The 72,089-nt window shown below is 40.4% G+C and overlaps 2 protein-coding genes across 3 annotated transcripts; one reads left to right on the forward strand and one right to left on the reverse strand.

Annotated features, from left to right (window-relative positions):
- The first annotated feature begins 13,094 nt into the window (after positions 1-13,094).
- LOC124118563 (neurotrypsin-like) lies at positions 13,095-29,307 on the forward strand. Its single transcript, XM_048393939.1, has 3 exons — positions 13,095-13,448; positions 27,811-27,970; positions 28,785-29,307. The coding sequence occupies exons 1-3, from the start codon at positions 13,175-13,177 to the stop codon at positions 28,954-28,956; spliced, it is 606 nt and encodes a 201-aa protein (XP_048249896.1). The 5' UTR covers positions 13,095-13,174; the 3' UTR covers positions 28,957-29,307.
- A 9,080-nt stretch (positions 29,308-38,387) lies between these two features.
- On the reverse strand, positions 38,388-54,789 carry LOC124118558 (serine-aspartate repeat-containing protein F-like). 2 transcript variants are annotated; one of them, XM_046480732.2, is made up of 5 exons: positions 54,691-54,789; positions 52,216-52,374; positions 41,564-43,639; positions 39,530-39,602; positions 38,388-38,825 (listed from the first exon to the last, which is right to left on the reverse strand). In XM_046480732.2, exons 1-5 carry the CDS (start codon positions 54,740-54,742, stop codon positions 38,768-38,770), a joined length of 2,418 nt encoding a protein of 805 aa, XP_046336688.2. In that variant the 5' UTR covers positions 54,743-54,789; the 3' UTR covers positions 38,388-38,767. The 2 variants fall into 2 exon arrangements, with proteins under 2 accessions (XP_046336688.2, XP_046336689.2); XM_046480733.2 differs by lacking the exon at positions 54,691-54,789 and adding an exon at positions 54,570-54,615.
- Positions 54,790-72,089: the final 17,300 nt, after the last annotated feature.

Genomic DNA, 72,089 nt, shown 5'->3' on the forward strand with positions numbered 1-72,089 from the left:
CTTGCAGTGGACTCTTATCTACATCAGACTCAGGGATATCACTGTAGTGGACAACTGTCTAAACACGTCAAGCAACGTCACTGTAGTGGACAAGTGTCTGAACATGTCAAGCAACATCACTGTAGTGGACAGATGTTTTGACATGTCAAGCAACGTCACTGTAGTGGACAAGTGTCTGAACACGTCAAGCAACGTCACTGTAGTGGACAGATGTTTTGACATGTCAAGCAACGTCACTGTAGTGGACAAATGTCTGGACATGTCAAGCAACGTCACTGTAGTGAACAGATGTTTTGACATGTCAAGCAACGTCACTGTAGTGGACAAATGTCTGGACATGTCAAGCAACGTCACTGTAGTGGACAGATGTTTTGACATGTCAAGCAACGTCACTGTAGTGGACAGATGTTTTGACATGTCAAGCAACGTCACTGTAGTGGACAGATGTCAGAACACGTCACGCAACATCACTGCAGTTGACAGATGTTTTGACATGTCAAGCAACGTCACTGTAGTGGACTGAACATGTCAGACAACATCACTGTAGGGGTCAATTGTCTGAGCATGTCAAACAAGGTCACCGTAGTGGACAATTGTCAGAACATTTCAAACAAGGTCACCGTATTGGACAACAGTCTGAACATGTCAAACAAGGTCACCGTAGTGGACAGTTGTCAGAACATGTCAAACTCAGTAGACCATGGACATTATTAACTTGTACTATAATTCTGAATGAGTTAAGAATGTCACACTTATGTTTCCAGACATAAAACCACGTTGTTTTATTATTGTAGTCACATGATGTTTGCATATGTTGGTTCATTGTCATAAGTGAAATTAAGTTTCCATGGAAATTACAATAAACTAGTCCTTGTTGAAAATGATAACAGAATGCATGACCATCATCTTGTTGATGTATCCGAACTGGAAAACTCTGAATTTGAACCCGAACCTGGTGCGGGACAAAGGGTACATGACAAGAGTCTTCTCCTCAGCTGTCCTGAAATAAAGAGTGCTGAGGCTGTATACAAATTACAGGTTGCAGAATTGTACCAAAACAACCTGCTGGAGGGGTGAGAATAATACATGTGCCAATGTCGGCCGATAACCCATTAGAATGGTCGAAGTTCGACATCAGAACAACAGCATATCTAACATGATGAAATACAGTTCTGAACACACACAAATAAGTAAACCACACACAAACCACAGCTATCGGTCCTATTTATACATTCGAATCCTCCCGCTGAAGCGCTGAGTTCCAATTTAAAATAGGAGGTGTCTAGTCTACAGTAAGACATCTTAAATTTCAAATTACGATTGCTTTATCTCCCAATTGTACCCTTAATCATGTCAGTAACTGCTTTGTCTGGTCCCAACTTTTTAATTCACAGTAAATGATAACATACGACCCGTGAAGATGCGGGTTAGAATTGGTTTTCAGCAAGGGGCAACTAACGGCATCGGGTGGTCAGGCTCGCTGACGTGGTTGATGCATGTCATTGCATCCCACCCGTATCGTGTTTCGTGGATCGATGCTCATGATCTCAGTCACTGGATTGTCTGGTCCAGACTCGATTATTTGCAGACCGCCGTCATATAGCTGGAATGTTGCTGAGTGCGGCGTTAAACGAACAACAACAAAAACAAACGGTATTTCACATACGATGTATGCTACACCTTTGGGAGGGGTGGGGGGTATTGGGTACGGGGTGAGGGGCGCATATAAGTTCGTTTCTTCCTTTTACCTTTTTATTTGTAGCTAACCTTGCTGATTATTTCCAGAGTGAGTGAGTGAGTTGGTTTAACGCCGCTTTTAACAGTATTCCAGTTATATCATATATCATTATATTGCCAGAAACTACATGTAGAAGGGTGGTGTAAATCCTTCTGGGGTACCGTGAGGGTAGCAGAAGGACCTTAAGTCCCCTTGGTCCCTAGTTTTGAAGCTCAACTTTGGAATTTGGTCATCTATTGCCTGTCATCTATGACTGAACTACTGCGGTTGTCAACTCTTTATTACTAGGAACACAACGTTTCGGAATACATGCTTACTTCATCGGTTGAATGAATGCTAGGATGCAATGTAAACTGTTAGTGTTTAATCAATAACTTAGATTGTTAGCAGCTTTATCCCAAAAGGGATTGAAAATGCGTTTGAAGCGACTCGTTAATGTCATCATGCTAGATATTAATACAAATCTGTCAGAGTGTAGTCATACAATCCATTGTCGACGGGTTTGATATATTCTAAAGTTTATCTTAATTCAAGTCACAGTATTACTGAAATTCTTCTGTTTGACTTTAACTTGTAACGCACTTTCGGGACCCCGACATATGAATGAGTTTTGTCAAATTTCACAAATTCATTCCCAAGGTAAGCTTTGATGAAGATCCAAGAATTTATACAGATCATTTTAACGGGGGACGCAAAAGTTCTCTAAATGTGTATTCCAAATGGCCTCTTCTCTGCTGCATAAATTATAAAGTTGAACTCACGTGGCTTGTGTCTAATAAAATGGAATGGTTCTGAGAACACCAGAATTTTACCGTGGGTTTGTTTGTTTGTTGGACGACGATTGAAGCTGCCTTTGTATAATAAGCTATACATACATATCATCACAATCCATTATTAATATTCTGTAATGGAACCTTTTAAGAAATTGTATAAGCTGAACTCCGAAGACTTGTGTCAAATGTACTGTAACAGATAGTTTGATTGATTCGTTAGACAGCAATTTACGTTACCTTTGTGCATAAAGGAAAAACACAGTAAATTATTCATGTTCCAAATTATGTTCAGAAAACCTTCTATTATATCTTGCTCCCTTGGGATCCCCTAAAGTATTCATCCCTGTAGGAAGATGGTACTCATTATTTGTTGATAGTTGGGCTTTGCTGTTTTGCATCCGACTACACTGTACAACTACTTTCTTGTTTGACGAAGAGCATTCTACGTATTGTGAGACGGGACGCAGGACTACGACCCTTCGAATTATTCCATTCGCAGGACGACGACCCGCCGGTACGCCTTTGATGTGTGGTGTTGTTTTAGGAGGGGATTAACTCCTTGGTAAGTGTCAAAAACTGAAATATGTACACGAAAACTGAAATGTGTTCCCATGGAAACTCAAACAGCTAAACCTAATCTAACCGATGACGACGATTTCTCCACTACTGAGGAAACAATAGACACTACTCCAACTAAAACAAACCAAACTTCCCAACCAGCCTACACCCAAAACCTAAATAACCTCACCTTACTCCTAGCATACATGCATAGTCAAAACTCACCAAAACCCAATAATGGAAGGACTAAATATTTTTCAGTGGAACGCCAACGGAATCACCTCCAACGGCCATGAACTAAAAACTAAATTTAAACTAAATAAAGGCCCTCACATTGCTTGTATCCAGGAAACCAAATGCTCGGCGACTACGTCACCACAACCTGGGTTGACACAGAGAAGGAGCCTTGGAACCATTTCAACAACGACGGCCCTCGCACCAATAACCACCTGGAGGGATGGCATGGACGCTTAAAGAAAGTCATCGGCAAAGCCCATCCCAACATATTTGAGCTGATAAGATTTCTAGGAGCTAAACAGCAGAAGACAGAGTGTAATCTGCTACAGTACCAGGCCGGTCAGCGTCTCCCACCAAAAAAGAAGAAGTTCTGTGATATACAACGCAGAATCGATCAACTGAAGACCAGACTGATCCAGAATGAAGTCAGCGTAATTTTCTTTGCTGACTCAGTGTCTCATCTTCTCAAACTGTCTTAATTGCCCATGACTTTTGTGAATATTATATGTACGTCATCTTGTACATATACATTCAAATTATTTGTAAATAAATCAATATTCCACCCTTATTGTCTTTCTTTCGTTCGTTTCAAATCCAGTTCCACTTTTCTACTTGCTCGATCGCGAGTTGTTAAAATAACTCTCGATACCCATTGTTTAACTAGATTGGCGGATTAAAATATTCGCAGGACGACGACCTCACTTTTTGCTAGTTTGTTTTCATACGACACAGGGGGTCGTCGTCCTGCGAATGAACCTGTGACACATGTTAGGTGTGAAAGATGGCTTTAGTTACATGGTCATTGTGACTCTGGAAAACTTTTATACTTTCAGTTAGATATGAAGGTCATTATCGCTTGCAATAAATTGATTACTTACTGCATTTTGTAAACAATAAAACATCATGTGCGCAATATAAGTACAGGTCAGATTCATTTGTGTGTTATGCCGCGGAGTGTATTAAACGGGTCAAGTGTCATTTCGCGCCTGAAGCTTAGCGCTTTTTGCGAACAAGAATTAGTCAAATATGTATCAGATGAGGTTATAGTGTATAGGAATCATGATAATCAACACATCGGTTGAACTCGTACGGCGACAGGTCGCTAGATTTTACCAGCTCCCGAAATCCGCCACAATCTTAAGAAAATACAATGGCAGTAACACAAAAAGGAACTGGGAAAAGTAAAACAGATACACCTGGAACAGCTGTAGTAGGCAAAATGGAGGAATACCTACAAAAAACGAATGAAAACACAACAGATGAAACAGAAAACGACACCACAGAAAACGAGGGAGGCGAAAAAATTGACATGAAAACTTTCATCAAAGAAGCGTTAAGAATGCAAACTTCAGAACTCACACTGAAAATAGAAGAAATAATTGAGGAAATAGTGAAAATTCGTGATGTGACTGATAACTTGGTACAAAATGTAGAGATGAACACTAAGCATATCGCACGTAACAGCGAAATTGAAAATATTAGACAGGAGTTTGCTGACTTTAGAAAAGAAATGGAAAACAAACTGCTTACACAAGAAATGTATTCCCGAAAACAAAAACTGCTTGTCCATGGCATCCCCGACAGTGAACAACCAGGTATAGCGTGTCAGAAACTTTTCTCGGACATGGGGTTTACTTCCGCCTTGGTATTGTAAACATTCCCCGGCTGCCACGTCACACCACAAATGAACTACAAAAAACTCTCCTAAGCCTGTAGTTGTAAAATTTGTACACAAGATGTTTGGCAAGCTAGCTTCTCAAACTCGGCAATGTTGAGAGATAGAAAAATATCCATCCGTATAGATCTACCTGTTGCTTTGAAAAAATACAGAGGCGACAAAGGCATACACTCTCCGCACAGAACATAAAGTGCAGACCAGAATCTTCGAGAAGGGCATCGATGTGGTCCTGGAGTAAAGGAAGAACACTAACTCTCCGTGGAAAGCCATTGGGCTTGGTGAAAATATCGATCTGTTACATGAGCGTGAAATGTACGATCAGTTGACACTGACACTCACAACCTAAGTAAGTCATGACAAGATAGACTGGGTCCTGCACCCTTGTGTGTACATTTATATATATATCTGTTTTCATCTTGGATGAGTTTCGTTTAATTACTTGTTTTGTAAACATATGGATCAAACATTGAATCTTCACCAGATCTCGGTATGAGTTGATAAAAAAGGAGACCATCAGATAGCTTGCCGATAAGAACGTGGATTTGTTGATCAACATTGACCACGTGACATCGTGAACTCTCAACCGGATGTTTTCATCTCAAAATCTATGCTGTACACATTTAATAGAAAAAAGTCAAACCAATCTTTTAACTTATTCAAAAAGAAATACTTCGATATTATGAAATTACAAACTGTATTGCATATTCAAATTTTGATTATGCAAGTTTCCATGCCTTCTGGTCTTCTCTGTTATTTAGAAACTCTGTATAACTATGATATATGATCTGTCCATGCTACAAACATGCCAATAATGTCACAATAAATCCTTGCACACTCTATGTATGATATTCTCCTATACTGTAGAAATATTTCTTCTCTAGCTGCCCCGATGCATTCAGTTTTTAATCATGTTGTTTCGATGTCTTGGTCTTTTGAGTCCACCACGATCACGTGTATTAGTCCCGGATCTCTTATACTCCGGAAATTGTTCTTCTCTTGCTGCCTCAGTGCATTCAGTGTTTCGTCATGTTGTTTCATTGTCATGTAATCACAAATTCCTGCCACTTATAGGAAAACGTATTGGTCCTATCAACTTTTCTTCCTTCTTCTAGAATTACCTTCTGGAGATCATCGATAACATATTGAGCCTTAAGTCTAACAACATCATTAATTAGCCACGACATGAAAGCACATATCTATCAAACATCATCGTGGGCAATATACTCCCCTATCTTGTAAATGATTGCAGCTCTACTTTGTCCAATTAATCAAAATTTAGTTGTCATTTAACAAAGTACTTACACTACAAATCTAGGAAATAACAGGTTTACTAAATGTCTATGGCAACAGCTACAAGAAAGTGACCACAGACCGATTACACCATGTGCAAAGGGACTTGCATGGTGTCCATTCGATCCAGTGTGAGTACAACAGACTGTGGAAAGTCTGAAGGTGTCTGGTTTATAGGTGTACTTCGTGTTGACTGTTGCAGCTTGTCGACGGTATCACCCAGCTGTATCAAGTCAATGATGAGAAGCTGGACAGAACATACATTAGTATTATTTTATCTACTACAGCTACAGTATTGTAAGACTTATTCATAAGAAATTGGATTCATTAATATAGTTTGAGATTATATGCACAGTAGGAGTGGTAGTTGCTGTATCATCAAAAGGGGGATAGTATTCTGTCATGTTTCATTTTCCTGCCCTCATCCTGGTTTTAAATACAAATCTGTGATGGTGTAGTTATACTGTCCGTCCACGGGTTGGGTATATTCCTAAGTAATTCTAACTTAATTCTAGTCACTGTAATAATACATGAGAGACTATCAACGCACCCAAGAGACCACGACCTAGAAATCATGAATACAAGTGAGTGAGTGTTGGTTTTCTGGCCTATTTCAGCAATATTGAAGCAATACTCAAGAATACAAACCAAGAAGCATGGGTTTCTGAAAACATATTCTACCCCGGATCTTCACGGGCCACGTTTCATACCAAGAAGCAAAAACGTTAGTTCCATCTGTAGCTCAAACTTCATCCACAAAAACATATCCCACTCCGCCCTGCTCTTGTTACCAAACCACTGTTTCTATCTCCTGCCATACTCGATTGTAAGCAGACCGCCGTCATATAGCTGGAATATTGGTGGGTGTGGCATACACAACAAACAAACAAACAAAATGGTATGAGACATTGTTGGTATGTATAATTCTCCTTTTCTCCTACAGAAAATGTGGACATGTTTGATGATGCCACGTGCTTACCTCTGCAGATGGCACACTTGGTGTTGTTTGTGCACCCTCATGAGCACCACCACAGCGAAAGCATGCCCGTCCTCCACCGGCAAATGGGTTGCCCGCATATTGCAAGTAGCAATGGGGTGGTGTGGACACATTCTACCACGGGTCCCCATGGGGAGATATTCTGGGCTTTGGGATAAAAACGATGGATGGCGACCGACAACATAAGCTAACATAGATGTTAAGGTGAACTTATAACCCCATCCAACGCCCCTCCATCATCCAAGACGGCACATTGCCGAAAGAAAATTGGCCCACACTGGAAAACGTCATCTTTATACTGATGTCAATGACCCTCTACAATTCTTTACAATGGACTTATTTAGGAAAATCATAACCATAGACCGTTTTCGTAATCCCTGCAAATTAACACATCCATAAGTCATGGTTTAGCAATGATCGCTAAAAGAAAGGAAGGCCAGGAAAAAAACCCGAACTATATTTCTGTCTGTGGTGCATAGCTTTAAAAAATCACAACTTTAAAGCAAACGTAGTAGTATAGACAATGATGGTTCTACCGCAACCCCACTGGAACCAGATTTATACACCTATACTGCTACTACATTTTTTATGTGAAGATGATGATACGATTCAATCATCGTCATGAATCGTATTAAAAGAATCATCAATAATGATTAATAATGGATAAACTACTTTAAAAGTACTATAAATTACTATAGCCCACTAGGATATTGGAAAGGAAGTGTGGTGCGACACTGACTCGCCATGTTCGTTGTGCTCTAGTCCATCACCATGTATGAATGTTTCATGATACTGTGAAGAAGTGTGGTGTGAAACTGACTGGCCATGTTGGAAGTGTCCTTTTGTCCATCACCCTGTGTGTATGTTTCATGATACTGTGAAGAAGTGTGATGCGACACTGATTGGCCATGTTGGAAGTGTCCTCTTGTCCATCACCCTGTGTGCATGTTTCATCGTACTGTAAAGAAGTGTTGTGCGACACTGACTGGCCATGCTGGAAGTGTCCTCTTGTCCATCACCCTGTGTGTATGTTTCATCATACTGTGAAGAAGTGTGATGCGACACTGACTCGCCATGTTGGAAGTGTCCTTTTGTCCATCACCCTGTGTGTATGTTTCATCATACTGTGAAGAAGTGTGATGCGACACTGACTCGCCATGTTGGAAGTGTCCCCTTGTCCATCACCTTGTGTGTATGTTTCATGATACTGTGAAGAAGTGTGATGCGACACTGATTCGCCATGTTGGAAGTGTCCTCTTGTCCATCACCCTGTGTTTATGTTTCATCATACTGTGAAGAAGTGTGATGCGACACTGACTCGCCATGTTGGAAGTGTCCTCTTGTCCATCACCCTGTGTGTATGTTTCATCATACTGTGAAGAAGTGTGATGCGACACTGATTCGCCATGTTGGAAGTGTCCTCTTGTCCATCACCATGTGTGCATGTTTCATCATACTGTGAAGAAGTGTGATGCGACACTGACTCGCCATGTTGGAAGTGTCCTCTTGTCCATCACCCTGTGTGTATGTTTCATCATACTGTAAAGAAGTGTGGTGCGACACTGACTCGCCATGTTGGAAGTGTCCCCTTGTCCATCACCCTGTGTGTATGTTTCATCATACTGTGAAGAGGTGTGGGGCGACATTGACTCGCCATGTTGGAAGTGTCCTCTTGTCCATCACCATGTGTGCATGTTTCATGATACTGTGAAGAAGTGTGGGGCGACACTGACTCGCCATGTTGGAAGTGTCCCCTTGTCCATCACCTTGTGTGTATGTTTCATGATACTGTGAAGAAGTGTGGGGCGACACTGACTCGCCATGTTGGAAGTGTCCTCTTGTCCATCACCATGTGTGCATGTTTCATGATACTGTGAAGAAGTGTGGGGCGACACTGAATCGCCATGTTGGTAGTGTCCTCTTGTCCATCACCATGTGTGTATGTTTCATCATACTGTGAAGAAGTGTGATGCGAAACTGACTGGCCATGTTGGAAGTGTCCTCTTGTCCATCACCTTGTGTGCATGTTTCATCATACTGTGAAGAAGTGTGATGCGAAACTGACTGGCCATGTTGGTAGTGTCCTCTTGTCCATCACCATGTGTGCATGTTTCATGATACTGTGAAGAAGTGTGGGGCGACACTGACTCGCCATGTTGGAAGTGTCCCCTTGTCCATCACCCTGTGTGTATGTTTCATCATACTGTGAAGAAGTGTGATGCGACACTGACTGGCCATGTTGGTAGTGTCCTCTTGTCCATCACCTTGTGTGCATGTTTCATCATACTGTGAAGAAGTGTGATGCGACACTGACTGGCCATGTTGGAAGTGTCCTCTTGTCCATCACCTTGTGTGCATGTTTCATCATACTGTGAAGAAGTGTGATGCGAAACTGACTGGCCATGTTGGTAGTGTCCTCTTGTCCATCACCATGTGTGCATGTTTCATGATACTGTGAAGAAGTGTGGGGCGACACTGACTCGCCATGTTGGAAGTGTCCCCTTGTCCATCACCCTGTGTGTATGTTTCATCATACTGTGAAGAAGTGTGATGCGACACTGACTCGCCATGTTGGAAGTGTCCCCTTGTCCATCACCCTGTGTGTATGTTTCATCATACTGTGAAGAAGTGTGATGCGACACTGACTCGCCATGTTGGAAGTGTCCCCTTGTCCATCACCCTGTGTGTATGTTTCATCATACTGTGAAGAAGTGTGATGCGACACTGACTCGCCATGTTGGAAGTGGCCCCTTGTCCATCACCATGTGTGCATGTTTCATCATACTGTAAAGAAGTGTGATGCGACACTGACTCGCCATGTTGGAAGTGTCCTGTTGTCTATCACCATCATGTATGTTTCATCATACTGTGGGGGCACGTGTGGCCAAGTCGTCTAAGGTGCCACGATTCGCTTTGCAGAGTTGCGTCCTTTGGGCAGAAAAGAAACCTTCGATTTGTGGGTTCGAATCCAGGCCCGCCCCGATTATGTTTCTAGGTTTGTGAGCACCAAACGTGGGTTTCATCAAAGTGGTACACTTCTGAGACCGGCATCACGTTGGGCTTTCCTCCCACATGAAGCTGACGATATAACTGGAATTCTGTGAAGAAGTGGCATTAAAAACCCAACGCACTCACTCACTGATCATACTGTGAAGAAGTGCGTAGCGACACTGACTCGCCATGTTGGAAGTGTCATATCAACTGGCTTGATGTCTCTTCTCATAATATTAGGCTCGGGTTAATCCAATTTATTCAGAACTAGCCTAGCCTTCCACGTGATGTTAATAGTCAACATGTCTGACGTAATTTATCACCTGTGACAGTGAAACTGAAGAGTACGATATCATATTTATCATCTCTCAGATCTTTTCAGTCATGATCGGATCAAGTCAACCTTATCAATAATGATCAATAAATGATCAATAAATGTGACAAACATGAGGAACGAACTTTGACAAGAGTAACGTAAAATAAGTACCGTAAATCCCCATTGTCCCTAATATGGTGGCCTAACCTTGGCTGCTGGTGTTCTCTTGCCCATTTTTTTATGTTTTTTGTCCATTCGTTTACTGTCCATTGTCGACAGGTCTTTTATGAACTCTAAATGTATTGACTATTACGGCATAAATTTTTCTCGTCACGATTTTCTGAAATATTGAGGACTGACGTTAAATTGTAACAAGACAGGAGTGGGTTAGAAAAGTTCATTGGAACCACGTGGCTGGTCGTGATAGGCGATACCATGCAGGTTTTTCTGGCGATGTTCTGTGTGCTAAACAGAAGTGAAACAGACGTTACAGACTGTGGTAAGTCGAAACATTATCCTGCCGGCAACGAAACAGCTCTGCTGCATGACCCACTTCACTCTCACAAGTGAGATCTATACTTGAGTGAGTGAGTGAGTGAGTGAGTGAGTGAGTGAGTGAGTGAGTGAGTGAGTGAGTGAGTGAGTGAGTGAGTGAGTGAGTGAGTGAGTGAGTGAGTGAGTGAGTGAGTGAGTGAGTGAGTGAGTGAGTGAGTGAGTGAGTGAGTGAGTGAGTGAGTGAGTGAGTGAGTGAGTGAGTGAGTGAGTGAGTGAGTGAGTGAGTGAGTGAGTGAGTGAGTGAGTGAGTGAGTGAGTGAGTGAGTGAGTGAGTGAGTGAGTGAGTGAGTGAGTGAGTGAGTGAGTGAGTGAGTGAGTGAGTGAGTGAGTGAGTGAGTGAGTGAGTGAGTGAGTGAGTGAGTGAGTGAGTGAGTGAGTGAGTGAGTGAGTGAGTGAGTGAGTGAGTGAGTGAGTGAGTGAGTGAGTGAGTGAGTGAGTGAGTGAGTGAGTGAGTGAGTGAGTGAGTGAGTGAGTGAGTGAGTGAGTGAGTGAGTGAGTGGCTGTCATGACTGAGGCCGATTTAAAGTTCTAGCACTCTGAGATACCATGCCGCAGTTATACCTGAATACCCCACTCAGTATATTGACTCCGAGCCGACCAGTCCTTGTTTTAGCCCCGTTATGCCAAGCGCCAGGCAGGGTAACAACAAGTACCATATTTTCACGTCTTTTGGTATGACGAAGATGTGTTGGTAGTTTATTTTGCTTTTGTTCGTTGCAGTCAGCAATATTCCAACTATGTTACAGCATACATAAAACAAATAACCCAGTCTCAATCCTCAATCTCGAATCTTGCCACAGTCGTATTTGCCATTCTAGGTATCCGCAATATTTATTAAAGCCGATTGTCTTGGATGTGTATCCGGTGTGGTGAGAGAATCACAGTGACGGTTGTCCTCATTAGCTGTGTTGACTTTTCCACCACACGGGATAAATAATTCAAAGCTTCGTATGTGCTCCTTTACTGAGGTAGTCTTGAAGAAATTTTATTACTTGATGGATTTGAGATAATGGGCAAAGTAAACTTGTAGTGTTTAATCAGTGCATGAAGTTGTTAGTTGCTGCATCCTCAAAGGGGGCTGATGTTGCATCTTTCCTGCCCTCATGCCAGGTTTAAGTACAAATCTGTGATAGTGTCGTTATATTGTCTGTTGGCGATGGTATGTTATATTCAAAGGAAAAACATAATTCTAGTCACGGTATCGCTGAAATACTTCCGATGTCCCACCTGACCCCTACCCTGAAATCCTGAATACGAATGAGTGAGTGAGTATGGTTATGCCGCTTTTAGCAGTATTCTCACGGCGGGAGAACAGACCCTGGTGTCATCAAATTGTAATGATACTCAAGTTAACGCGAACACAAGGTTGTTGACACCTGCTTTTGAAATTCTTGTATCATGAGAGTACAGCGGAAACCACACAGAACTACTTCATAACTTGACGATGTCATGATGAACGTCTTCACGATTCCCTGTCACCCAGATTCAAGATTTATGCAAGAACTACTTCCTTTGAGAAATGCTATTCATTGAGTGCAAATAATTCGAACACCACAAACTTTATGTTAAATGTTCCACAAATTATTGCTGTTATGCTACAAGCGAAGAAACATCGATCTTGGTCTTTTCACAATAACATTTTGTGACTTGTGTCTTCAATGAAGACGACGTGGCAGTAAGGTTTTGAAAACAAAAGACGTGTGCATTTGTTGAAAGTGCTGGTAATGTTTCATTGATTGTCCATGATGGTGAGTGACAGTGCATTTATTGTTCCCTTTCAAATGTTCCACGGGAGAGTGTTTACATGTCATGTCAACCGATAAACAGTAACCAGTGAGGTTGTGTGCTATCGTGAAGTCACATTGACAGCTCAGCTCACTCCAATAGCATCGTCTTCTGGGTATGCCACTGTGATCAATATTGAAAGTCACTAGTTGTAAAGTTTTGTATGGTCAGGCACTCAGTGTGTTATAGCTACAGTTGATCAGGGTCTTGCTTTCCCACAACTAGATCTCGGGAAGTACTGTTGCAGACTCTGGTCATGTTCTTGCGGATCTTCATTGTATTGCATCTTGGTCAATTAGTACTGACTAATATATTGTGTATAAACGTACGTTTTACGAGAATACAACAAGTTTTCATGTCGCATCTTCGAAACACCACAGCCAACACTAGAGCTGATTGTAGCGTCCAGTGCTTGTCTGAACCTAACTGTGGCGCATTTACATTCACTGAAGTTGGTGGAACGTGTTCAATGCTCCTTGATGAGACTGGGTCATCCGCAAGCTGTGTTAAAGGACATGTGTACAAGTCAAGTATGTATAACATTCTACTTATTATTAATATCCCCCGCAACGCACGGATCCGTCCGTATGTTCATCTGTGTAAGATGTCGTTTCTGGGTCAGATCTTGAAAACCGTACATTTTTCCTTCACCACACTTAGCACATAGTTTGTCTGGTGATGAACTGGTGCCTTGTTATGGCTTCGGAGTTTTGTAAAATGTATTTTACAACTTTCGATGGAAACAAATTTGACTTAGACTGAAAATGGGGCTTGTGGTCGTTTCCAGAGCAGTTCTTGAAAATCGTAAACTATTTCTTCAGCAAACGTATTAAAAGAAGCATTTACCATTGCGGGTGATGTCCATAACTTTGTCCTCTTCGTGTTATTATTTCTGTAAAATGTTTACGGTAGTCAGAATACGGACATGCCGGAAGCATACACTAACTGTTTATTTTTGCTTGTAGCTTAAAACCGAATAACATCAATATTGGACACTTCTGTCATTAAGTTATAATACTCCTTGTTATGCACAGTCCGCTGTGGTGTAGTTCCCAATGAGTTACTTATATACATTTACACATGATGATCTTAAAGGGGCAATTTCTAAAGCTCTAAAGAATATGCCTGATTCTGTTCTTGAAGTTCATTCGCGATCTTTTGAATATGTGCTGGCTTTCTGTATTCGTTCCAAAGGCGTGGAGACCCTATTATTATACCTGTACCAACAACCGGTAAAGACACCTCACTACCTTACAAAAGATCCCACTAAAAAATTAGTAGCAATATTTAATGATGAATACTCGTAGTAAAATTTCTTCAAAGATTGAGTTATCTCTTGGGGACTTAATTTAGGTGTTATATCAGAGTTTTAAGCAGAGACTCACGTGGTCAAGTCATATATTCAATCTTTGCAGCCGTTGTAACTGTGTTATTAATCTTTTGCAATGTGTGTACAAAACGCAATGAGGAGCTGATAGACCTACCATACTATTGCTACATAATGCACTTATCCTATCAAGACTTACGAGGGGTGTTCATTAAAGATTTCCCATGACCCACTTCCGATGGACCTAGTGGAATGAAACTTGGCATAGGTATTAGTCTTTCTCCACATAGGATCCACCAAGAGTTACACACTTCTCCCATCGTTTTATGCAACTATGGAGACCTCGCTTGTAAAAGCCATCATTTTGCGTCTCAAACCAGGACTTGGCTTCAGAAATCAGTGTTTCATCATCTGTGAAACGTTTTCCCTTAAAAAATGACTTCATGGTTGGAAAGAGGTGGAAGTCAGATGGTGCAAGGTCAGAAGAGTAAGGAGGATGTGGAAGGACTTCATAGCCACAGGACCGCGCTTCTGTCTGGGCAACATGAGAGTTGTGTACTGGAGCATTGTCTTGCAGGAGACGGACACCCTTGGTCAGCATGCCACGCCTCTTAAGCTTGATAGCGTCCCGCAATTTCCGCAGCAGTGAAGCATAATAAGCTCCTGTAATTGTGGTACCCTTTGCCAAGAAATCCATCATCACTACTCCGTGCTGGTCCCAAAACACCGTGAGCATGACCTTGCCTGCAGAGGGTTGGACACGTGCCGTCTTTGGGGGTGGTGACTCCACATGCTTCCATTTTGCATCGACTGAACTTTAGTCTCAGGATCATAGTGATGGACCCATGTTTCATCCTGTGTGATAAGTCTGTCAAAAAGGTTTGCCTGGTTTTTTTTGGCACATGTCCAAAAGATCCTTTGAGCAATTGACTCGTTCCTGCTTTTGGAAAGGTGTGAGCAACCTGGGAATCCATCGTGCAGACACCTTATGCATGTTCAAATTGTCATGGATGATTTTTTCCACAGACCCTACACTTATCTTGACATCTCGTGCTAACTGGCGAACAGTTATACGTCGGTCTGCCAAAATGGCGGTCTCCACTTGATGGATAGTGTCCTCATCAATGGCTGAATGGGGGCGACCAGGAATGGCAGCTGTTTCCACAGATGTCCGACCACACTTGAACTGGCGATGCCAAGGTTTAACAACGTCATATGATTGGGCATCTTCCCCATAAGTTGCTTTCATTTCATCGAAAGTTTCTTTTGGTGTGCGACCTTTCAAATATGAAAACCTAATCACTGCTCGGTATTCTACTGGCTCCATTGTCACACCCTACTCGATCATAGCACCTGTAAAAGTGGTAAGATTAATAGTTCGGTGCTGCAAATTCAGACATAACCCATAGAGACATGTATCTTTGTGAACATGTGAAATTTCAACCAAATATCATAACCCTAAGTGGTTTAGGGGAAATCTTTAATGAACACCCCTCGTAACTATTGCTGCCAAGTCTTCATGTCAGCTTCTGAAAGCCATCACCTTAAACTTGATCGCATTCTTCTGGAGCTAAAAGGATTTGCACAAGAGCATTTGTAACAACTACAGTCTCAGTGCTTCAAGTTGAATGTTCTGACACGCCCTTGTTCCTGTCACGTTAACATATATCACATGAGTACTTTCTGAAGATAAGGGCTATGACAGTTATAATTCAGTTACTGATACAGTTAATGGGTCGAGTTTGTCAAGTGTGGCCAGATTTCGTTTGGCTTGATAATTCAGAAATCGACAGCACAAAAGGAGCTGGTCACATGAATCCAGTGGATCATTCCATGCCTTCTAAAACTGCTCCTTGGCTGCTCCTTAAGCCAGGATCGTGTCATGAACTCAATTCCATTCTTAAGAATAATATGAGTCTAAACAAAGTGAGAGCATTTTCTGAGGATTTTGTACAAGAACACTATGCAGATTTTACACACATTTATACTGACGCCTCCAAGGAGTCTTCCATAGTTGTACTGCTGGGGCTTTCTGGGTCCCTGTTTATGCTATCTCGGACGTGTATTTCCATATTTGCAACGGAAAACATCTTTGATGTATGTATGAATGTGTCTGTCATGCATGTATGTATGTGTCTTTCATGTATGTATGTATAAGTCTTTCCTGCATGAAGGTATGTGTCTTTCATTCCTCTACATGTACAGTAAACTACGGTTATAGCGAACTTAAAGGCCAGGAACTACTATTTTTAGTTTGTTATAACCGTAGTTCGTTATAAGGATATGTATATCATATATACAACAAATAACTAAAAGTAAGTTTGTTGTTTTGGTCATATCGTTATAAGAGTCTTGTGCCTTTCATGCAGGTATGACATGGGTCTTTCATGCATGTATGTCCTTTCTTTCATGCATGTATGTCGTTTGTCTTTGATGGATGTTGGTATGTGTCTTTGATACAGGCATGTAATGCCTCTTTTGTGCATGTAGGTATGTGTCTTTCATTCATATATGTCATGTCTTTCTCACAAGTATGTCACGTGTCTTTAAGGCATGAATATTGTGTTTTTCATGCATGCAGGTACATGTATGTGTCTTTCATGCATGTACGTCATGTGTCTTTCATGCATTGGCACTCGTGAAGAGCAACCTCCTCATGGTGAGTGCTGGGTAGCGTTAATATCTCTTCTCCCGTGTGGACCCTGGGTAGAATGTGTCTTCAGCATCCCATGGCTGGTCGTAAAAGACGACCGAATTGGGCAGCCTGTTTGCCTAGGGTTGCGCCCCTGTGTCGGTAGAGGACGGGATTCTGGTGGTTGAGGGCACTGGAGCCAGGAACAGGTATTCCTTTTGCCCAACATACCACTTTGACCCTTACTTCATCTAGACGGGTGGTAGAATGGGCCCGATTCTGTCAATCGGCTGGTCACGCCAAGCCCTGTGCATAAAATTGTGTATGCACAAACGTATTTTTTATAAATGTATTATTTAGACTTGGCCATGTATAACATGTTTGAATTCACAAATTATTTATGTAACAATTTGCCTTGAGTCTTATGCCAGAAGGTGGTGGCTCATGGGCCAATATGGTGATGTTGACCTCCGAATAATGTATATATGTCTCCATTTTTTGTCATGGGCCAAACCATAGCTATTCGCGTCATATTTGCTGGAGTATAGAACTCTTGTGTCCCTGGTGTTTGCAACTTGGATATCCGTTGCAATGTGACACCGTACTTGTTGACGCTCCATGGTGGGTGGGGAGTTGGAGTTCTGACCTACTTTCTGTCATCATGTCTCTCCCATAACTTGGTTCAAATACAAAAAAAAGGGGAGGAGACTAGAAATTGACAATTCAACGGACAGTGTATCTCAAAACATAGATTCGTGGGCTAGCAATTCCAAAAGCTGTTTCTGGGATTTGTGGCGAGGTTAAAAATGTCACTCGTCGCCTTGTTGGTTCCCTCCTGGTGGAATGTTTGCGGAGACAGCAATCTCTTAATCTTTTATCGATTCATACATCTGCAAAGGTCGAAGTTGCTGTGTCCGCACTCTTGCAGAGGCATTATTCGAGACATGGCTCGTAGCCTTTCTGACATGTCAGTCAGGGGCGGTCGGGTAGCCTAGTGGTTAAAGCGTTCGCTCGTCACGCCGAAGACCCCGGTTCGAATCCCGACATGGGTACAATGTGTGAAGCCCATTTCTGGTGTCCCCCGCCGTGATATTGCTGGAATATTGCTAAAAGCGGCGTAAAACCAAACTCACTCACTCACTCTGACATGTCAGAAGATGAAATCACTGCAGAGTTGGAAGATAAGGCTGTGACGTCGAAGGCGCCGCTCCATCTCATCCCGCATGTGCTCGATTGGTGAGAGATCAGGGGAGCGAGCCGGCCAGGAGATGACATTCACGTTGTTTTGTTGAAGAGAATCCCGAATAAATCGAGCAATATGAGACCGGGCGGTATCATGATGAAAGGTAATGCCTGGGCCATGACGACGCAAAAACGGTAGAACATCAGGGCCGATGATCTCGTCGCGGTAGCTCTGTCCATTGAGATTTCCCTCTACCACTATCAAACGCATCCTCTGTCTTGCTGTAATCCCACCCCATACCATAACGCTGCCGCCCCCGAACCGATCTTCTTCCATGGCACAATGATTGACGTAACGTTCACCTCGACGTCGGTACACTCGAATCCGTGCATCGTTGTGGCTGAGGGGAACACGAGACTCGTCAGTGAATAAAACTTGCACCACTGTAGACGTGCTTGACGGTGGTTTCCTGTCAAAATGGGACGTCTGGCGGATGTTCTTGCGACAATCCCTGCACATCTGAGGCGGCGACGTACGGTTTGTGAAGATCATCGTCGAAGGCCAGGGATGCTTCTTGCAGTCACTGTTGCTGGGTGGAATCGATTTCGTAGGTGTGTTGTTCGAATCCAGTTGTTTTGTCGATTATTGGTTACGCGTGGCCTACCACTCCGAGGATGGTCTCTGACTGCATTCGTCTGTTGCCAACGTTGCCATAAACACCAAATGGTGTTTCTGTGGATGTTAAATTGTCTTGCAACATCACGTTGACTCGATCCTGCTTCAAGCATACCAATGGCTGGCAGACGCTCATTTGCGGACAGGCGTGGCATTTCGTAATATTGATTAATTGCGTAATTTTGTTGTTTTTCCGAGTGGTTGTTGTCAGCACGATGCTAAACAATGCATATGGAATCCCGTTAACGCACATGTTTTTTATACCCATTCTTGGGTAGTGAAATGCATGGTGCTTGCATAAAAGTCAACTTTTGCATGGAATGCATGCTTTTCTGTAGCAGTTGCGTTTTCGTGACTTGATTCCATACATGGACTACAATATTGAAAATCAAACTTTATTTGTTTGAAAAAAAAAATTAAAACATTGGTGTCACAGGAACTTTTGCTGTGGAGTATATAAAGGCACTGACAAATTTGATATTATACCTCCTACAATGTCTTTTCACCTCCAGGTGCTAAAGCCTCTGGAGCTTCCTCAATTTTAATGAAACACAGGGTCATCCATAGCCCTGTTCATCTTACTACTTCCATTCAAGCTGTTGCAGGCCGTGTAACTTTGCACATTGCCTTTACGTTGTGCTCGCTTTACATTCCACCATCTTCTTCTCTCCGACAGTCTGAACTTCAAGCTCTCTATGATCAACTCCTCAAGCCCTGTATTATCATGGGCGATTTAAATGGACACATTCCACTTTGGGGTAGTGTTTAGACTAATAACAAGGGGAAACTTTAGGAATATTTAATTTCTAACAATGACTTGTGTATCAATAATGATGGTTCAACAACACGGTACAGGTACCTTCTCTGCTCTTGATCTATCAGTAACAGATTCTAATTTATTAAACAAGTTTGAATGGTCCATCAACGAAGACCTATTGTGGCGGTGATCATTTCCCAGTTTTAAAACCCGTCTTACCTTCAGATGTTCCTCCTTCAACAAGATGGAACTTCACAATGACTAACTGGCCATAGTTTGAAATACTTGCAGCCAATGAATTAAACCTTATCAGTTTCTTGATGCTACTGACCCTGCACACTTATTTTCTGGTGAATTGAACAAAATCGCTGATGAATGCATTCCTAAGTCCTCTACAAATCCACACATCCGTAAACCATGGTTTAACGATGACTGCAAACAAGCTAGGAAGGCACTGGAAAAAGCTGAACACAACTTCCGTCGCCATCCCATGGCACATAATTTGAATAAATTTAAAACTTTAAAAGCTAAAGCCAGGCGTACTTTTAAACAAAATAAACGCCAATCTTGGCAAAATTATGTTTCCAAAATAAATTCACGTACGCCCATGTCTAAGGTATGGAACATGATACAGAAAATTAAAGGTAAAGTCTAGCATCCACCATCTTAAGAATGGGGATGAACTATTTACTAATAAATCGGATATTGCAAATAAACTCGGTGAAACGTTAGCAAAACAATCTCTTTCCTCAAATTATGTCCCCCAATTCCAACAATTTAAAAAACAACAAGAGAAAAGAAAACTATTAATTTTAAATCAGATAATGGTGAAGACTATAATGAAATATTTTCGATCCATGAACTTCATACTGCTCTTGGACAAGCGCATGATACTGCTACAGGAGCTGATAATGTACACTATCAACTCCTGAAGCACTTACTTCATCAGGTAAGTTTCCTTCTTCTTGGCGTGATACAATAGTTGTACCCATACCAAAACCTGGAAGAGATCATAGTGATCCCTCAAATTATAGACCCATTTCACTGACCAGTTGCGTTTGCAAAACCATGGAACACATGGTCAACAATATATTAACATGGTACTTGGAATCAAATAATTAAATTACAAATAGTCAGTGTGACTTTCGAAAGAATCGAAGTACTGTTGACGATTTAGTTCGTCTAGAATCATTTGTGAAAAATGCTATAATAAATTAACCAGCATGCAGTGTCTATCTTTTTCGATTTAGATAATTTCAGGTCCGCGTGGGCTCTACCCTCATCTGGTCATTATCATCAGGATCAGGGTATCCCACAAGGCAGTATTTTGTCTGTCACTTTGTTTAGTATAAAAATAAGTAGTCTTTCAGAGGTTTTAAGTGATTCAGTAGATGGATCACTTTTCGTTGATGACTTTAATGTTTCTTGTCGTGGAAAAAAATATGCATATAATAGAGACGCTGTTACAAATCTGTCTCAATAAAATTCATAAATAGTCCCTTGAAAATTGGTTTAAATTTTCTAAATCAAAAACTAACTGTATACATTTCTGCAGAAAATATAAACCCCATAAGGACCCTGAAATCTTTTTAAACGGTACCCCTATCAAAATTGTGAAGGAGGTCAAGTTCTTGGGCCTTATTTTCGATAGCCATTTAACTTTCCTTCTTCATATTAAATACCTTAAAGCTAAATGCCTGAAGGCCCTTGATTTATTGAGTTTCTATTTCGAAGTGGGGAGGGGACCAAACAATCCTCTTACACGTATACAGGTCACTGATTCGTTCAAAACTCGATTACGGCTCCATCGTGCATGGTGGAGCATTCAAAAGTAATTTAGAAACATGAGATACTATCCATCATCAGGGCCTGAGGCTTTGCCTTGGAACCTTTAGAACTTCTCCCATTCACTGTCCCCATGAAGAAGCGGATGAACCTTCTCTTCAACAACGCCATCTGAAATTATACTTACAATACATTTCTAATTTATATTCTAATCAGTCTGATCCAGCTTTTAATTGCGTCTTTAATCCTCTTTACCGAGACATTTACAATAAAAAATCATCTCTTGTTCCACTACTTGGAATCAGAATTCAGTCTGCCATGTTTGCTTCTAATATTAAACTGCAAGATATTGCTCCCTCTCAACTGTTTTCATCACCTCCTTGGCAAATGGTAAAGCCAGAGGTAGACCTCACATTAACCAAATTGAAGAAATCAGATACAAATCAACTAATTTACCAACAAGAATATAATCATTTAAGAAACAATTATGACACTTATAAATCTATATTTACTGATGGATCCAAGGATGGTGGTGCTGTTGCTAATGCCACTGTCACTGGATCTAGAACAATATCTTCATGATTACCTGATAACAGTTCTATCTTTACAGCAGAAGCAAACGCAACTTTTACTGCACTAAAATATCTTAAGAAACAACCTAAACATAAACAATTCATTATTTTTTCTGATTCTCTTTCATGCCTTCAGGCGATTAAAAATATGTCTTGCAAACATCTACTTTAAATCCAAATTATCGAATTAATTAATGATCTTGCTACTGGCCAATATGACATCATCTTTTGTTGGTTACCAAGCCATGTTGGTATCATTGGTAACACAATGGCTGATGCTGCTGCAAAAGCAGCACTCAACAAATCTGTGACACCACTTCTTATCCCGTACACTGATTATAAACCTTTAATTAGATCTTACATCCGTGATCTGATGCAAAAGAAGAGGGACACCCAAGTAGGTATCAATAAATTACATGAAACTAAACCAAATATCGGTTACACCTACCTGGGCTGGTAGTTCAGATTTGAAGAGGTCATTATGCGACGATGTCGTACTGGCCACCGTACATATACAAATTAATACTTATTGAAAGGTGAGGATCCTCCGTTGTGTGTCCCTTGTGATGAAAGAATCACAGTCAAGCATGTCCTGTTTGACTGCATTGTTTTTTCCATCACAAGGGATAAATATTTCTGTGTCAAAACAGTCAAGGACCTTTTTAATGATGTTAATTCTCATTTAATATTGTGCTTTTTAAAAGAAATAGAACTTATTCATAAATTTTGATGCGCTTAACATACTATTTTATAAATTGGTGGTGCTAATTTATAACTAAGATTGTTAGCGGCTGTACCCTTGAGGGGGGTTGAAGTAGAGTAAAATTATTGTCCCCCCGAAGAGGGTGTGTAAGTCCCATATCATTCGAAGTATTTTATGCATGCCAGAATTTTAAGACGTAGTAATTTTGTCATATTAATCGTAGGCTTAACTGGTGAACTATCGCCAGTGACTGAAGGGATGATATAAATCCTGCCGGGGTCCATGCAGGAAGCACAGGCACTGTAAGTCCCCCTGGTCCCTGGTATGATGATCTCCTTTCAGTTACTGACGATCTCTAGCCCATTTTTATATTGTGTTGTTAATCCTTTCTGCTTTTAAATGTTCCTCAGCTAGTTTTAAATATACTGTGATATATTGTGATATTCTAGTTATTTTACTGTCCTTCGATGACAAGTTTTTATCAAGTCTACATATATCTGTTATTAATGCATTACTTCTCGTCAGGATATTGCCGATGTGACGTTAAACATTAACTCACTCACTCTTTCATGCACGTACGTCACATGTCTTTCATGCATGTATGTGATGTCTCTTTCTTGCATGTATATGATGTGTCTTCCATGCATGTATTACATGGGTCTTTCACGCAGCTATGTCCTCTCTTTCATGCATGTATGTGATGTCTCTTTCATGCATGTATGTGATGTGTCTTTCACTCATGTATGTTATGTTTCGTGTATGTGTGTAGGTGTGTCTTTCATGCATGTAGGTATGTGTCCACCATGCAGGAAGGTATGTCTCTTTCATGCATGTATGTCATGTGTCTTTCATGCATGTAGGTATGTGTCCATTATGCAGGAAGGTATGTCTCTTTCTTGCATGTATGTCATGTGTCTTTCATGCATGTAGGTATGTGTCCATTATGCAGGAAGGTATGTCTCTTTCTTGCATGTATGTCATGTGTCTTTCATGCATGTAGGTATGTGTCCATCATGCAGGAAGGTATGTCTCTTTCTTGCATGTATGTCATGTGTCTTTCATGCATGTAGGTATGTGTCCACCATGCAGGAAGGTATGTCTCTTTCTTGCATGTATGTCATGTGTCTTTCATGCATGTAGGTATGTGTCCATTATGCAGGAAGGTATGTCTCTTTCTTGCATGTATGTCATGCGTCTTTCATGCATGTAGGTATGTGTCCACCATGCAGGAAGGTATGTCTCTTTCTTGCATGTATGTCATGTGTCTTTCATGCATGTAGGTATGTGTCCATCATGCAGGAAGGTATGTCTCTTTCAAGCATGTATGTCATGTGTCTTTCATGCATGTAGGTATGTGTCCATCATGCAGGAAGGTATGTCTCTTTCTTGCATGTATGTCATGTGTCTTTCATGCATGTAGGTATGTGTCCACCATGCAGGAAGGTATGTCTCTTTCTTGCATGTATGTCATGTGTCTTTCATGCATGTAGGTATGTGTCCATTATGCAGGAAGGTATGTCTCTTTCTTGCATGTATGTCATGTGTCTTTCATGCATGTAGGTATGTGTCCACCATGCAGGAAGGTATGTCTCTTTCCTGCATGTATGTCATGTGTCTTTCATGCATGTAGGTATGTGTCCACCATGCAGGAAGGTATGTCTCTTTCTTGCATGTATGTCATGTGTCTTTCATGCATGTAGGTATGTGTCCACCATGCAGGAAGGTATGTCTCTTTCTTGCATGTATGTCATGTGTCTTTCATGCATGTAGGTATGTGTCCATTATGCAGGAAGGTATGTCTCTTTCTTGCATGTATGTCATGTGTCTTTCATGCATGTAGGTATGTGTCCACCATGCAGGAAGGTATGTCTCTTTCTTGCATGTATGTCATGTGTCTTTCATGCATGTAGGTATGTGTCCATCATGCAGGAAGGTATGTCTCTTTCTTGCATGTATGTCATGTGTCTTTCATGCATGTAGGTATGTGTCCATTATGCAGGAAGGTATGTCTCTTTCTTGCATGTATGTCATGTGTCTTTCATGCATGTAGGTATGTGTCCACCATGCAGGAAGGTATGTCTCTTTCTTGCATGTATGTCATGTGTCTTTCATGCATGTAGGTATGTGTCCACCATGCAGGAAGGTATGTCTCTTTCTTGCATGTATGTCATGTGTCTTTCATGCATGTAGGTATGTGTCCATCATGCAGGAAGGTATGTCTCTTTCTTGCATGTATGTCATGTGTCTTTCATGCATGTAGGTATGTGTCCATTATGCAGGAAGGTATGTCTCTTTCTTGCATGTATGTCATGTGTCTTTCATGCATGTAGGTATGTGTCCACCATGCAGGAAGGTATGTCTCTTTCTTGCATGTATGTCATGTGTCTTTCATGCATGTAGGTATGTGTCCACCATGCAGGAAGGTATGTCTCTTTCTTGCATGTATGTCATGTGTCTTTCATGCATGTAGGTATGTGTCCACCATGCAGGAAGGTATGTCTCTTTCTTGCATGTATGTCATGTGTCTTTCATGCATGTAGGTATGTGTCCATCATGCAGGAAGGTATGTCTCTTTCTTGCATGTATGTCATGTGTCTTTCATGCATGTAGGTATGTGTCCATCATGCAGGAAGGTATGTCTCTTTCTTGCATGTATGTCATGTGTCTTTCATGCATGTAGGTATGTGTCCACCATGCAGGAAGGTATGTCTCTTTCTTGCATGTATGTCATGTGTCTTTCATGCATGTAGGTATGTGTCCATTATGCAGGAAGGTATGTCTCTTTCTTGCATGTATGTCATGTGTCTTTCATGCATGTAGGTATGTGTCCACCATGCAGGAAGGTATGTCTCTTTCTTGCATGTATGTCATGTGTCTTTCATGCATGTAGGTATGTGTCCACCATGCAGGAAGGTATGTCTCTTTCTTGCATGTATGTCATGTGTCTTTCATGCATGTAGGTATGTGTCCACCATGCAGGAAGGTATGTCTCTTTCTTGCATGTATGTCATGTGTCTTTCATGCATGTAGGTATGTGTCCATTATGCAGGAAGGTATGTCTCTTTCTTGCATGTATGTCATGTGTCTTTCATGCATGTAGGTATGTGTCCACCATGCAGGAAGGTATGTCTCTTTCCTGCATGTATGTCATGTGTCTTTCATGCATGTAGGTATGTGTCCACCATGCAGGAAGGTATGTCTCTTTCTTGCATGTATGTCATGTGTCTTTCATGCATGTAGGTATGTGTCCATTATGCAGGAAGGTATGTCTCTTTCTTGCATGTATGTCATGTGTCTTTCATGCATGTAGGTATGTGTCCACCATGCAGGAAGGTATGTCTCTGTCCTGCATGTATGTCATGTGTCTTTCATGCATGTAGGTATGTGTCCACCATGCAGGAAGGTATGTCTCTTTCTTGCATGTATGTCATGTGTCTTTCATGCATGTAGGTATGTGTCCACCATGCAGGAAGGTATGTCTCTTTCTTGCATGTATGTCATGTGTCTTTCATGCATGTAGGTATGTGTCCACCATGCAGGAAGGTATGTCTCTTTCTTGCATGTATGTCATGTGTCTTTCATGCATGTAGGTATGTGTCCACCATGCAGGAAGGTATGTCTCTTTCTTGCATGTATGTCATGTGTCTTTCATGCATGTAGGTATGTGTCCACCATGCAGGAAGGTATGTCTCTTTCTTGCATGTATGTCATGTGTCTTTCATGCATGTAGGTATGTGTCCATTATGCAGGAAGGTATGTCTCTTTCTTGCATGTATGTCATGTGTCTTTCATGCATGTAGGTATGTGTCCACCATGCAGGAAGGTATGTCTCTTTCCTTCAATGTATTGTCATGTGTCTTTCATGCATGTAGGTATGTGTCCACCATGCAGGAAGGTATGTCTCTTTCTTGCATGTATGTCATGTGTCTTTCATGCATGTAGGTATGTGTCCACCATGCAGGAAGGTATGTCTCTTTCTTGCATGTATGTCATGTGTCTTTCATGCATGTAGGTATGTGTCCACCATGCAGGAAGGTATGTCTCTTTCTTGCATGTATGTCATGTGTCTTTCATGCATGTAGGTATGTGTCCATCATGCAGGAAGGTATGTCTCTTTCTTGCATGTATGTCATGTGTCTTTCATGCATGTAGGTATGTGTCCACCATGCAGGAAGGTATGTCTCTTTCTTGCATGTATTTCATGTGTCTTTCATGCATGTAGGTATGTGTCCACCATGCAGGAAGGTATGTCTCTTTCTTGCATGTATGTCATGTGTCTTTCATGCATGTATATCATGTTTCTTTCAAGTTTGTCTGCCGTGTGTCTTTCAAGCATGTGTGCCATGTCTCTTTCATGCATGTATGTGATGTCTCTTTCACGCATGTCTGTCATGTGTCTTTCATGCATATATGTTATGCGTTTTTCATGCATGTATGTGATGTCTCTTTCAAGCATGTATGTCATGTTTCTTTCACGCATGTATGTCATGTGTCTTTCATGCATATATGTTATGCGTTTTTCATGCATGTATGTGATGTCTCTTTCAAGCATGTGTGTCATGTGTCTTTCACGCATGTATGTCATGTGTCTTTCATGCATGTATGTGATGTCTCTTTCACGCATGTATGTCATGTGTCTTTCATGCATATATGTTATGAGTTTTTCAAGCATGTGTGTCATGTTTCTTTCACGTATGTATGTCATGTGTCTTTCATGCATATATGTTATGAGTTTTTCATGCATGTATGTGATGTGTCTTTCATGCATATATGTCATGTGTCTTTCACGCATGCATGTCATGTTTCTTTCATGTATGTGCGTCATGTCTGTTATGCATGTATGCCATGGGTCTTTCATGCATGCTCGTCATGTCTCGTTCATACGTGTATGTTATGTGTCTCTCATGTATGTATAACATGGGTCTTTCATGCATGTATGCCATGCCTTTCAAGCATGTATGTCATGTCTCTTTCACTCATGCATGACATGTGTTCTTCATGCATGTATGCCATGGGTCTTTCATGCATGCTCGGCATGTCTCGTTCATGCATGTATGTTATGTGTTTCTCATGTATGTATAACATGGGTCTTTCAAGCATGTATGCCATGCCTTTCAAGCATGTGTGTCATGTCTCTTTCACTCATGCATGACATGTGTCTTTCATGCATGTATGTCATGGGTCTTTCAAGCATGTGCGTCATGCCATGTGCATATTGGCCGTGGAAACCAGTGTTGATAATACATATATATCTACAGATGCTGGTACAATGCAACATGACGAAATCGTTCGACTTGTTCCGGGTCCCCAGTCTGGCCGTCTTGAGATTAGGTACCAGTCTGTATGGGGAACAGTCTGTGACGACCTATTCACTGATGTTGATGCCAGAGTCGTCTGTAGAGAACTTGGATTGCCCTCGTGAGTATATTAGAACACCCAACATTGTAATTGATCAAAATGTGTTCATTAATGTTATCCTCCATGCAAAACATGTATGTATTGCTCCATCACTTGGACAGGCATTTTGTTAACATTTAAACATTCTTTTCAGGGGAAACAATAGTGACTAAATAAAACTGACATAATGAACTATAACTGTTTTTTACATTTTCCCTTCCTGCAGAGATGGACACAGGTTACTTTGGTATGATACTTAAACTTACTTATCCAGTGTGGGAAAATTTCCTGTTTACAAACAATTATACTAGAATTGTTGGCAATATAATGATAACTTATGCGTAGAGAGAGGTTTATTCCTCATTTGTGTGAAATAAACTAGTCTTTGGGCGAGAAATAACTTCATGAAAAATAATTAAACATATATCACACTGTAACAACGGTGGCAATAATTATCTTCATTCTGTGACATAACATTACCTGTGATATATTTTAACTTTGGTCACTAAATGTCAAGTGGGCGGATCGGTCACAAACATACTTATTGATATAGAAAGTAATTATTCCCATAATGATTGTACTTGTAAACAGTTTTGTGTGAGGTTTGGTGCCAGTCAACTACGCGCAGAAATATGTGTAAAATGTGTTGACGTCTTGAGTCTGGATGTTTTACACATATTTTTGCATGAGAGAGAGGAAGGTTTGATTTTCTCAATACGATTCGTGGCAAGATTTAAGCATGCTGAAAGTGCGTGTAAATCATTTATAAAGAAATTGGTTAATGCGATCATTACGATCATTATCATTTTAACAACGTTCTTAAACATATTTCCAGAGACAACGCAATACCGAAGGCTTCTGCTTACTATGGTCAAGGAAGTGGCCCAATACATCTGGATGATGTAAATTGTGCTGGGAACGAGGCATTTCTGAGCCAGTGTTGTCACCGACAATGGGGCACTCACAACTGTATTCATGGTGAAGACGTCAGCGTCATCTGTCAGTAACTGCCTGGATACATCACCAGCATGGTACAGAAACAAGTGATGCCCTACGTCACACAACAGTTCTATTTGACTGCAGTAATTAGAACCAGAGGCACGGCTGGCCTAATTGTCTCATGCGACAGTCTCTACACATTGGTTTTTCAGTTATATAAAATATGGGGCAGTGGGGTAGCCAAGTGGTTAAAGCGTTCGTCACGCCGAAGACCCGGGTTCGATTCCCCATATGGGTACAATTGGTGAAGCCCATTTCTGATGTTCCCCGCCGTTATATTGCTTGAATATTGCCAACGGCGGCGTAACACAATACCCACTCACACTCACTAATAATGCACTGATCGTTGGTTCGAATATCAGTCTGTTTCTGAATATGAACCTTGATTTGTCAACACCATTGCGCCTGGGTTTCACTAACTGGGTTTTCCTCTAACTTTGGAACTAAATCGATGTGAAATAACTTTCAAAGCGACGTCAGTACTCAATCAACACGCCAACAAGTGTCTTCATTTTTCTCTTCAAAGCAGGATGACAATTATTCTAACAAGAATCAATCAGTTCCGGTGCAGACTGTCTTGGAAATGTGAAACATCTTTATTCATTTTAACGTCCGTAAAAGTGCACAACAATATGTACCACCATGTAGACAGATGGTTTTTTTCCATGCACAGTATGCAGTGCCTTTAGATCATTCATATTTTCTTATTAAGCATCAATCATTACTGAGTACCACCGAACAAAAACACTAAAATCTGAAGGTCGCGCGAGCTAAATAGTTAAAATATTTCACTTTGTCAACCAGGATTACACAGAGTCAGGGCTGACTCCTCATCGACAACAATAGGAAACTCCACATAGCGGACACTGCCAGGGAGCAGGGATTATTCAGTCTGGACAAACGCCAGAACAGACTTGTGATGATACACAGACGCCACTGATTTTCAGTTACATATTGTGAAACATTGACAGACCTTTGCAACTATTGCACAAGAACGTTATGTTGATAAACAGCAGCGATAGTTGAACTTCGTCACCGTTTCCTACACGAAGAAGACAGTGATGTCTCGTCAACATCGGCTACAACATGGCGTACACGTACAGACGTTCTTTTTGGATCAGTGACACTTGAAGTTTTAGTGAATTGTGGTGCAGCTTCATCACCAAGTAGATTGACATATGTACCTTCTTTGTGGACTGGACAATTATCTCAATTTGTATATGTGCTTTGTGGTTATATTATAAAGAGAAACACAGTATGGATTTCTCAAATTAACGTAAGTTACAATATTGAGTACTTCCAATTCAGGAAGAAAATATTATGAATATTCAATAGCTGTTATCAGTTATCGTAAGTATAGTTTTGAGTTTTTTCAACTAAATCCAAGACCCGAGGAGATCCGGGGTAGAATATCCGGTCTTCAGCAATCCATGCTTGCCGTAAACGTCGACTATGCTTGTCGTAGGAGGCGACTTACGGAATCGGGTGGTCAGGCTGGCTGACTTGGTTGATGCATGGCCTCGATCCCAATTGCGTGGATCGATGCTCATGACATGTCCGGTCCAGATTCGATTGTTTACAGACCTCCGTCATAAAGCTGGAATATTGCTGAGTGCGGCGTTAAACAACCAACCAACCAACTAAGTACACCCTGTTTTGCTTCATATGTACATGTAAGTTATATATGTTGTTTGTACACATCCCACCCTAGTCTAGTCTTTCCTGGGCCTTGGGCAGCTCTTGTCCACAGGCAGGAGATGTTATCAGTTAAAGATGCCTTTACAGGCAGAGGTAACCACCTCCGTTTTGTAGGGACCAGTGACACTTGAACGTTTTCGTGGTGGTGTAGTTTCATGGCCAAGTGGATTGACATATGTCCCTTCTTCATTACCATTGTGGACTTCGATAATTATCCAAACGGGCATATGTGTTTTGTGGTATATTTCTTAATTTATCAGTGATCGTAAGTATAGTTTTGTGTTCTTTCAACTCAGAAAGAATACAATTAAAATCCAATAGATGTTAGGGTCAAATATTCTGTTGACCAGTAGACCCTGTTTTGCTTCATGCATGTACGTTATGTGTTTTGTTTGTAGACATCCCACACTGAGTCTAGTCTTTTCCGATCAGAAAGTGACAACATAATGCAAGACAATGCATAATTCAGTGATGGCATTAAGGAAAACAAATGGTGTACTGTTTCAGGTGTGTTTACAAAAATCGATTGTAAACTCACAATCCAGAAAATGTTAGTATTCAATTGTATCGATTTGGGAGTAATGTTAATTCGAGTACAATATGGCTAACATGATAAATAAGGAACGATACAACACGAGTAAGTGATGACAGAATGAGGAAGTGTGGTTCCAGTGTTCCGAGTTCCAGTCTGGTCGAAATTTGTTTGTTGCGTCTGTCACGTTAATAAAAAGATGTGAAAAGGTTCTTGTTGACTTGTTTCTCTGAACGCGAAACGACTTAGTTGAGTGGTAAGTGCTTAGACTGAGGGCCGTTCCGCAAGGACAATCACCTCTAGGCCTGTAACACCTTATGACTTGAAAGGTATTATATCGCGAGTGAGCCACACATGGCAAGTACGGGACGTATGGATAATAGTCAGAGGCTTCCGGGACCCAGATGAAGAAATAGCACGGTGTAGATGCTGGCAGCCAAAAAGTTGTATTAGTTTATTGTTTAACGCCGCACTCAGCAATATTCCAGCTGTGTGACGGCGGCCTGTACATAAGCGAATCAAACAATCACACAATCCAGTGATTGATGTTGGGAGCAAAGATGCACGCCTTTGGGGTACGATGACACGCCATTAACAAAATCTCGAAGCATGACCACCCGATCGCCTTTTGCAACCAGTATAACGGATTCGAAACTACATTTCCAAATTACAATCAGCAATACTCCCATAGTAACCTGCAAAGGTGGCTGTACATCATTTTATAATAAACGGCAAAAAAAGCTTTCCTTTTGTAACAAATAAATACAAACAAAAATGAGAAATTCACTTAAAGTAAACGGCCTGGACAGATATAATACACCCATGTTTGATGGTGGCTAAAATGAAACAAGCAAGAATAGGTTATTCGATGTTTATGCATCTGATACAGATATCATAGTTGTTATTTTACCTTTAGTGTGCAGTGTTTCGGGTCCTGTTTTCAGCCCATTAACGGTTTGTTTTCACGTTCATGAGGCTATGGTCAAATCCAATTTTCAAGTGTATACTTTCATTTTTAATAATACCTATACTTTTGCAAACAATACACCTGCAATAATCACATGCCACAAATATACATCATGGTTGGCTAAACTAAAATACATGTAAATAGAACTATAAAAAAGTGATGTTATTTGGACTTCAACAAACATTTCATAAGTATGAAACACGAACTCTAGAGAACATCAGTGTCGATTATCTGCCGAAACAGATTCCATTAGAATTACGTCTGGTGTGTTTAAATGCAGATATTCCGCTGCTTATAAGTAAAGAAAAGAAATATTATAAACCGCAAAAAAAGCTCTCCTTTTGTAACAAATAAATAAAAATAAAAATGAGAAATTCATTTAATGTAACAAAGTAAACAGCCTGGACAGATATAATACACCCATGTTTGATGGTGGCTAAAATGAAACATAGTTATTCGATGTTTATGCATCTGATACAGGTATCATAGTTTTTTTGTTTTTGGACCTTTTTTCCATGTTCATAAGGCTATGTTGAAATCCAATTTTCAAGTGTATACTTTCATTTTTAACAATACCTATATTTTTGCAAACAATACACCTGCAATAATTACATGCTACAAATATGCATCATGTTTGACTAAACTAAAATACATGTAAATAGAATTATAAAAAGAGAGGTTATTTGGACTTCAATGAACACTTCATGCATATAAAACACAAACACAAAAAGAGAACAGATTCCATTAGTATTACGACTGTTGTGTTCAAATGCAGATATTCCGCTGTTTATAAGTAAAGAAAAGCGTTTAAGAAATATGTTTGTTTTGCAGAACAGTGGGGGTTTTAATGTCTAGGTGCAAACATGTCTTGTGTAGTTGACAAAAGATAATTGATAAATGCTACTGATTATGATGCAAGTTCATGGACCACCCTCCACAACAGGTGCCCCAAAATGGATGTGACAAAACCTGTTTCACCTAACATTCACGCTATGCTGAATATGATAGGCAACTGGTGATGTACATGTTACCAAAATACTCATTAAATATGTCCTGTATTAGTTCCACATTAAATTTGTGATAATTTAATAATTGTTTATTATAAATTTATAAATTCTCGCATGGTTATGGAACAACTTTGCTACATTTATTAATTAATTCGATAAATGATAACACCACCATGGATGCGTATTGATGATAGATTTGTTAATGCTTAATAACTTACAGCTGTTTAAAGCGTTCAACATTTTCAGTTACATTTTTATATCAAGTTAATATTTTTTTCCACACTGATTATGCGCTTATAATTAGACACTATAGATTTGTCAATGCTCAAGCACAGTGTAACTGATCAATCTTTAGTTATTATCAATTACGTGAAGATGCAACTGTTTGATGTCATCATTTAATTTTAGTATTCTATGAAAAATAAATACTAGTAATAAGACAAGATCAGTTACAAAGCCACACAAAACTCTTATTGACAATGTTCTTGAATATCAAGTGTTTTGTTTCGAAACAAAACAATGCTAAAATATAACTGTAATACGAATATGATCAATGTTTTTTTTATAACAGTACATGAGATTTATGTATGTTAAACACAAAAACCTGGGTGACTCATAGGTAGATGAGATACCAAACATTTGTCAGAGAATGTCATCTTTTGAAAAAGGAACAGGGTACACGACTTTCCTGTTGAGTACACACAATGAATGTACGTGGTGTATTTTGCAAAACGATGTACTTCTGCAAACCTGTTTTTCCCTGTATGCCATCATAGTATCTAAAGTTCTTCAGTTGGTCTACATAAAAGGGCCCCTATCATAATGAAACAAGAATTGTCAAGAAAGGTATTTTTTCCAATGAAAAGAAATATGATATTCCTTGTATACTCTTTTAAGACCTGGAAATTGTTAGTCCCAATCAAATAAAAGGGGCTTTTCTTTGATAGATTCACGTCAAACGATTCAAATATAATTATTACTTTAAAAGCCCAAATTTCTTAGGCGTCCACATCTTGATTTTTATTGTCTGCTACTTTTAGGGCAAAAGATGAACTGTATAGCTAATAGATTAAGTAAAAAAACATATTCGCTTTATAATGTTTAAAGAAATCACACAGACATGAAATGTTTTATATCCCATCGTTCCATGAATGAGGGAATGAAACGAGTTTGTACCGAAAATGTCTAGTGATTTTGTATTTTCCTAATTTTACGATACTTTAAACTCTTGGACAGACCATGTTTCAATAATCTCTGTTCATAAAAGCATCATACCACATTTACAAACAAGGAATTAGTTGTTCTGATACAAACCAAATTCTTTCAAGATGAGATGCCCGCTTACACGGGAAAAAAGATCTTTCAGGTTTACTGTGCATGTGATTCCCTTGCGATTGCAAAGTCAACACAGACATCGGTCTCACCCAAGGATCACAGTCATAGTCACAGTAATATCACGAACATGATGGAGTGTTATATTATGTTCTGCTTTTTAGTATAGTTATGTACTGAAGTATTTATCTTTTTATTTTATTCGGTACCAAATTCCCTAGGGTTGTGGGTACACAGATCTTTTGTGTATAAAATGACTTGGGTACAAAGATCTGTTGTGTATAAAATGACTTGGGTACAAATCTGTTTTGGGTATGAACTCACTTAGATTCAGCCACCGGGTACCTAGTTTTATTCATTCTTAGGACGGGGTTTCTAAGGAAAAGTTTTCAACGACATCTTTAATATAATTAATTGTAATCCTTGCTATTATAGACCAATAACAATTTTGTTGTCATACCAGTATGTTTTATCGCTCCCCGCCGCCGTTGTTGTCAGACAATAATTCCAATAATCATCGAGTGTGGAATCCATTACGATTCCGGCAATCACAAGAAAATATTAAACATTGGAGTGACGACAACCGCGACTGCTTCCCAGGTCATAGAATAGTAAACAGGTGCAGATTATGCATCAGTAAATTATGTAATTTCTTTTAAAATGAATCTCTTCAGAATTTTCACGAATTTTACCTTTTGCTCATTTTGCTTGATGTGTGAGATGCGGTACGTGCTTCCGGCTTCGGTAGTGATTGATAAAATTGCAAGTATTTCAATCATTTTTCGTGCGGTGCATTATTTTGCTAATGAGTTAGTGAGTGAGTTAATTACATTGGCAATATTTCAGTCATATCGTGACTTGAACATATACATGAAAAAACTGTTGTCGAAGGACAGTACAACAAGCAACAATATAACACAGACATCTCTTTTTAAACTAGTTTTAAAACAAGAAAATGATCAGATTATGAAAGACCACACATTATAAAAACAGGCTATAAATCACGAGCAACTAAAGTTAGGCCACCATACCAGAGACTATGTGGACTTACAGTACCTCTGCTTCCCCAGCAGGATTTACACCATCCCTTTAGTCATTGGTTATTGTTCACAAGATTAGCCATCAATTATGATACACAAATAATCTACGGTTGAAATACTTTAAATGACGTGGTCTTACATACCCTCTCAGGGGAACAAAAGTTTTTCACTACTTAACCCCATTCGAGGATACAGCCACTAACAGTCTCAGTTATAATTACAGATTCATACTACTAATTGTAAAAGTTAATTTACTTACAAAACAAAGCAAATAAAATTTATCGATCAATACAATTTCCTTTAAAAAAGAGTTAAAACAGATCCTTGATGGATGAAACTTCGAAACACTTATCCCTTTTGGTGGACAAATAAATACAGGCAAGCGGGACATGCTTGACTGTGATTCTCTCATCACAATACAGAACAGAGTATCTTCACCTTTCAATAAATATTCATGTGTAACACCTGATCACACGTTTATTATCGCTGTATGAAAGCATAAGTGGTGTCACAGATTTGTTCAGTGTCGCTTTAGCTGCAGCATCAGCCATTGTGTTACTTATGATTCCAACATGGCTCGGTAATAAACAAAAAACGATGTGATATTGGCTAGTGGCAAGAACATTAAACAATTCAATAATTTTGAATAATATTGGATGTCTACGAGGCAGATTTTTAATAGCTTGAAGGCAAGACAGTAAGTTTTGATTATTTATTTATATATTCTAGTCCTTCGGCCGTAAAAATGGAACTGTTATCTGGTATTAGTTGTGATATAGTCCTGGATCAAATGACAGTGGCGCTGACAACAGTGTCACCATCCTTGGATCCATCTGTAAATAATAGATGTGTAGGTATTGTATGAGGTTCATCATTGGTTATATTTGGGTCGATAAATTGGTTGATTTGTTTCAGATGTTTTAATTAGTGAGAGAGAGATCTACTTCAGTCAAGTCAATAATAGCATCGGTAATATGAGGCCTAATCAAAATCCCATGTGACGGTAAAAGCGTTGGCATGAGTTGAATCAGTTCCTCATGAAGAGGTTGATTGGACAGGTTTGTACGTAATTTACTTGTACACCGGAGGGATAATTTAATCGACGTTGTTTAACCAAAGGTCCATCCGCCTCCACATACAAACTATCTACAAGAGATGTTCTAAAAGCTCCTAGACAGTGCCCCAGTCCTTGATGGTGTATGCTATCTAATTTCTCTAAGTTACTTTTAGAAGACGACGTATAACTTCTTTGAGTGGCATTTAGAAGTTGGAATGGTAACTAAGACAAAATTGTTATGGATGAGCAACTTCTTTATTACAATTGGGCGACGTTTCGGTGTAGATTCTAACACCGTTATCAAGCAAATCATTTGTAATAAAGAAGTTGCTCATCCATAACAATTTTGTCTTAGTTACTTTTAGAAGCACCGTCATATACAATTAAGCCATAATCAAGCTTAGCTCGATTAAGGGATCTCTACACGTGAAGTAAGATTGTCTGATCCAATGAGACAGACAAAATACTGCTTTGGGGGACATCCTGATTCTGACTGTAATGGTCATACACGGTTGAACCCACACGGACTTGAAATTGTCTGACCAGTCAAATTCGTTTACTAAATTAGCATCTGTAAGTGACAGATCCCAGTCCATGTTGCAGGATGTAAAAAACGTGTTTGAGCTATCTTTGAATTTCCATAAATTGTTGTTGGTAATAAAATATTCAAGACGCGTGCCCTCAGCTTTCGTATCAAAACGTCCCCATGGATGGTTATGTCCATTCATAAGAGGTTGAACACGGGGTTCAGGGAGGTGGTCAAATACAGACATAAACTCAGCCTTCTGAAGAGGGGAAGACGGTGGGATATACAAAGAGGAAAGTGTGAAGGCAATGTGAAATGTTAGCCAGACTGCAACGGCTTGACGATTGGGGAAAGAGGAATAGCTGTATGAATTATGTCCTGTCAATGTCGGAGTATTCAACAGTGGCTGGTTCTACATCCTCTGGCTCTTTAGTAACAGGCTTTACAGCATCAGGTTTACCACTCATAGTGAGTGAGTGAGTTGTGTTTAACGCCGCTTTTAACAGTATTCCAGTTATATCACGTGTCAGCTTAATGTGGGAGGAAAGCCCTAAGTAATGCAGGTCTCAGACGTTTACCACTTCGGTGAAACCCACGAGCACGGGTATGGTGCTGACAAACCTAGAAACATAATCGGGGTGAACCGGGATTCGAACCCACAATCAAAGGTTTCTGGTGTGTCCAAGGGACGCAACTCTGCACAGCGAATCGCGGCGCCTTAGACGACTGGGCCACCCGTGCCCCCTACCACTCATAGGTTCAGCTTGGCTTATCGTTTGAGTTGAAGACACATTGGAAATAATCACAGAAGTTATGCTGACAGATTGATCCATGTCTCTCTGTCTGAATAGAAATGGATATTGTTGGTGGAGTTTGAGGAGCAGAGACAGCAACAACAGCAGCATAGGTTACATACTTACTTACGTACAATCGCCAGCGACTGAAGGGATGGTGTAAATCCTGGGGTCCATGCAGGTAGCAAAGGACCACTTCAGTGGCTTGCGATCTATAGCTCATTTTTATCTTGTACTGTTACATATGGTGTTCTATTTTTATGGTTATCTGCTAGTTTTAAATACAATCTGTGATAAATATAGTTATTTTACTGTCCTTCGACGACAGGTTTTATACTATCTAAATATATCTAATTTGAATATAGTACTTTTTCTCGTAACGATATGGCTGAAATAATGCCTATGTGACGTTAAATATTAACTCACTCACTCACTCATTGTTTGAAAAAAACCAACAAAAAACAGAACATAAACGACACCCATGCCAATATTTGTAAAAATATATATTCTGACAATAAAGTGAAATACAAATCCTTCACGCCATGATGATGTGCAAGTTTACTTGAATGTGGATGAGGATGTAACTCGCCACACAGAAATACTATGTACACCAACAACGACCTTGACCTGTGTTGTCGAGACTTCCCTCTGTCAAACTTCGTCTTGAACTGTCATCTGGCATTTGAAATAGATATTTTCGGGCGACTTCGGGGTTTAAATGATCCTTTACTTCAACCGCACCCAACCACGTCCACAACCCCCACCATCCAAACTTGAAAACGCTCCCCGGCCATTCGCACTCTTAACCATTAGCCCCTTTCCGGAAATACGCGATTGGTGACGCTACTCCCCATGTGACGTGATCTTCAGTTCCGCTTCCGTATCATGACGTTTCCGGTGCTATGTCCAGACAACTTGATGACGCTGGGGAGAAAGATGACAACTATATACTTCATGTGTCATAATAATAATAATAATAATAATAATAATAATAATAATAATAATAATAATAATTATTCATGTAGTTGGAATATTGATGTGAACGGCGTTAAACAACCAGCAACGAGTTTGGGCATCCATATGTATAACTGCGTCTCAAGAGCAGACAGAAGGCAAATAAAACTGAATCCACCAAAAAAGGAGCCGAAGAGTGAGTGAGTGAGTATGGCTTTATGCCGCTTTTAGCAATATTCCAGCAATATCACGGCGGGGGACACCAGAAAAGGGCTTCACCCATTGTACCCATGTCGGGAATCGAACCTGGGTCTTTGGCGTGACGAAAGAACGCTTTAACCACTAGGCTACCCGGCCGCCTCAGGAAACCAAGAAACCTTCACGCAGGTAACTGTATTAAACAAACTTACACCAGCTTGTCACTAAATGTCTCGTAATATGTCATGTTATTCGTGGGAGGAACATACATATTTGGATTTTGTGCGATTTACATTTAAGTCTTTTCATGACTCTGTTTCTGGTGTCCCCCGCCGTGATATTGCTGGAATATTGCTGAAAGCGGCGTAAAACCATACTCACTCACTCACTCACTCACTCACTCATGCACTATGTAGAACAGTACACACAAAACGTTACCGCTGCAAACGGTAGAGGTTTCTGAAAGTGTTACTCACATTTCACATCCATCTCCAGTGGAGACTGTGACGACGTTCTTCCGGATCTTCACCGGGTAGGAGGGACAGGTACCTGCAAGGGGAAGAAGGGGCTTGCATTTTGTATTGAGACGACAGTAAATTACGTTTAAAACGAACACGCTTTAACGAACTGATGGATATAACGAACTTATTTTAAGTCCCGACCATTGTACATATGCTGTATATATGCTTATAACGAACTACGGTTATTACGAACTAAAATTAGTGGTCCCCTCGAGTTCTATTGTAGATATTTTTTCAGCTACAGCACCAAACCAAGATATTTTGGTAATGAAATCTGTGTGCGAAAATTTATATTTTTTTTCTAAAGAAAACGATGCCGTTTGTTTGGCAGACAATATGGAGCATAATTATTTTTTTCACGAATTTTCGGTGACAATTACTGTGTTTTGATAGGACTCCGCCCCACCCCCACCCCCACAACCCCCCAGCCCCCAGGTCCCTACCCCGAATAAAAAATGTGCGGCATCTCTGGACAGGCATATCATTAAGTAATACGTCACCCTAGCCCGTAGTACGCACATCGTTTCGCTACGTGATGAATCAAGTGAAACGTCAACATTGCTTGTAATATCACCACATTGTTATGCATCGTGATCATAATAGATATCATGAAGTAACCCGTCATACATTTCCTGTAATATACCACATTGTGGCACTACGTGCTTACAAGAGATGTATCATTAAGTCAGACATACATTGAGATTGTCATGTGACGTCCAGCGTCTACGTAACGGAGTCTCGCACCATCAACAATGTGTCACATGGCCGACCGGGTCAGGATGACCTGTACATGATTGATCACGTGTACGTGAAGAGTTCAAGAACTCTGTGATTGATGTACTCTGTCCCTGCCTCATGTACAATTCATGTCAAATCTGGATGGAGATTTCTGATGCAAATATTTCGATTTACACTATGTTTTCAAAAACGCAAAATTTAAGATGTTAAGATGAAGAAAGCTTTACGTGGAGGGGTCGTCCGAGTAACTCTCAATTCCTTAAAAATAATGGAGCAGAGGCCCCATTTTAAGGAATGGGGAGTTACGAGGATATTCCCCTACTTAAATTACGTTTAAATTACGTTTAAATTACGTATAAATTACGTATAAATTACGTTTTTCAAATCAAACGATGCGGGTTCGAACCCCGCTGGCAACACATGTTTTCGGAAATAAAATTGACATTATATTATTCACTTGTCAATAAATGTAAAAATAGTTCCGTCCATTCCTAGTGGAAATTAATTCAAATGCTGTTTCAAGATAATGTATAGTTGACAAATATCTCTCCATTCCTGAAAAGTAATGGAGCGTTCAAACAATAGAGTGATGTCACAGATGTGTTTTAATTCTAACCAAATCCTTTCTTTTCTGAATGAAATCATGACATGTGGGTGCAAACGACTGTAGTGAGGATATTTATGAACATCGCAATCGGAACAGGTGGCCCTGTCGACAAGAGCGCCCCTGTGACGCTTTGCTGAGGTACGTCTTTTGGGGGGGACAGAAACTACACATGAACGTGGGTTCGAGTTCCGTTGGCTCGGGTCGGCTTGGAGTGAGTATACTGTGTCTGAGAGGGGTATTCATGTTAAACTGCGGCATGGTATCTCAGTGAGCTAGCACTATAAATCGGCATCAGTCCGGACTAGTACAAGCAACCACCCACCTACACCCCCACCCCCCACCCCACCCCCCCACCCCCCCCACCCTCCACACCACCCCCCCCCCCCCCACACACACAATACACACACAGACATACACACACAGACAGACGCGTGCATGCGTGCACCTTATTTTTTATGTTTGTCAGCACAAAAGTGGTTAACGTCACGAGAACAATATGCGACTCATTGTTCGAACCAACGATCATGGGATTCTGACACCCCAAGGAGCGCAAATTGTGGAGCCTTAGACGAACGAACTACTTGTACTCCCGCAACGAATTAAAAATGATATTTGCTTCATTCATGAAATCAATTATAGGGTACCTTTATCATCACTGTCGTCGTCGTATAGAGGCATCGCCGAAGACGTTTCTTTGCCGCCATCATCATCATCATCATCTTCATCACCAACACTATCGGCGCTGTTCTCGGTGATGCGTTGAGACCGTAACCGATGCCTCAACCTAAGTCGGAGGCTCTGACTGTCGTCTCCACCATAAACCTCAGCATCCTCTTTACTGTCATCGGTGTCATAGTCGGCATCGTCACTACTGTCGAAGGAATCGTAGTCGCTGTCGTCATCTTTATCATCATCTTTGTCAGCATCAACCACAGCGAGGTCCTGCAAAGTATCCTTCAGATCATCCAGCCGTTCCCGGGAGGCCCTTACCGTCTGTCTGAGCATCTCCAGCCGGGTCCGCTGTGGCGTCTGAATGCCATCATCATCATTATCGTCATCATCATCATCATCATCATCGCTTTTGTTTCTTAGTTTTTGTATCTTCTCCTTTATCGACTCCATTCTGTTACTGAGAGCGGACTGTTCACGGGAATCATCATCATCTTCACCACTATCAGACGCAGTATCATCCATCCGCTCTGCTATTCTCTCTTTCATTTCATTGACATAATTTTTGAATGTAGGTTTGTCGGCATTAGCATCAACATCATCATCATGGTCATCATTATCATCGCCTTCAACCTCTCCGCTAACTTGGTCTTCAATTCTGTCTCTTATGTCACCAATGATGTCGGCTAATGTAGGCTTATCATCGTCATCGTCATCATCATCATCGGATGAATCAGCATCATCAACATCATGTGCATCTTCGATTCTATCGTTAATGCCCTCAACCAATTCTTCCATACTTGTTTTGTCATCTTCACCGTTGCGGCTTCTGGTCAAATCATGTAACCTTTCTCTCAGTTCTCCAACACGATCATCATCACCATCATCGTCATCATCGTCATCATCGTCATCATCGTTACCATTACGGGCATTCATTTCTCCTATTCTTTCTTTCATTTCTTCCATCCTTTCGTTGAGACCATCAGCAGCATTTATGTCTAATATTCTTTCTCTTATATCTTCCATCCGTTCATTGAGATTAGGTGTTTCATCACTGTTATCATCATCATCATCATCATCATCATCATCATCATCATCATCATCATCATCACTATCATTATCATCATCAGCATCGTTGCCTGCATTCATTTCTGCTATTCTTTCTTTCATGTCGACCCAATTTTCTTTGAGACTAGCATTTTCTTTACTATCACCATCATCACCATTTCCAGCTTTCATTCGTGCTATTCTTTCCTTCATATGGGCCACCCTCTCCTTCAGACTAGCTTGCTCATTACCATTTTTCTCCCCTTCCTCCTTGTCATCATCAACGTCGTCAAACAATTCGTCAATATCTTCATCGGACATGTCAGTAGTCTTTCTGATACTGCCGTTAGCAGCTAGAGACTTGAAATCCTTCATAAATTTGACAAAATCATCATCAAATTCTTCATCCTCCCCTTCATCGCTTCTTTCCAGATCAAGCAACAAGCTGTCGATATCACCAATGAAGTCATCAAGATCTTTAATAGATGAATCGTCCTTATTGGTCTCCTCATTTGGCCTGCCATCACCACCTTCATTGCTGCTAGCATCTGCTAGACCTTCTCTGATATTGTCACGTACTTCCTTCATCTTGCTATAGAAGCTGCTATCCTCATCGTCATCGTCATCATCATCTTCATCGTCATCATCTTTATCATCATATAAATCGTCAACATCTGTTTCCGTCAGATCTTCCCCGATATCATCGAAGTGATCCTCTTGTTCGCTTTGGTCGTCGTAGTATTTATCGTCGCTGCTCTTTGCATCATCAAGGAAGTCCATAACGTCGGCGTCAATCAGATCATCCCCCACACCATCATCAGTCACGGCGATCCTACTACCGTCGTCTTCATCATAATCGTCTTCATCGAAAAGATCATCAATGTCTGTGTCGGTAAGGTCGTCGGCCATGTCATCATCCTTTAGTGGTCTGTTTTCAACAGCAGCATCGTCGCCGTCGTCTAGAAGATCATCAACGTCAGCTTCCGTGAGGTCATCGGCGATGTCTGAAATAGAAACAACGGAGTTGAAGACTGATGTTGCAAAGAAGTATGTATCGAAAATGTGTGTATGTGTCTGTATTATGCCACAGTCATCAGTTAGTGATGATGATGACACTGCTTGGTAGGATAACAGGCAATCATCCAAGCTACCGACCCTGACAACCAGATCCACACTTTGCGACATTCAGTAGAGTGCCAGTGTATGGGTCTGTATTTTATCATCCAAAACTGGCTCCCACAGGAGATATCGCTTGGATTAGATCAAGCGATATCTACACTGTAGATATCGCTGCAATGAAAATACATCACAATGCTTTGCAGACCATTGTGACGTCACTGGTTATCATGACGTCACAATCAAATGACATCACTAATGGCTCTGCTACTGGGGCTGTTAGCAGTACTTTTTACACTGAAGACACTGCTAATTACTTTCTACAAATTGAAAAAGTTGGAAGAAAGATGTTGGATGATAAATAAAATCTCACCCTCGTGTCTTTAGATATCAAATATATCAACACTCGTTGATAAAAGTGGCAAAAATCCTCGGCAAGCCTCGGAATTTTTCCACTTTTGTCAACTCGTGTTGATATATTTGATATCAAAAGACACTCGGGTGAGATTCTCTATATGCCACAGTCATCAGTTAGTCATGATGATGACACCGCTTGGTAGGATAACAGGCAATCATCCAAGCTACCGACCCTGACAACCAGATCCACACTTTGCGACCTTCAGTAGAGTGCCAGTGACATTTAGATGTCCATGGCGATATTCAAGATTGTAAACGAATACTACAACACAAGAAGACAAAATGGCGGACCCCGCGAAATGGGGTTTTGTTTCTTATACGGAATCAAAGTTGACTTCTGATGAAATAAAGTATACCTATTTGTGTGTCATTAAGGACATTATGTATATATAAATGCATCTGAAGTATTGTACGGTTTGCAGCAAAAGACACCTTCGTGACATTCAACCCATAAGGAGGATCAGAAAGAGTTGATCGTGATCCTTAACACCAAGTTGATATTTCCGTTTCTATGTCCAGTTTGAACTCGTTTGAAGGAGTTTATGAGCCGAAGTGGTTGTCCACTCAGATTAGAATGCGTCTACAGGGGTCTAAAGGGATTTTATTGAAATTTATTGTCCCAGAAAATCCTTGAAAAAAATGCTTCTGACTGTTAAATAAAAAATACAGCCAAAAAAATTGTTGCAAGATGTTTTTCCTCAAAAAATATTTAGGCTCATAATTTTATTTTACAAAAAAACCTGGCTTGCAGATGTAGCTGAAAAAATATTTAGTCGCTGTACAAAATGTCTAGTCGCGGTACAAAATATCTAGTCGCTGTACAAAATATCTAGTCGCCGTACAAAATATCTAGTCGCGGTACAAAATATCTAGTCGCCGTACAAAATATCTAGTCGCCGTACAAAATATCTAGTCGCTGTACAAAATATCTAGTCGCTGTACAAAATGTCTAGTCGCCGTACAAAATGTCTAGTCGCCGTACAAAATATCTAGTCGCTGTACAAAATATCTAGTCGCTGTACAAAATGTCTAGTCGCTGTACAAAATGTCTAGTCGCCATACAAAATGTCTAGTCGCTGTACAAAATGTCTAGTCGCTGTACAAAATATCTAGTCGCTGTACAAAATGTCCGTAAATTTTGACTATTGCGACAAACAATAAGATTCAAAATGTCATTCTGTCACTCTGACTTTTCAGCCGAACAGGTTCCCTTGGGCTAAGTAGTGGAGACACAGTATTGAAGCTCAAGCTGTGATTGGAGTCAATTTTCCAAATAACGTCACACATGTATTTTCATATTTATATGACCTAACCTCAACTATGTCCTACCGTAACCACCATCACATGTTTTAGGTAAGTATTTCACAGAATCTGAATTGGAAGAGCGTCACTTTCATTGAAAGTTATATATTTATCAAAAACTTGAATGAGTAGCAGCCTTCTTGAACTAGAAGCTGTGATGTTGTATATTGGTATATGTTATATTCATGTAAATAAGTCATTTCTCTATCGAATGTAGCACGTGTTTATTAAACACTATTAAGTAGTGATGATACAAGGTATTCGCATAACGGTGAGTGCATTCTGCCCCTACGATGGCAACCGTTACAAACACATGCAAATGCAAGTCAATTGTTCACCTCAAAAAAGCACGGAAACATATGGTACAATACAAAATAGTTAAGAAAGTATAATAACATGTCTATAACTTTAGATTTGTCCATGCATATTATTTCTGAGTGAGCCGTTGCCTTTCATTCCTTTCTATACATAACATATAAACATACATAACATATACATAACATAACATATACATAACATATATATATGTATATAGTAATAATTAAATAAGTGGAGTAAGATTGAACACAGTTTTAATAGGCTAGCGCTTTCAACTCGTACCACGTACGAGTCTCATCAGGCCATAACTGAATAACGGACATGAAGTAGTAAGATATAGTTACGTGACGTCATAACATTTAGGAAAACTATGTACATAAGAAACAGATAACATATACATAATATATACATGACATATACATAACATATACATAATATGTACATAATATATACGTATCATATACATAACATATACCTATATATACTTAAGATGTGGTCCGATGTTTCCATCATGCTGTCGCGCCTGTTATACACGGCACTATATACATAATGCGACTTTTTAATGACACCTAAAGTTTATGATTCATAAACAACCCTATCCGTCGCTTTATCACTAAATATTCAAATCTTATGGTCAGGAACTTCATGGTTACAAGAGTTTATCAGCCAGATAAATTATTCCCCGACTGTAATATACAGAATTAATCTTCCGTGACTGAAACAACAAGAATGTTCTTGCCTTGAAGGTGCCAAGGATGAAGCTGTTCCCTATTCAACACACGTGGAGACAGACCTACCATGGATGTATCTGTCTGCCCCCATGTCTTCATGGCCTCCCGCACTGATGTATGTGTGAGACGGTCCCCGACCTGTCCATGGGTAATGTGTGTAGGACTCGTGTCAGCTGTCACCTCGGTGTTATATGACGTTCTCAACATTCATGTAGGCGACGGTGCTCACATCCTTTAAATATGTTGGTGTTTTATGATTCAGAATGGTGTACTAGTGATGATTCGGGGCCAGCCGACAACACAGCATACTTCGAGGCGACACTGGGCGCTTTATCGTTCTACCGTACTTTCCCGATGTTCTACTGCCACGGGTTCTACACCATCAAGTATTGTTTTGTGGAGACCGGGCTAGAATAGTAAATGTGTGAGTGAGTTTGGTTTAACGCCGCTTTTAACAGTATTCCAGTTACATCGAGGCGTGTCAGCTTAATGTGGAAGGAAAGCCCGAAGTGATGAAGGTCTCAGACATTTACCACTTCGGTGAAACCCACGAGCACGGGTATGGTGCTGACAAACCTTGAAATATAATCGGAGCGAATCGGGATTCGAACCCACGATCATAGGTTTCTGGCTTGCCAAAGGTACGCAACTCTGCACAGCGAATCGCGGCGCTTTAGAAGACTGGGCCACCCATGCCCCCTGCAGGCTAGAATAGGTTCCCACGAACACGGTGACTGTGTTGAGTGAGGGTCATCGTTCCCCGACGGCATGGGACGTTGCTCATAATATCAAACACTGGTTTGTGTGGTCCAGACTCGATTCCTTACATACTTCGTCTGGACTATTGCTGAGTTTGGCGTTAAACATTTGACAAACTAAGCTTACAGCAAACTTGCAAATTTCCAAACCTAAATGGCTAACATGAATAAATTGTGAATATACATCACGTGATCAAATGACGTGATCTCACTTGTCAAGATCATGTGATTGTCGTTCAATTGTAAATGTTTCGTTTTATGGAATCAATGATGTTTCTTGTCATTCTATGTATCATACACTCGTGTCTATATACTACTCAAAAGAAGTAAAGGATCACCTGATTCTTTCATATTACAATAGTTAATCTCTCATGCCATGACAGTTTAACATTATCAATATGAAAGATTCGGGTGATCATTAACATCTTTTGAGTAGTATACTTCACAGAACTTAGGGCATGTAGTTTAAAACAAAACATAACATTTTCTCTAATCATTCGGGGCTTCGACGGATGATAATATTAACTGTTTAATGGCATTGGCATGGTCACATTGTTTTTCATGATAGCTTTTTTACCCATTAAACATCCAAGCTATATATCGAAACACGTGCGTTTGAATGAAAGAAGGGGATATATGATAAGCGCCGTTTCGCCCACTTCAAATGTCAAATCTTAAAGTTGGGGAAAAATTTATGAAATAAGGGTATGAACATTTGAGACATGATAAGATGGTTGACAACGAGCTTTGTTTTTTCCTACACTTGCAACGTTTGAGCCTCTGTTATGATGAAATACAAAGGTATGGATAAAATAATGACGCCGATTGTATCTACGTGTACCTCTAAGAAATCAGATTGGGCGAAAAGCTTGGTCATGTTTAAATCGTAGACACGGGCTTCCTGAAAACCGCTAAAATAGTGTTTTTTAATAGCCTTACCCATGCATCTAGTGTTGTTTGAAGTTAAAAACACAAACCGTGGAAATGAATAATGTCTCATTAATATGAACACATAATAATCTGTAAGTGTTTTACATATTTCTGTATACGTCATATCCCATGGGTCAAAGAGTCCCTATATAATTCAGTAAACTGCATTTATAACGAAGACCTTATAACGAACAGACGGATATAACGAATTTATTTTTCGGTCCCGGCCCTTTGTTGTATATATGTGGTATATCAGCTTATAATGAACTACGGTTATAAGCATCGTTTACTGTACTTTGTCTAAAGTGTACATGTAAACAATGCACAACATACGTCCTGCTGTACGCTTGAGTTATGTGTATATTTCATCATGACAAGTGTGACAGGTTAATAAGAGAACGTTTATTTCACTTGTTGTCTGGGTGCAGGAAGCTTCGGGTCGGTTTAAGCCACCAATAAACCGGGAATGTCATCTCTAGCCACCTTGTCGGCGAGACGTATTAGCGTCTAGATCCAACGTCATTTAGCGTGAGCAATGTAACTGGTCTCCCACGTGACCCGTGAAAATGTGTGACTGGACTACACAGTAGAACGTCACTGACTCGTGACTACAAATCATCGAGGTCGTCACTCGGTATATATTCATAGGGTCATTAAGAGTGAGTGAGTATGGTTTTACGCCGCTTTAAGTAATATTCCAGCAATATCACGGCGGGGGACACAAGAAATGGGCTTCACACATTGTACCCATGTTGGGAATCGAACCCGGGTCTTCGGCGTGACGAGCGAACGTTTTAACACACATGTTCCTGAATAATACTTGCTCTTTCATACGACATTGTCGCGTCTATTGAGAGTATGAGACAAACTCCCTACAGGGTCTGCATACGAATACACACATGTTCCTGAATAATACTTGCTCTTTTATACGACATTGTCGCGTCTACTGAGAGTATGAGTCAAACTCCCTACTGGGTCTGCATACGAATACACACATGTTCCTGAATAATACTTGCTCTTTTATACGACATTGCCATGTCTAGTGAGAGTATGAAATATACTCCCTACTGGGTCTGCATACGAATACACACATGTTCCTGAATAATACTTGCTCTTTTATACGACATTGCCATGTCTAGTGAGAGTATGAGTCAAACTCCCTACTGGGTCTGCATACGAATACACACATGTTCCTGAATAATACTTGCTCTTTTTATACGACATTGCCATGTCTAGTGAGAGTATGAAATAAACTCCCTACTGGGTCTGCATACGAATACACACATGTTCCTGAATAATACTTGCTCTTTTATACAACATTGCCATGTCTAGTGAGAGTATGAAATAAACTCCCTACTGGGTCTGCATACGAATACACACATGTTCCTGAATAATACTTGCTCTTTTATACGACATTGCCATGTCTAGTGAGAGTATGAGTCAAACTCCCTACTGGGTCTGCATACGAATACACACATGTTCCTGAATAATACTTGCTCTTTTATACGACATTGCCATGTCTAGTGAGAGTATGAGTCAAACTCCCTACTGGGTCTGCATACGAATACACACATGTTCCTGAATAATACTTGCTCTTTTATACGACATTGCCATGTCTACTGATTGATGAAATAAACTCCCTACAGGGTCTGCATACGAATACACACATGTTCCTGAATAATACTTGCTCTTTTATACGACATTGCCATGTCTAGTGAGAATATGAGTCAAACTCCCTACTGGGTCTGCATACGAATACACACATGTTCCTGAATAATACTTGCTCTTTTATACGACATTGCCATGTCTAGTGAGAGTATGAGTCCTTGTAAGAGCTGCTCAGGGGACAAAAAGTTTGAGATGGGACAAAGGTCCACATTGTTTCGTCCCCGCCGTGATATTGCTGTATTATTGCTGTAAGCGGCGTAAAACTATACTCACTTACTCACTAACTTCAGTGAAGAACCAAACATGGTTTTAACCCAGGTCACGTTGCGTTCTAACCGACTAATTGTGTGCAACCCTGGGAACAAATTATAACCACCCATCCCCCTCAAATGATCGGACGCTAAGTTTATTCATAAAAAGGTCTATTAATAAGGTGTTTAACGAGCGAGATTAACGCAGTGAATGCTTCAAGCTAATGCTGTATATGCAGAGAGGTGTACGCGCCATCAAGCCTGGCGGTCCTCCCGTTACTGTACCCCGGGGCGGCGGTTTTATGTCATCCTACATGATGTTATGTAACGTACAAATCACAGCTGACAACTTCATCCAGAAATAAGAAATGGACTGAAATGGATTGACGGGTTGTACTCGCATGTTGTAGGGTATAGTGGAGGATATTTACGTAAGTGATTTTGTCAAAGCTTCTGGGTTGCAGTCACCACTGTGTGATCGGGTAAGTTTCTCAAGTCCCGTTACATGTAGTCGGAAACTGATATGATATAGTTGCGACGCTCTCATCACAGTCGATCCAAAATTTGGTCCCATGCTACACGATGGGTATTATATAGAGAATCTCACCCGAGTGTCCTTTGATATCAAATATATCAACACGACTTGATAAAAGTGGGAAAACTTCCGACGCTGCCGAGGTTTTTTTTTCCACTTTTATCAACGACTGTTGATATATTTGATATCAAAAGACAAGAGGGTGACATTTTATTTATCATCCAACATCATTCTTCCAACTTTTTCAGATTGTAGAAAGTAATAAGCAGTGTATTAAGTGTAAAAAGTACTGCTAGCAGCTTCAATAGCAGAGCCATTAGTGATGTCATTTGATTGTGATTGATTGCGATTGTCACAATGGTCTGCAAAGCATTGTGATGCAATTTCATTGCAGAGATATCTACAGTGTAGATATCGCTTGATCTCACCCAAGCGATATCTCCTGTGGGAGCCAGTTTGGGATGATAAATTAAATTATACCATTCACTTTATAAGTATCCTGAATACCCTTTTCCACAACAACCAACTGCCCTCCCAGGCCCAAATACAATTAAATAATTACATAATGCAAAATAGGGGGTACGGGTAGCCCAGTCGTCTAAGGCGCCGCGATTCGCTGTGCAGAGTTGCGTCCCTCGGGCACGCCAAAAACCTATGATTGTGGGTTCGAATCCCGATTCGCCCCGATTATGTTTCTAGGTTTGTCAGCACCATACCCGTACTCGTGGGTTTCACCGAAGTGGTAAACGTCTGATACCTGCATCACTTCGGGCTTTCCTCCCACATTAAGCTGACACGCCGCGATGTAACTGTAATACTGTTCAAAGCGGCGTTAAACCCAACTCACTTACTCACTCACTAATGCAAAATAAGAAAAACAGGTAATGATGATGACAACCACACGAACAAGGAAAACAAGGACCCAACCCCCCGCTTTATATGTAATAGTTATTCAGGTTGAATTACTACCAGGACGGTAAAAACTGATGTGTTGATGTATTTCATTAAGGATCAAGCAAGAAAGTTGCACTGGTCATGTTGCAGAGAAGCAAGTGATCCAATTCAACTGTGAGAGTGAATTGGGTTTCACAGTGTTTTGAGCAGTTAGTAAATGAGTGATTTTGGGTTTATGCTGCTTTTAGCAATATTCCAGCAATATCACGGCGCGGGGACACTAGAAATGGGCTTCACACATTGTACCCATGTCGGGAATCGAACCCGTGGCTTCGGCGTGACGAGCGAACGCTTTACCCACTAGGCTACCCGACCGCCAGTATCTATATTATATCAGGGCAGGCATGTCAACTTGATGTTGCTGGAGAACCCGAGGTGATGTCCAATGACGCATGTGCCCAGTACTGGGTAGCGTTTTGGAGGCTATCTGCAGAACTAGATAATTAAACAATCATGACAATTCCCTATTTCGTTTAGTGCAACACCTACGAGCACGGGTATGGTGCTGACAATCCTAGCCCCCGATTCTGCAGTGGACTCTGTTTTTTAGAAGACAATTTTTTTATGATTAGGGATTTTGTCGCTTTTATATATATCTACCTGTTAGATCGGCCGCATCATCACCAGCACCAGCACCCAGGGCGGAGCGAATAGATGACAGGATGTTGGCGACAGGGTACGATGCAGAGTTACCTCCCGTTGTCAGAGCAGGGGTCATGGTTGTTTCACCTTGGTTGATTGGTACCGCGATGGCACAGCCTAGTAGACAAGAACACCACATTAGTTACTGTACATGACATACATATATGTAATTACAGCCCTGTGTATTAAAGAGATAAACCAATTTCTCCAAATGAAACAAAAAAACACACTCGCTGTTATCAACATTGTGTTGTCTCCAACAACAACAACAACAACAACAAAAATATATAAAAAAAACAATAATAATAACAATGTAAGATCCGTTCACAGGAATAATATCTGGATATTCGAGGAGTTTATTTTTGTATGTTTGTGAACATGTGTATATTTTAATAATTTTTAAGGAACGTGATTCTTTTGATCAAAAATCCTCTTGAAACTGAATATTTCATTTAACACTGGTTACCTGGCAACTATGTCTGACCATTGTAGGATTTATAATGAAAAAGTTCCAATATGGACACGGAACGAACTTAATTAAACCGTGCGTTCTTTATTTTCATAAACAGTTAGTTACTGAGTCAAATATATCTATTGTTGAGGAACGCATACTATATATGAAAAATACAAATAAACTGTTAAATATCTGTTGGAGGTTGACAGGAATAGAACTGCAATTTAATAGTTTAAAAGCTATTGACAAATTGGCCTTCATCAATGATAAATGAAACGCTATATCTGACGCCAAACAGTGGTTACATCGCGGTACGTCATGCACTGATTTGTGAGTGCCCAAGGGCGAAGTGTTAACGCACGTCTTGCGTCATCATCAACATTGTCTCGTTATCGAATGTTATGATAACAGATGTCAATAATAAGTAACACCCGCTAGTTTTACGTGGAAGAAGTAGTGAAATTATGTTGCATTAAGCAGGATTAATATTTCTGTTATCCTCGGCTTACAATAAAAATATTTTTGTGGATTCCTTTTAAGCTTACATCAAATAGTCACAAAATGCAGAGGGAAAGTATTTTCAGACATGAATTATTAAATACAATGAAATCATGCAATTTAGATTAAATAATGTAGCAAATAAACAGCGTAAAGTGACAAAACAGGTCAGGTTTGAACATTATTTTAACTGAGTAAATGCAAAAAGAAATAAAACTGTTTGTGTATCCATGGTAACGTCAGTAGCATGTCTATGGACTGAAGCATATACCTGCTTGAAAAATGATTCTGATCATAAGTTACTTTTCCTGAGTCCTGCTAGTAATATGAGCATTTGCCACTCATCGCCAAATTACTGCATAGACATCCCAGTTGAGAAAATTTCATCAATAATCAGCTGTATGACAAATGATCCAAGGCCGTAGTTACCTTTTTTTGACAGGGGGCAAATATTTGTACAATTATCACTTGTCCCCAACTTGATTCAAATAAAACTCTAAAACACCCCCTCCCCCGCCCCTCCCCGGCTGGCTACGGCGCTGAAATCGTTGTACCGGGGTGGGGTATCGAACAAGGACATTCCGTCCGACTACTGAACGCTAAAGCCTTTCATGTTCTCACAACCGAGAAGATGGAAGTACAAGTTTACATTCCTGTACAACACACCTTGCGCCCGAGTAACGAAACCTGTCTTTTGTGATAATACCGGCATCGAACCATTCCCCTCCCAAACAGTATAACAGTCAAAATAACATAAAACGGCAATGCCAAAGAACACTCGATTATCTGCTGAGACAGATTCCATTGGGAGCAAAGGGCAAACGGCTTGAAAATTATATGAACGGATCACTGAAAATCAGTGAGAGAGTTCGGTTTTACGCCGCTTTTAGCAATATTCCAGCAATATCACGGCGAGGGACACCAGAAATGGGCTTCACACATTGTACCCATGTCGGGAATCGAACCCGGGTTTTCGGCGTGACGAGCGAACGCTTAAACCACTAGGCTACCCGACCGACCTGAAAATCAGTGATGCCATCAGGTGTTCGCGAAAAGGGTAAGTCTGTCCACCCCTGATAGGACCTGCTACTATCATTGCTGAAAAAGGTGTGTTTTTTGCGCCTGACGCCGATCATGCGACGGCGGCCTGTAAATAATCGAGTCTTGACCAGACAATAAAGCGAAGACCAGACAATCCAGTGACACCTGTCTTCATTAGAGCAGCTGAATAAGAACGGTATGATCTAAAACATACCTTTTGCATCGTCTAAAAATCAATAAAAACATTTGCTAACTTTCTGAATAGGGACGCATGTTTCCAGTTTATTTCACTGATGAAACAGAAAGATCTCGTACTCACCAAGAGAACAGAGGAACAGAAAGGCGAACATATCTGCAGTCCTTGACCGTCTTACTGGTCTGTGAAGTGGGTGACGTCTCTGTCTCTATTTAAATAGCATGCGAAACAAAAAACATCTCACCAATAAATACCAAAATAGCCAGGAAGGTGGGCAGGTCATGAGCTGGGATCATGTTTATCCGTGAGTCACTCGTCACTCGTCTCGTCACTCAACTCGCAGTGTTGGTGCTCGTGGTTTCATCCGTTTTAACTGGTCATTAGTCACGTGATGACAGGCCGGTCTGGCATAGGTGGATAAATCAAGTTGGTTATGCGCATGCTCCGAAACGCTAGACTGAACATTTCCACAGAAACAGTCACTTACGACGAGCTAGTCCTGCACCATGTCCGTGGAATTTATATACTGGTATTTATATTTTTCGATCCAACTAAATTAAGCCTAATTTCCTTGATTCCACACGCGTCCATATGAAAACAGCAGAAAAGGGCAGGTTCGTTTGAAGAAAAAAATACAATTATTTTTTTTAAAAAAACCGGTTCATAGACAAAGTGTGAGTCTAACTCGGCGGAACCTTGGAGATAGCTGTGTTTCTTCACGTGGGGTATTCATCATACGTGACATCGCCATGATAATAAAACCTGCATAATAATAAAAAAAAGTGTACATTTCTGACGGTCATGTCACAGGAAACAGATTTCCGTCCAACAGTCAAACTGTCAAAATCATTTTCCGTTATTTTTCTTACCCAGAGATGCCTTACAATTGATGGCCACTGCTAGACGCGATACCTGCAAACAACACAAGGCACCATGACGCCATGCTTCAGGAAATCAAACCGACTTGATTGGCATGCATTTGTCTTTGTAAGGAAGTAACAACGGTTTGAAGCTACGTTCATCACTTTGTGTCGACATATATATCATATAATATATAAAGATAAACAGACATGTATATATATGTTTATAAGATGATATTTGGTACTGAGCAGTGTTGTACGAAAGGATGCAAAAACAATACTATTTGGTACACATATTCAACATTTAAAGAGCATGACGGTTTACATTAAAATTCCCTCATAATATTTTTTTTTCGATATCTTTTCGGTAATGTCTTCAAATCGCAACTTTTTCAGAAAGCATTTGCAATTTTGTATTTGTCCAATATATATATATATTGAACGTAGCTTCAAATCATTGTTACTTCCTTAAAAAGTCAAATGAATGCCAATATACATATTTAAAATGTCAACGGCAGAGGAATAACTCGTTTCGATTATCCGACGAAGCAGATTCCTTTTTGGAGTAAAAGGCAGAATAGAGATGGAAATTAAGTGAATGCATCGCTGAAAATCAGCCTTTTTATCAAATATCTATATTTGTATACCATTTTATGAAGTATTATTCTAGTGTGATATTTTACTGTACTGTGTGTCTCGTAAGCCTGCAGGCCACGTGCTGTTCTTTAGCCTATAGTTTTCTGTGTATATGTAGGAGATAAACCTACTGTTTTTTTAAATTTGACGTCGTCCAGCTGTTCAGAAGATAGCTGTTATTTTAATTTGGAACCGAGCGCTGATGGGTATTGGTAGTCATTTTTTAATGGATCAATGTTTTGTGTATTGATGTTTTCTTCGCACAGATTTTGTGTGGAAAGTCCTGATTTGAAAGAGGTTTCAGTAGGAAAAAAGGATACCTCTATCTAAACTATCAAAATCAAGCATTCTTAATGGTATATGTGATACAACATGTGACAAAGTAATAAAATAAACAGCAGCCAAACATGTGCTGAGAGACTCGCACACCCTCTTCCTTCCTTCCTTCCTTCCTTCCTTCCTTCCTTCCTCCCCCCTCCTCCCTCCCTCCTTCCTTCCGTCCTCCCTCCCTCCTTCCTTCCTTCCTTCCTTCCGTCCTCCCTCCCTCCCTCCTTCCTTCCTTCCTTCCTTCCTACCTTCCTTCCTTCCTTCTTTCCTTATTCCACCTCCTTCCTTCTTCCCTCCCTCCCTCCCACCTTCCTCCCTCCCTCCCTCCCTTCCTTCCTTCCTTCCTTCCTCCTCCCTCCCTCCCTTCCTTCCTTCCTTCCTTCCTTCCTTCCTTCCTTCCTTCCTTCCTTCCTCCCTCCCTTCCTTCCTTCCTTCCTCCCCCCTCCCTTCCTTCCTTCCTTCCTTCCTTCCTTCCTTCCTTCCTTCCTTCATCCTCCCTTCCTCCCGTCCTCCCCCTCCCTCCCTCCTCCCTTTCCCCCTCCCTACCTCCCTCCCTTCCTTCCCCCCTCCCTTCCTTCCTCCCCCCTCCCTTCCTTCCCCCCTTCTTTCCTTCCTTCCTTCCTTCTTGAGTACAATGAGTCGCATTCAACCAATCAACATTCGAGGGCGGTTAACTGTTCTAGGTCCCCAGGGCACTGCCATAGCAAACCGTAAATGTACAACATCCTTACAAATCCCATTTTAGGGAAGAAAGGAATTTAAATTCTTCTGTATGCCTGTAAAACTGCAATGCCTCAATGGATCCGGAAATAGTTTAATGTTGAAAAAGGGAACGTCTGCAGAATTAAACACGTGTTAGACATGAAATCCACATACTGTCTCCTAACATTTCCACCAGGGACATATTTGTTGATATGCTGCATTAAATAATTCAATAATAATAAATATTATTCAGCAATAAATCGATCGGAAGATAGTGCAGTGACAGGTACTTTGGGTGTTATTGCATTCGGCAATATTTTGTCATTAATATGGATAAAATACTACAAGGTAAGTTTCAAAACATGGAATCTAGATAAAAAAAAATTACCGGTTTTGTTGTTGTAAACTTTTAAACCTTTGTGACCTATATTTTTAATCTTTAGAACCTTTGACCTTGCTAAATATATTTTCACTGTCTCTCCGTACGCCTTTGTTACAACCCGTTTTGTAATAAAGTTGCAAAGTGTAATAATTATTACACTTTGAAATGATTCCAATGTTAGGTCAACTTTTCATCCAAAGTAGATATGATGACGACCAATTTTAACGTAAAGACCGTTTGTGTTCCTAATTGAACTTATAAGCAAGTTATGGGTGCCAATTGAACACTTTCAGCATCATTCACCAAGTTTATTACACTTTGCAACTTTATTACAAAACGGGTTGCTATGTGCATTTCACTTTGTAATAAGACTTTCAACCCGTTTTGTAATAATTATTACACTTTGCAACTTTATTACAAAACGGGTTGTAACACGCCTTTCCCTGAGTATATAAGAAGTGATATGTTTCCTGTATTGTTATCTCCAGTTGCTTGACGCTGATCAATCATCGTGTCAGACAGGAAGATGTAACACGTTCGTGTGATATGTACGACAGTTTCGACACATTGGTGGTCATTGCCCTAGCAGCGGTCTGGTGATAGAGAGTGACACTGCTGGCGAATATTGAGGCCCTGGAGTAAGGGGGCCACACTGCTTGCGAACTGTGTTGCCTGGAGTAAGGGAGTCATAATGCTGGCGAATACTGTCGCCTGGAGTAAGGAGGTCATACTGCTGGCGAATACAGTCGACTTGAGTAAGGCGGTTCACTTCTGGCGAGTATTGTCGCCTGGAGTAAGGGGGTCACACTGCTGGCGAACACTGTCGCCTGGAGTAAGGGAATCATACTGCTGGCGAATACTGTCACCTTGAGTAAGGGGGCCACTCTGCTGGCAAACACTGTCGCCTGGAGTAATAGGGCCACACTGCTGGCCAATACTGTCGCCTAGAGTAAGGTGGTCACACTGCTGGCGAACACTCAACAAAGCTATCGTAGCACTAAGACGATCGTAACTCCCATTCTTTAACGTTGGCGTACGACTGTCGTAGGGCTACGGTCGCTTTGTGGCCTGTAGGGTTGTTAATTGAAGTAACACATACGTCAGCTCGTATTTGCTATTATTCAGACACACTGATCAACATATGTTGAAGAAAACAATCTTAATGACAAAAGAGCTGAAAAGAATACACGAAAGACAGTAAATACATATAAAACATATTTACCGTAACATGCTCAATAAAATATTATAAATCGCAGCGAGATTATCATATTTGTATTAACATTTTGCACATCGGGTCTAACCAGTTCCCAAAGAAAGCCTGCAGAAATCACTATAACAATAACTTGAGAAAACATTCGTCAGGCAATTCCAGACACTGTGGGTTTGACTGACAGGCAAAGAAATTAATCCTGAATTTAAGTGTTTTAATCCGGGGCTTCTGTGCTGTACAGTCTAAGGGAGTACGTCGATTGCTTCATATTTATCAAATTGTGAATAAACACGGGTGAAATACTACTACTACCGCAACTATTTCTACTACTACAACCGCTACTAATATTTCTACTACTACTACTACTATTACTACTGCTACTACTTTTACTACTACTACTACTACTACTGCTACTACTACTAGTAGTACCGCAACTATTTCTACTACTACAACCGCTACTATTTCTACTACTACTACTACTACTACTACCCCTATTATGTTTTCTACTACTACTACTACTACTACTACTACTACTACTACTACTACTACTACTACTACTGCTACTACTACTGAGCTGTGGGGTAGCCTAGTGGTTGAAGCCGAAGGCCCAGGTTTGATTCCCGACATGGGTACAATGTGTAAAGCCGGTTTCTGCTGTCCCCCGACGTGATATTGCAGGAACGTTGCTAAAAGCGGCGTAAAACCACACTCACTCACTTTCTCACTACGACTGCGATTAATACAGCAATTATAGTGAGATTTCTCCTTGCGAGATATCATATTCAATGCGCACCATTATTGCTCTGGTCCAAGCCTCAGTGTGGACACGATTTTCATTCTCAGCTCCCTGGGGAGCATACAACCAAAGGTGCCTGCGCTAGAAGGTTAACGTTAGGCTGTTCATCTTGATGCGGCATGTGTAAACCTTTGAACCGGTACATGGAACACATATTTTATTGTCACCCTCACGTCTTGTGTTTGACCTCTCTTTCATCTGAAGACAAGTTCCTGTCGGTTTATTGTGTAAACATCGCTTGTTGATATGTGTACTTCATATCCAAAATGACATTTATGTGAGGGGGACATGATAAGTGACCGTTTTTTTTTGTCATACTATGGGCGCATGTTGTGTGATGGGTGAATGTTTGTGATAGGATCATGTGTTGTGATAGGGGCATGTAATACGACGAGGAAAGTGATGAAGACATGGTCTTTGATTGGGAAAGTAATAGGGAGATGTTATATGATGGGGAAAGTGAGGTGGACATGTCATATGATGGGGAAAGTGATGGGGGACATGGTCTTTGATTGGGAAAGTGATGGGGAGATGTTATATGACGGGGAAAGTGATGCAGACATGGTCTTTGATTGGGAAAGTGATGGGGACATGTTATATGATGGGGAAAGTGATGAAGACATGGTCTTTGATTGGGAAAGTGATGGGGAGATGTTATATGATGGGGAAAGTGATGGGGACATGTTATAGGAGGGGGAAAGTGAGGTGGACATGTCATATGATGGGGAAAGTGATGGAAACATGTTGTATGATTGGGAAAGTGATGGAGGCATGTTATATGACGGGGCAAAGTGATGGAGACTTGGTATATGGCGGGGAAAGTGATGGAGACATGTTATATGACGGGGAAAGTGATGGCCACATGTTATATAACGGGGAAAGTGATGGGGACATGTTATATGATGGGGAAAGTGATGGGGATATGTTATATGACGGGGAAAGTGATGACCACATGTTATATAACGGGGAAAGTGACTTGGACATGTTTTATGATAGGGAAAGTGATGGGGACATGTTACATGACGGGGAAAGTGATGGGGACATGTTATATGATGGGGAAAGTGAGGTGGACATGTTATATGACGGGGAAAGTGATGGGGACATATTATATGAAGGGGAAAGTGATTGGGACATGTTATATGAGGGGGAAAGTGAGGTTGACATCTTATATGATGGGGAAAGTTATGGGGACATGTCATATGATGGGAAAAGTGATGGAAACATGTTGTATGATGGGGAAAGTGATGGGGACATGTTATATGACGGGGAAAGTGATGGGGACATATTATATGAAGGGGAAAGTGATGGGGACATGTTATATGAGGGGGAAAGTGAGGTGGACATCTTATATGATGGGGAAAGTTATGGGGACATGTCATATGATGGGAAAAGTGATGGAAACATGTTGTATGATGGGGAAAGTGATGGGGACATGTTATATGGCGGGCAAAGTGAGGTGGACATCTTATATGATGGGGAAAGTGATGGGGACATGTTATATGATGGGGAAAGTGATGGAGACATGTTATATAACGGGGAAAGTGATGGGGACATGTTATAAGACGGGAAAAGTGATGGGGACATGTTATATGATGGGGAAAGTGATGGGGACATGTTATATGATAGGGAAAGTGATGGAGGCATGTTATGTCTTTTCACTAAAACTTTCTTAGAGTATTGAGGCTTTGTGTTTTCCTAGCTGTGTAAAGTCTCTTCTTTTTTGTAGACTCAAATGGAGCGCTTTTGAGCAGTTCTTCGATCTGGATACCAGCGCTTTATAAAGCTGTAGTTATAATATTATTATGTGACGGAGAAAGTGATGGGGACATGGTATATGACGGGGAAAGTGATGGGGACATGTTATATGACGGGGTAAGTGATGGAGACATTTTATATGATGGGGAAATGATGGAGACGAGTTATATAACGGGGAAAGTGATGGGGACATGTTATATGATGGGGAAATTGATGGAGACATGGTATATGACGGGGAAAGTGATGTGGACATGTCATATGATGGGGAAAGTGATGGAAACATGTTGTATGATTGGGAAAGTGATGGAGGCATGTTATGTGACGGGGAAAGTGATGGAGACTTGGTATATAGCGGGGAAAGTGATGGGACATGTCATATGACGGGGAAAGTGATGGAGACATGTTATAGAACGGGGAATGTGATGGAGACGTGTTATATGGTGGGGAATGTGATGGAGACATGTTATATGGTGGGGAAAGTAATAAAGACATTTTGTATGACTGGAGTGTGATGGGGAGAACTTATATGGCGGGAAAAGTGATGATGACATGTTGTATAATGGGGAAAGTTATCGGGGCATGTTATATGATTGGGAAAGTGAAATTGGCTTGTTATATGATTTGTTTGTTTGTTGTTTAATGCCGCACTCAGCAATATTCCAGCGGAAAGTAACCATACTCTTAACCATAGTCTTGACCATACTCCATACTAGTGATTGACATCATGAGCATCGAGCCTGGCAATTGGGATACTATGATATGCAGAAACCAAGTAAGCGAGCCTGACCAACCGATCCCGTTAGTCGCCTCTTACGACAAGCATAGTCGCCTTTTACGGCATGTCAAACATGTGAGATATCGCTTAATATTTTATTTGCTTTATTATCTATGTGCCGTTCATAAATACTGCCCATGTCCTGGACAGGGATGCCAATAATATTATCCGCCGCTTTACAGATTTTGAACAGTTTGCTTTTGTTGTGAACAGACAGGTTTCCAAACCAGCGTGTCATGTTAAAAGTCAGAACATTTAAAAAATATTTTTTTCATGATGAGTGAATTTGATATGTCTCAAAGGACGAAGGAGAAACAACCTCTGTTGACCTATATATAGTTTCTGTATTTGCATCCCAGGTTGTTGACCTACGTATATTTTCTGTATTTGCATCCCAGGTTGTTGACCTACGTATATTTTCTGTTTTTGCATCCCAGGTTGTTGACCTTCGTATATTTTCTGTTTTTGCATCCCAGGTTGTTGACCTACGTATATTTTCTGTATTTGCATCCCAGGTTGTTGACCTACGTATATTTTCTGTATTTGCATCCCAGGTTGTTGACCTACGTATATTTTCTGTTTTTGCATCCCAGGTTGTTGACCTACGTATATTTTCTGTAATTGCATCCCAGGTTGTTGACCTACGTATATTTTCTGTTTTTGCATCCCAGGTTGTTGACCTACGTATATTTTCTGTTTTTGCATCTCAGGTTGTTGACCTACGTATATTTTCTGTATTTGCATCCCAGGTTGTTGACCTATGTATATTTTCTGTTTTTGCATCCCATGTTGTTGACCTATGTATATTTTCTGTATTTGCATCCCAGGTTGTTGACCTACGTATATTTTCTGTATTTGCATCCCAGGTTGTTGACCTTCGTATATTTTCTGTTTTTGCATCCCAGGTTGTTGACCTATGTATATTTTCTGTATTTGCATCCCAGGTTGTTGACCTACGTATATTTTCTGTTTTTGCATCTCAGGTTGTTGACCTACGTATATTTTCTGTATTTGCATCCCAGGTTGTTGACCTATGTATATTTTCTGTTTTTGCATCCCAGGTTGTTGACCTACGTATATTTTCTGTTTTTGCATCTCAGGTTGTTGACCTACGTATATTTTCTGTATTTGCATCCCAGGTTGTTGACCTATGTATATTTTCTGTTTTTGCATCCCAGGTTGTTGACCTATGTATATTTTCTGTATTTGCATCCCAGGTTGTTGACCTATGTATATTTTCTGTATTTGCATCCCAGGTTGTTGACCTATGTATATTTTCTGTTTTTGCATCCCAGGTTGTTGACCTACGTATATTTTCTGTTTTTGCATCTCAGGTTGTTGACCTACGTATATTTTCTGTATTTGCATCCCAGGTTGTTGACCTATGTATATTTTCTGTTTTTGCATCCCAGGTTGTTGACCTATGTATATTTTCTGTATTTGCATCCCAGGTTGTTGACCTATGTATATTTTCTGTATTTGCATCCCAGGTTGTTGGCCTACGTATATTTTCTGTATTTGCATCCCAGGTTGTTGACCTACGTATATTTTCTGTTTTTGCATCCCAGGTTGTTGACCTTCGTATATTTTCTGTTTTTGCATCCCAGGTTGTTGACCTACGTATATTTTCTGTATTTGCATCCCAGGTTGTTGACCTACGTATATTTTCTGTATTTGCATCCCAGGTTGTTGACCTACGTATATTTTCTGTTTTTGCATCCCAGGTTGTTGACCTACGTATATTTTCTGTACTTGCATCCCAGGTTGTTGACCTACGTATATTTTCTGTTTTTGCATCCCAGGTTGTTGACCTACGTATATTTTCTGTTTTTGCATCTCAGGTTGTTGACCTACGTATATTTTCTGTATTTGCATCCCAGGTTGTTGACCTATGTATATTTTCTGTTTTTGCATCCCATGTTGTTGACCTATGTATATTTTCTGTATTTGCATCCCAGGTTGTTGACCTACGTATATTTTCTGTATTTGCATCCCAGGTTGTTGACCTTCGTATATTTTCTGTTTTTGCATCCCAGGTTGTTGACCTATGTATATTTTCTGTATTTGCATCCCAGGTTGTTGACCTACGTATATTTTCTGTTTTTGCATCCCAGGTTGTTGACCTACGTATATTTTCTGTTTTTGCATCTCAGGTTGTTGACCTACGTATATTTTCTGTATTTGCATCCCAGGTTGTTGACCTATGTATATTTTCTGTTTTTGCATCCCATGTTGTTGACCTATGTATATTTTCTGTATTTGCATCCCAGGTTGTTGACCTATGTATATTTTCTGTATTTGCATCCAAGGTTGTTGACCTATGTATATTTTCTGTATTTGCATCCCAGGTTGTTGGCCTACATGTATGTATATTTTCTGTATTTGCATCCCAGGTTGTTGGCCTACATGTATGTATATTTTCTGTATTTGCATCCCAGGTTGTTGACCTACGTATATTTTCTGTTTTTGCATCCAAGGTTGTTGACCTACGTATATTTTCTGTATTTGCATCCCAGGTTGTTGACCTACGTATATTTTCTGTATTTGCATCCCAGGTTGTTGACCTATGTATATCTTCTGTATTTGCATCCCATGTTGTTGACCTACGTATATTTAATGTATTTGCATCCCAGGTTGTTGACCTACGTATATTTTCTGTATTTGCATCCCAGGTTGTTGACCTTCGTATATTTTCTGTATTTGCATCCCAGGTTGTTAACCTACGTATATTTTCTGTATTTGTATCCCAGGTTGTTGACCTACGTATATTTTCTGTATTTGCATCCCAGGTTGTTGACCTATGTATATTTTCTGTTTTTGCATCCCAGGTTGTTGACCTATGTATATTTTCTGTATTTGCATCCCAGGTTGTTGACCTATGTATATTTTCTGTATTTGCATCCCAGGTTGTTGGCCTACGTATATTTTCTGTATTTGCATCCAAGGTTGTTGACCTATGTATATTTTCTGTATTTGCATCCCAGGTTGTTGGCCTACATGTATGTATATTTTCTGTATTTGCATCCCAGGTTGTTGACCTATGTATATTTTCTGTTTTTGCATCCAAGGTTGTTGACCTACGTATATTTTCTGTATTTGCATCCCAGGTTGTTGACCTACGTATATTTTCTGTATTTGCATCCCAGGTTGTTGACCTATGTATATTTTCTGTATTTGCATCCCATGTTGTTGACCTACGTATATTTTCTGTATTTGCATCCCAGGTTGTTGACCTACGTATATTTTCTGTATTTGCATCCCAGGTTGTTGACCTACGTATATTTTCTGTATTTGCATCCCAGGTCGTTGACCTATGTATATTTAATGTATTTGCATCCCAGGTTGTTGACCTACGTATATTTTCTGTATTTGCATCCCGTGTGCGTTTCTAATAAATGATGGTGCCCAGATAGTTATACTTGTCTACGACTTCTATCACCTCATAATTATCAAATATTATTAGTATTATAGACACTGCTTATATTTGCTTGTTATTTCCCAGCCGACCATACACAATTTATGTTTAATCAACGAGGTGACATTCAGGTAAATACGAAATGACTTTCACCGTGTACCTTAAGGCAAAAGATTCAAACGCAAATGAACTCACACACAATTAGATGAAGGTGATGTGAAATAGGGTTTAACGTCGCGTCCAAGATTATTGCACTTATATAGTGACGTGCATGCACGTGTGTGTGGCTGCTTGTACTAGTCCGGACTGATGCCGACTGAGATACCATGCCGGAGTTTAACATGAATACCCCACTCAGACACAGTATACTGACTCCGAGCCGACCAGTCCTTGTTTTAGCCCCTTAATGCCGAGCGCCAGACAGGGTAACAACAAGTACCATCTTTTAAGGTCTTTTGGAATGACGCGGCCGGGGATCGAACCCCGGACCTTCCGCTCTCCGGGCGGACGCGCTACCACTAGACCACGGAGGCGGTCTCACACACAGTGAGTTACAATGGTCTTTTGTTCCCACTGTTTTCATCCCAATGTTGTACCCCGGAGGATGTAGGCCCAATTTCATGTTGTACGTGTGATTATATGGTTACACTGATAACATTACAACAATCAGCAGTATGGCGAAATAAAAAGAAATCATCAAAAGGAGTGGTGACATGATCGAATGCATTCTCAAATTGCACTACAGTAACTTCTTTTGTAGTTTTGTTTACAGCCAATAGATTCAAGGAATATCATAAATAGATGAAAAAGGCCCGTTGAGACGTACAGTCAAGTCTCGTTATGCCGACACTTGTTAATCCGACAATTGGCTTTCTCGAACACTAATGATGGGCACCGAATGAATCAGTGATATTTAGACCCGTAAATCCGACAGCCTTGCACTCCGATTCCGCCACACCTAATTTGTAACGAATTACCGAAATCACTCATTAATCGGTATCGTTAATCCGACACAGTGATCAGCGTGGTCGTCTGCCCGCGAGTACACAGCCCCGTGTTTTGAACTTCAATAAATCAGTCACATTGACACTGCGTCGGAATACATTTATATCAAGTGCAGGACATCAAAATGGCCGACACGACCAGCGTGACGGGAGTGATTTCCGAGGTTGTTTATGGACCTGTGATGGTTGCATGTTTTAGTCATCATTGATCATTTAACCGAGCATTCAAAGGTGATTATCCAAGATGAGTGACACAGATACTGAGTTAAATCCATAGTTTGTTGTCAACTGTTACTGTCAGTCTAAACACGAATCGAGTCGATAGTTTGGTGGGTCGATCGTATTGAAGATATTCAGATATATCCCTTCTCTATTTGTTCTTGCTAGGGAATTCCAAGGGTTTTCCCCAGAAACGTATTTACTCCATTTCAAGAATACACTCTCCTTAAAAACGAATGAACGTCAAAATGTGTCGTTCATACGCTTATGAACGTCAGTTACGCTGACACGTGATCGGCCTCGCGTCCAAATGAAAATGCGGGGGTAATCGTTTAAATTTCAAATTTAAAAAATCACATATGTACATCTCAATTCTTAGTAGAAAAATACAATATATTTCCCCATCAATCTACTGAGTAAATACAAATGCTGGTAATTTGTATTTGGCTTTTGGTACAAGAAGTTGGTAATTGTGAGCCCTGTTTAGGTGTGGTGAATATATTAACAGGCAAACACCATGTTTTAATCCATGTTTTTCCAATTGCTGTACTCTACTTAAACATCAGATTATTCTCATTATTAAAAAAAATAAATTTAAAAATGATTCTCTGTCATATGTTTTGCGTTTGTCAGTAACAGCTTTTTTCCAAAACGGAAATGGACATATTTTGACCGTGCTCACAGTTTTACAAATTCAAGATTGATAGTTTGTGATAAATTAAAAAGATTTTTTTTTCTGTTTTTTTTTTCTATCAAGTGATACCGTGATAAAATAACTTAAAAGGTATCTAACAATCGCTGTAAACATGGAAGGCCTTTGTTATAAAGTCGACCTCCACATATTGTGAGTGGTACTACAAGCTTGGGGAAGACGGTAATAAAATGATCGAGCCACTCCATCATGTCGATAAAGATCCACTGACAATATGTTGGACAGTCTCATTAAATTCGTTCCATAATCTACATTACATATTTACATTTGTATGCACAAACACACATTGACGATGGGAAGTGAATGGTCTTGAGCAGCAAACAGAAAGCCTTCTGTTTCACATTTCAGGCCAACCGACTTCATCAAAAAGGGTTGCTTATTTTCTTAACATACTTCACATAACTCGAAGTCTGGGCCGATTTGATATGGCACTTCGCTTGGTTGACATAATATCATATTCTTCTTCTTCTTCTCCCAGAAAACCTAGTCAAACCCACCGAGAACTTTTCGGAGAATGTGAAGACTCCCCAACACTGCAGTCTCCTGCATTATCGAGAATGTCAGGAGGGCTGTATTCCTGGTAACAAACCCGGGTATTCTCCAACAGATTGGGAGGTACCAAACCTAAGGCACCGAGAACAATGGGGAGTCGGACAACTTGGTACTTGGGATGCAAGCGTGCCATTTCTACATATTTGCCGTGTTTTTCCCGAATCTTGGCAATAACATTAGTGTCAAAAGGGACAGAAAATTAAATGATATAAATGATTTCACTGGATGTATCAAAAATGACAAGTTCAGGTTTGTTGGCCTGGATACGTCTGAGGCTGTATACGGGCCTATTCTAAAGAATTTTGTATTTATCATTTTCAATGACGCCCCCTCTATATTCAGGGTCGTACCATGGATGGACCTCTGTGTCAAAGCCACAAGCATGACGAGTCAAGAATGTTAATATGATAGTGTCGTGCCTCTATGAAAGTGTATAGTTTTTTTTAAGAACCCCCCTGTCAACATGAATAACGGCATCATATCATAGCTTTAGTTGTCATAAAATATTTATTTTCATCACGAAGGTTATTTAAGTCTCAAATATAGAATTCACGAACACTGTGTGTGGGCGTCTATAGTCAGCATCTATTGTCACGATGCATTATTACACACCCGTACCATAACAGTTGGACGTAACCATTATCTAACGCTCGTGACATGAGTGCGTGTCCAGTCCAAGGTCTATGACGTGTTCACTGCGACTGAATGGATGACAGGTATCACACGAAGGTTGTCATCGTCGTCATGTCGTTGTAAGCTGGTCGTTCAACCCACGGTTTCTTGAGTAATACCCTCAATATAACTTTGGGTCTCATTAAGAAAAGTATGCAAAACACATACATATCTTTCTGTGTAGTCTGTCTCACAGACCCTGATACAAATATATATTAAATACAGCCCATGCAAGTCTATACTGTTTGGCAAGTCTAGATTACTGCAGTATGAAAATGAAGAGAGTCACTGGGCTCCCTTTTATTATATTTTATTAAGATAACTGAACAACTGTTTTTTCTGTACGATATGTTCATTTCAGAGACTAGATGTTAGTCTACTTTCTGTGATAAAAGATATTTCCTTAAACCTTACGTCTTATAATACAGAGCCGTTCGTGGATAATCTTGATTCATGGTACATGCTACATACAATGTCCCTTCTTTCTGCACAGGGCTTTTCATGACCTCTATGCATGCCTTATTCAGTATAGGGCGACGCGATAGTGATAGTGTTCGCTCGTTACGCTGAAGGACATGGTTCGATCCCCACAAAGTACGAGACCCGTGAAGATCCAGGGTAGAATAGGTCATCAGCAACCCATAGTTGCCATAAAAGGCGACTATTCTTGTCGTAATAGGCGACTAACGGGATCGGGTGGTCAGGCTCGCTGACTTGGTTGATGCATGTCATCGTACACATTTATGGAAACAAATATTTTTAAAGCTCGGCGGGATACGAACCTTCAACCTCTTGATTCGTCGTCCTTTATGCGGACACACATGCTATATGGATACTGTTGACGTCATTAGTGTCACCATTAACAGAGTGTGGTTAAGTTGTACAATTTTATGTTAAAAGTTTACAAAGTTCGTTGTAAGTTCTGGTGGTATATGTGCTATGCAGGCGCCTGTGAATCTGATTATATATATATATATATATATATATATATATATATATATATATATATATATATATATATATATATAAAATACATCTTATCCATTTAAGATTTATTGCCTAATGTATATATATATATATAATACATCATATCAATATAAGACTTATTGCCTAATGATATGCACTTCATTTAATCAGGTTTAAAGATGTTTTAATTCGTGATACATTTTAGTTTCAAACATGTTTAATTTCGAAACATGTTTTAAATCTAAATACGCTTTAACGTGTCTTTAACATGTTTAGATTATGCGAATGTTATGTTTAGGTGGTGTTGAGGCTAAAAGACGATAGCTCATTTCAGGTGTTTAGACCTCATCCGGTTAGATTGAACACACTAAATGTGTATTCCGTTTAGGGTACAAACACATTCTTAATCATGTTTAGATCTAAACATGTCTTGTCTGATTTTAACATTCTAAACATATTTATTTCAATGCAAGCGTAGAGTTAAAGTCGCTTTGTGGCCCTGGACATTACATGAATATTTCTCCGGGTTAGAACAGGTCTTCAGCAACTTGCTTGACGAAAGAGATGACTATGCTTGTCGTTAAAAAGAGGCGATTTACGGGATCGGGTGGTCAAACTCACTGACGTGGTTGATGCATGAAATCGTATCCCAATTGCGTGGGTCGATGCTCATGATGTCAATCGCTGGATTGTCTGTTCCAGACTCGATTATTTACAGACCGCCGTCATATAGCTGGAATATTGCTGAGTGGGGCGTTAAACAAGAAACAAACACACAAACATTAACGAAGTTCATTTTTGGTGTCCCACTCCGTGTTATTGCCGGAATATTACTCGTGCTTGTTTTGAAGTTAAATCATGTTTGGGATTTAAACATTATTCAATAAAGTGCACATTATTAGGCAATAATTCCAATATGGAAAAGATATTGAAATTAGATGTGCAAATCAGATTCACAGGCACCTGCATAACACATACATGTATACCACCACGACTTACAACAGAAAACAAACATATAACAAAGTTAACATAAAAATGTAACGTAAAAAAACAAACTCGGTTTATTGTGACTAGGAAAATACACAGAAAGAGGTTGCAGGTTCGTATCGCGTTCTTACCCCCCCCCCCCCCCCCCCCCCCCCCCCCGGTAAAAAATCTAGGGGTTAATAAATGTGTTGTTGCTTTGCTGTTAATAATATCCTCTCATACAGGAAGCTGACAATGGAAGTATGTCTCATACCTACGACTGACCCATCCACAAATTATTCCGTTTCTACTGCTAGCACATTCTGCTTTTATCACCCCCACGCCCTAACCCCCAATCCCCTTCAAACCCCCTGCCCCACCCCCACCCCCACCTCCACAGCACTCACTTCGGTCTCCCCTTTTAACTATAATAGAAACACAGATAAACATTCCTTCTTCAAATCACCTACAATGAATTTCAGTGTATGTGCCAACTCACGTCGTGTCGGGACGCCACACCTGGGGATTCACCGTGTGACAGTTCGCGTCAACTTAACATAACATTTCCATTGTTAAGCCCACGCATGTTAATTAGGTTTGTTTATGTAAGATGTATGATAAACAGAGAGATACGTGATGATTTGACATCCCAGCCGTCAGCCAGTCGCCATGCATGTCGCTCTTCAACTTGCACAGGTAAGTCACCAGACAACCAGGTGAATGACGTACAGAGGTGTCAGAGGAGTCTCCACAGGTATGTCACCAGACAACAAGGTGAATGATTGGTTGGTTGGTTTGTTGTTTAACGCCGCACTCAGCAACATTCCAGCTATATGACGGCAGTCTGTAAATAATCGAGTCTGGACCAGACAATCCAATGATTGATATCATGACCATCGATCCACGCAATTGGGATCGATGACATGCATCTACCAAGTCAGCGAGCCTGACCACCCGATCCTGTAGTCGCCTCTTACGACAAGCATATTCGCCTTTTATGGCAAGCATGGGTTGCTGAAGACCTATTCAACCCCGGATCTTCACAGGTATAGGTGTATGACGTATGGAGGTGTCAGAGTGAGTCTCCACAGGTAAGTGACCAGTGGTCAAGCCTCAGTGAACCTACTTTGGTCACTGCCACAAGCATAACATAAACACCAACAATAAATAAGTGAAATGAATACTTTCCTTTTGCGCACTCATTTCAAAACACTGAATTCTGTTTGACGAAAAACATGGAGACTGCATAAGAAGACCAATCAAACGACGTGTTGTTTGTTTATTGTTTAACGCCGCACTCAGCCATATTCCAGCTATATGACGGCAGTCTGTAAATAATCGAGCCTGGACCAGACAATCCAATGATTGATATCATGAGCATCGATCTTCGCAGTTAGGATACGATTTCATGCATCAACCGCTTCAGTGAGTTTGATCACCCGATCCCGTTAGTCGCCTCTTTTTAACGACAAGCATAGTCATCTCTTTCGTCAAGCACGGGTTGCTGAAGACCTGTTCTAACCCGGAGAAATATTCATATAATGTCCAAGACAACAAAGCGACCTTAACGCTACGCTTTCATTGAAATAAATGTGTTAAGAATGTAAAAACAGATAAGACATGTTTAGGTCTAAACATGATTAAGAAATAAACACTCTAAACGGAATACACATTTGGTTGTCTATGAGGTCTAA

This window comes from Haliotis rufescens, unplaced genomic scaffold (assembly GCF_023055435.1).
Source record: "Haliotis rufescens isolate VD_foot unplaced genomic scaffold, xgHalRufe1.0.p SCAF_122, whole genome shotgun sequence".
In the NCBI taxonomy this organism is placed as follows: Eukaryota; Metazoa; Mollusca; class Gastropoda; order Lepetellida; family Haliotidae; genus Haliotis; species Haliotis rufescens.

What these genes read in the sequence shown, in the direction of transcription:
- LOC124118563 (XM_048393939.1), top strand. Translation starts at nt 13,175, where the DNA reads ATGTTCTTGCGGATCTTCATTGTATTGCATCTTGGTCAATTAGTACTG. An exon ending in AGGACATGTGTACAAGTCAA is followed by an intron (nt 13,449 to 27,810) that starts GTATGTATAACA and finishes ATATATCTACAG; the next exon opens with ATGCTGGTACAATGCAACAT. An exon ending in AGAGAACTTGGATTGCCCTC is followed by an intron (nt 27,971 to 28,784) that starts GTGAGTATATTA and finishes ACATATTTCCAG; the next exon opens with AGACAACGCAATACCGAAGG.
- LOC124118558 (XM_046480732.2), bottom strand. Translation starts at nt 54,742, where the DNA reads ATGATCCCAGCTCATGACCTGCCCACCTTCCTGGCTATTTTGGTATTT. An exon ending in GGCTATTTTGGTATTTATTG is followed by an intron (nt 52,375 to 54,690) that starts GTGAGATGTTTT and finishes CTTGTCTACTAG; the next exon opens with GCTGTGCCATCGCGGTACCA. An exon ending in ACTGGAGATGGATGTGAAAT is followed by an intron (nt 38,826 to 39,529) that starts GTGAGTAACACT and finishes CTTTCTCCCCAG; the next exon opens with CGTCATCAAGTTGTCTGGAC.